The sequence below is a fragment of the Elaeis guineensis genome, chromosome 10 (assembly GCF_000442705.2).
Source record: "Elaeis guineensis isolate ETL-2024a chromosome 10, EG11, whole genome shotgun sequence".
NCBI lineage: Eukaryota > Viridiplantae > Streptophyta > Magnoliopsida > Arecales > Arecaceae > Elaeis > Elaeis guineensis.
In genome coordinates, this window is record NC_026002.2 from 70,750,100 (window position 1) to 70,805,404 (window position 55,305).

Genomic DNA, 55,305 nt, shown 5'->3' on the forward strand with positions numbered 1-55,305 from the left:
TCTTTTCTCTTTTTCTTTTTTTTTTTCTTTTTCTTTATTTTCTTTTCTTTTCTTTTTCTTTTTCTTTTCCTTCTTTTCTTTTTCTTCTTTATTTTTCCTTTTCCTCATCCAAAATAGGGGCATCGTCCCCCTCCATCTCCTCTCACCCTCATGCGGCCAAGGAGGGCCGACTCCTGCCACCCTCCGTCAGCAGCCGACGGCGACGCATCCACAGCCCCGGTGACAGTCCCAACGGTGGCTGTTGCCGGTGGCACACGGAGGAGAAAAATAAGAAAAACAGGGATGGCCCTGTTCTTCTCCAATTCGACGGCTTGCCATCAGTTGCCAGCAAAAGAAGGATGCCTAGGAAGGAAGAAGAGTAGGAAAGGAGCTTACCTTGCTTCGACGGTCGAGAAGAACTCCGACGACCTCCTTTTTCCCCATCTAAGAACTCACGGATCCTCTTGAAAAAAATCCCTCAAATTTCTTAAAATCTCTTCAAAATATCTTTTGTAGATACCTAAGAGAGGGAAGGAGGATTTTATAAGGGAGATTTCCTACCCTTACTCGGACTCTTAGAGGAGAGGAAGAAGACTCCGATGAGGAGTCTTCCTCCTCCCATCGGCTTTCTTCTTTTATTTTTGTTTTGTTTTGTTTTGTTTTGTTTTTTTTGTATGGGCCATCAACGGTTTACAGGCCCAAGAACCTAGGCTGTTACAAAACCATCAAATAACAACAAACCACAACCGAATAACAACAAAGCCATAACCATCGAACAACTTGTATCACACTGGAGTTTCTCCAACAATTTGTAGTTTCTTATTGTTTCTATTTGAGCTCATCCCAATAACCTGTATCTTGTTGTTTCTATTTGAGCTCATCCCAACAACCTGTATCTTATTGTTTTCTATATAACAAGAAGAATCCTGTAGAGGGAAAATAGAGTCATTCACAACATCTTTGCCTAGTTCTTTCATGGTATCAGAGCCTATATGAGCTATTGGTAAACCTACACCATTGCCAACGTGGAGAAGATCAGCATCCTGGTATGGAGCTGCATTGTCAAGCTGGTTGTAGTCCGACATCACATGATTGTAGCACCCAAATCTAGATACCAGGAGGTTGATATGGTGCCATTTCCTTCTATGGAGACATTGAAGGCAGTAAGAGCAAAGGCTTGTTGCTGGCCGCTGTTGTGATTAACGTTATGGAAGTTGGGGTTGAAGCATTATGGGCAGTCCACAATGAAGTGGTTGTTAGATATGTGTCATAGAAAGTCAATTGTTGGCTGACACATTTATATTTTTAGGGCTTGTATTTGAACTTGTAAAATTTTTATTATTAATAAAGAGCATTCTTATTTTCAGTCATGTTTATGTGTCCATGATTTGTCCGAAAAATTAATAAAGATAATTTTGCATATTCTCAAGATGTTGAGAATTTGAGATATATACTATTAGTGGTTAATTTCTAAATACTCTCAATCAGAAGATCATTATAGAGGATAGTGATCGATCCAGTTAGATTGGTACCGATCATCTCCTTTACAGGCAGATGAGTCTCGAGTCTATAGTATGATGACACTAGGGTGATAATACAGGTGGTTGTTAGAGAATAACTTGCACTGAGTATGACCATTACGAGAAATCATTTAGATATCACTCACTCGTCAGTGATATTCTCGATGCTACAGTGGTATGACTAGTCCTTTGACCTACGGTGCATTGACAATTTGTAGTGAGGTTGCTATAGTTTGACTACACGTCTACTTGGTTCCTAGCCATTCAGGTCCTTACTGTGTATGTTGGCTACGGTGGGTTTAGATTCACTATTAAGAGTAAGATGCACTTAGATGAAATCTATTGATCTTAGTAGAAAAAGTATAGTCCTATATAATTCACTAGAATGAGTTCAATAAGTCTTTGGCCGAAGCAAGAGTGAATTCTGGAAGGGAGTTTTCATGAGATTCATAAAAGAACTCAAGTCGAGTCAATCTTGCATATGACTGACGATGAGATTTGATGAGTTATCCATGACCTTCATCAAGTCGAAACTTTCGATAGAAAGATTGAATCATATGATAACATACCTAAAGGTTCATGCTTCCATTCCAATAGATTGTCACTACATATTGTTAGGTGTCACTAGTGGATTGTGGGATCCACGAGTATTATCTTGATGATCGATGATTCTCAATGGGCAGTGTAGGAATTATTCCAATCCTTCAAAAAGAGTTTTGATGATATTATGATAAAGATCATAATGTGTCTTACTACTAGATAGAATAGAACCTATGGGATCACACATAAAAAAAAAATTTATCTGATCCGATGATTGATCGACGATTATGAATTGTTAAGGGTATAATTGTTAATACGATTGATAATTAACCCAATGCAAAAGTTGTAGGAGGATTAATTAGTAATTTAATTATTAATTAGAATCAATCTTATTGAAAAATAAATTTTAGATGAAGTTTAATTGAATTAGATTTAGTTTGACTTGAATTGGGTTTGGTTTGATTGAGTTATGAGATGACTCAATTGCCATGGAATCAATTTTTGATTTGATTTGAATTTAGATTCAATTAAATCTTAATTAGATTAAAATTTAACTTAATTAGAGACCTAATTAGATTAGATTCAATCAGATGTTTGGGTCTAAACTAAATTACTTTTAGGTTGAGGCTCAATCCAAAACCCTAGAGTCCATTTTGTGAAGGACTCTTCCATGCGCCACCCATTGTTCACGGCCCTTCTCTCCTCATGCAAATTTTAGATTTGCATGAGGTTTTTCATATTTTTCACCTCTTGGTTGACTACTTATTCTTTCATTTAGATAGAGATGAGTTTTGGTTTGAATCTGAAATTTAATTTAAATTTTTGATAGAGTTTGACTCTATCAGGACTCTATCAGGCACCACCTTAAAAGGATTTGCCTTTGAGATGCCTCTAGAGAGCTTTTGAGATCAGAACAAACTTTTGGCCAACCATTATAGTGAGAGAGAGACTTTTTGGCATCCTCCCTTCCAAGTTTGAAGGAAAAACTCCATTGGTACAAGGTGTGGGACTCTGAGGAAGAAAGCTGTGCTGCTGCTACCTTTCTTCTACCTCCATTGCTTCTTCGACTGAAGATCATCTTCCAGATCTAAAGAAGGATCAAACCAATCATCAAAAGAGCTTCTCTATAAGGGAGCTAGCCCCTTAGAGAGATAAATAAGACTCAGATCAGATCAGATCTCGTGTGGATACCTGTAGAGGCCAAGCATTTGTGCGGCTCTAGGAACCTGTCAAGTTTTTGATCATCGACTGCGGAGCTCTTCCACCCATGATAAGATATAAGATCTGATCTCATAAATTAATTTTAGATTTTATATATTTTAGATCCATGTTAGAAAAAGTTTTAGATCTGATTTAATGAATGATAAAAATAGTTAATCTATTTTATTCCGCTGTGATTTTAAAATAGTTTTGAAATACATGCATGTAATCTACCCTTCCCTTTCTAACAGTGGTATCAGAGTCATGATTTCAATTAGATATATTTAATCTAATTTTAATCTTAGATTTGAAAGTAAGTTTTTGATTTAAATAATTTATTTTAGTTTTATTCAGATCTGAGATTATTAAATCATGTATGAGATGCATAGATCTATATTCCTTATGCGTAGTATTCAGATTGGATTGATCTCTATGGTCATTTGGTCATAAGAGCATATTTAATCTAATTTTAATCTTAGATCTAAAAGTTAGTTTTTGATTTAAATGATTTATTTCAGTTTTATTCAGATCTAAAAATTATTGAATCATGTATGAGATGCATGGATATTTTAGATCATTGATCTGAAAACCTAAATATGATTTTTGATAAATAGTTTTTGAAAATAATTTTTAATCATATTTGATCTTTCTTTAGATCTGACTTTTGCATGCATATGATACATGCTTAATTAGTTTTAGATCTGATTTTTCATATATGATATGTGATTTTAATTTAGATCTAAAATAATGCTATATGTCATCTTGTTTGAAATGTAAACCTAGTGTAGTTTAGATCTGAAATTATTTCGATATCTAAACTAAACCCATGATCATAATATACTTAATTAAGAATTAAGATGTAAAATTAAAGATCTAAAATTCAGAATTTAAGATCTGAAATTATATATAACATGGGTTAATGGGTTGGATAGCTCAATTAGGTCTAGTATGAGCAGTTGATCAAACCGAATCAATAGTTGGTTAGGTTTAGGTCTAATCTCTCTTGTCCAACCCAAATAGTTATAAGTTTGGTCAGATTGACTAACAGCCACATTGTCAATCAAATCAAAAGATCTAATTTGGCTCCGTGGTTCGAGCCTGAATTAATTAGCTGACCTGATCAATGCTTATTGATCGATTGGTGTCTAAGGTAAGTTTGGTGGTTCGATCGATGGTCTTTAATTAGGAGCTACTCGCATAGATCGAGTTAATGGCATACCCTCCCACCAATCTCACTTACCTGGTCAATATGGTTGATTAAGTCTTGACTTAGGTTGCTAATGATTTGAGCTAACCCATGTCACTAGGTTAGTCATATCTGATATGACTAATTAAGGATGAGATCTGAACCTAAATCTTCTCAATTAATATTAAGTCCAGTGGTCTTTCATTATTATAGAGATGCAGGTGCCTATCTAGTGTTGATCGTTCTCAGCTAGTCACAGTGGTTCGGTTGCATCGGATAGGTACAATCATTCTATAGCATTAGATGCCCCAAGGTAGAGATGGGGTTGGGCCCAATAACTGTTAGGTGAGGATCTCAATAACAGCTTTGCACCCACTGATGTACGGTGGATCTAACTTAACTAAGAAATATGTCAATAACTGTTAGGTGAGGCCACAGGACTTAGAGATCGAACCAGCTACATCTTTCTTAGTAAAGCAATGGATAAAGAGTTGTCCACTCATTGGTTTGTGTCTTACTAATAACTATCAGGTGAGGTGCACATAAATCAGTAGGACTGCAGTGCCCACTAGAAACTAATCATGTATAGGTTTCCAATTTCTCCACCTGAAGAGTGTGGGAGATCCATAGAAATAGTGGGAGCTCTTGTTTATTTATTAAAATCCCAATAACAAATATTTACAAGTTAAAAATATCTAATTAGAAATTATTTCTCTCTGCAGTTAACTATGTCAAGTTTAAATCTATTAGCCCGAATCCTTGACACCAATAGGTTGATCGAAACCAATTACAAGGACTGGCTTTGGAATTTAAGAATCATTCTTAGTTTCGAGAAGTTGAACCATGTCCTCGATCAGGATGTGTCTTTGTTGCCAGCTCATCCATCTCCTGATTAATGAGCCATACTTGAGAAGTGGATGGATGAAGATAATAAGGTGAAGTGCTATATTCTTGCATCCATGTCCAATGATCTTCAGCGACAGCATGAAGATATGAGGACTGCCAGAGACATGCTGACTCACCTGCAAGAGTTGTATGGTAAACAAAGTCATATGACTCACTTTGAGGTCTCTCGAAGATATTTCAAAGTGAAGATACGTGATGGGCAGTCCATCCATGATCATTGTTTGACAATGATCAAGGACATTGAGGAGCTTCAGAAGCTAAGCATGAATATGGATAAGAAATTACAACTGGATATGATCCTGCAATCCCTTTCTGATTCATATGGATAGTTCATCATAAACTATCATATGAATAAGATTGATAACTCTTTGTCTGAATTGCTAAATATATTGGTGACAGCTGAAAGTACCATGAAAAGTTCAAGGGATACCATTCTAACTGTGGAGCAGGCTTCCACCAAAAAAAAGTCTTCTTGGAAGAAGAAGAAGAAACCTGCAAAGAAGTAAAAGATCAGTAAGAAACTCAAGAAGCAGGCTCCAAAGAAGACCAACGACAAAGAAAAATATTTTTACTGCAATATCGAAGGTCACTGGAAAAGAAACTGTCCTGCATACCTGGCCACTTTAAAGAACAAGAAGATGGACATGCTTTCTAAAGGTACATCTGAGTTGCTCGTTATTAAAACTAACCTAATGATTTTCTCTTCTTCTAGTTGGGTTCTAAATTTTGGTTCTAATGCTCACCTGTGCACTTCCATGCAGGGTCTAAAAAAAGTTAGAGGACTAAGGGAAGGCGAGATTACTCTCTGGGTCAGCAATGGGACAAGAGTTGCTGCTGTAGCCATTGAAATTTATCCTTTATGATTATCATTAAGAATTAGTTTGCTTTTAAAAGATTGTTATTATGTACCTAGAGCCAGTAGCAACTTAGTTTCTATATCTGTGCTAGCATAAGATAATATAATTTCTATTTTAATAAAGACTTCTATCCAATTTATTTTAAAAATAAAATTGTTGCACATGCCTTTTTAATTGATAGATTTTATCATTTGCATGAAGATACGAATATTAATATTAACAAGCAAATTGTGAATGTCATAGGATCTAAGAGACTTAAAGATAGGATTAGCCAAAAGTATCTCTGGCATTTAAGACTAGGCCATATTGGAGAGGACAGACTTAACAAATTGAAGAAATATGGCCTTCTCGGGTCATTGACTTTCGAGTCTTATCCAATTTATGAGTTATGTCTTCAAAGAAAGATGGCTAAGCTACTCTTTGTAGGATATGGGGAAAGAGCCACTAAGATATTAACTCTGGTATACATTGATATGTGTGGTCCATTCAATGTACAGGCTAGGGGTGGCTATCTCTACTTCATAACCTTTATCAATAATTTCTCATGGTATGATTTCATGTACTTGATGCATCATAAATCTGATACCTTTGAAAAGTTTAAAGAATTCAGATGTGAAGTAGAGAAATAAATCAAAAAACCCATAAAGGTTCTTCGATCAGATCGAGAAGGAGAATATCTTAGTGAAGAATTTCAGACCTATCTCAAGAATAACGATATAGTCTCATAATGAACATCTCCAGGGATGCCTCAGCTCAACGGGATATCTGAAAGGAGAAATCGAACCCTATTATATATGGTCCGATCCATGATGAGCTTCATCGATCTTTTGATCTTTTTATGGGGACATGCGTTGCTTTTTGCTATTCATATCTTAAATCGAGTTTTCTCTAAATTCGTTCCTACCATACCATATGAGTTATGGCATGGTAAGAAATCATCTCTTGGATATCTCAAGATTTGGAGATGTCCGACTCATTTCAAATGACAACAGACAGACAAGTTAGAGGTTAGATCATTTAGGGCTCATTTTATAGGGTATCCTAAGAAATCTGTGGGATACTATTTTTATTTTTCAGAGGATCACAATGTGATTGTGAGCCATCATGCCATCTTCTTGAAAAAAGAGTTTGTCCAAGATGGAGGTAGTGGGAGAAAGATTGAGCTCGAAGAGAAAGTCTCTAAAGAGCGTCGAGTTCAAGAACCTAAACCCAGTAATGAGCCAGTAAATTTAGTACCTCCTCCACCTTGTAGATCAAATAGGATCTCGCATCCTTCGAAAAGATACTTAGGTATACTTACAGAGGATCTAGAGGAAGTATTCTTTGTGAAAAATAGGAATATTAGGAATGATCCCAAAATTTATGGTAAGATGATGTTAGATGTAGACTCTGAGAAATGGATGGAAGCAATGAAGTCAGAAATTGACTCCATACATTCCAACCAAATTATATCCTTAGTAGAACCACCTGAAGGTATTGTACCTATTGGGTGTAAATAAATCTATAAAAAAAAAAATTGAATTGGATGGTAAGGTAGAGACCTATAAGATAAGGTTGGTGGCAAAAGATTATAGTCAACGCGAAGGCATTGACTATCAAGAGACTTTTTCGCTAGTAGCTATACTAAAATCCATCCGTACTTTACTTACGATTGCAACCTATTATAATTATGAGATTTGGTAGATAGATATAAAAACTGTCTTCCTAAATGGATATCTTGAGGAAGATATCTATATGGAACAGCCTATGAATTTTACATCTAGTGATAGTGATCACAAAGTTTGCAAGTTGCAAAGATCCATTTATGGACTTAAGCAAGTATTTTGGAGTTGGAACACTCACTTTAATGATGTAATCAAATCGTTTGATTTTATCAAAAATGAGGAGGAGTCATATGTATATAAAAAGATCAATCAGTGGGAGCGCTGTCACATTTCTCGTATTATATGTGGATGACATCCTCTTGATTGAGAATGATATTCTCATGCTGACATTGATCAAAGTTTGGTTGTCAAAAGAATTCTCTATGAAAGATCTAGGAGAAGCTTCCTATATTCTTGGTATTAAGGTCTATAGGGATAGATCTAAGAGAATGATAGGACTCTCACAGCGAATGTATATAGAGGAGGTGCTGAAGCATTTCAACATGAAAAACTCCAAGAGAGGTCTCTTGTCTCTTAGACATGGCATTCATCTTTTGAAAAAGATGTATCCTAACATACCTGAAGAGATCCAATGCATGAGCAAGATCTCTTATGCTTTAGCTATAGAAAGTCTCATGTATGTCATGCTGTGTATGTGACCTGATATAGCTCTTGTTGTGAGTGTCACGAGCAGATATCAGTCGAATCCAGGTGATGAGCACTGGATAGCTGTAAAGAATATCCTTAAGTACTTGAGAAGAACTAAAGATTTACTTTTGATCTTTGCAGGAGGTTCAGAGCTAAAAGTGGAAGGATACATCGATTCAGACTTCATATCTGATATCGATGATAAAAGGTCTACGTTGAGATATATTTTTTTGTGTAATAGAGGATCGATTAGCTGAAAAAGTTTTAAACAATCGGTCATTGCAGATTCGACCATAGAAGCCGAGTATATTGCCACCTCTGAAGCTGCTAAGGAAGCATTCTAGTTTAAGAAATTTATTGCAGAGCTAGGTGTGATGTCATCAGATGCCATTACACTACACTGCGTAACAACGACGCCATAGCCCTTGCTAAGGAGCCCAGGTCTCACCAGAAGTCCAAGTATATTGAACGACGATTCCATATTATACGTGAATATCTCGATAAACAGTTCGTCGAAGTGCAGAGAGTCGACTCCACATAAAACATAGTGGATCCACTGACAAAACCTCTCAGCCAGCAGAAGACTAAAGCTCACTTTGAAAAGATGGGTCTTAGGTTTATGGCCAATTGGCTTTAGGTCAAATTGAGAGTTTGTTAGATGTGTGCCCTAGAAAATCAATTATTGACTGACACATTTATATTTTCAGGGCTTGTATTTGAACTTGTAAAACTTTTATTGTTAATAAAGGGCATTCTTATTTTCAGTCATGTTTATGTGTCCATGATTTGTCCTAGAAATTAACAAAGATGATTTTGCATATTCTCAAGATGTTAAAAATTTGAGACATACACTGTTAGTGATTAATTTTTAAATATTCTCGATCAGAGGATCATCACGGAGAACAGTGATCGATCTAGTTAGATCAGTGCACGATCACCTTCTTTACGGGCAGATAAGTCTCGAGTCTGTAGTATGATGACACTAGGATGATAATGCAGGTGGTTGTTAGAGAACAACTTACACTAAGCGTGACCATTACGAAAAATCATTTAGATATCTACTCACTCATCAGTAGTATTCTCGATACTACAGTGGTATGACTAGTCCTTTGACCTACGGTGCATTGGCTATTTACAGTGAGGCTGCTATAGTTTGACTACACGTCTACTTGATCCCTAGCCATTCAGATCCTTGTTGTGTATATTGGCTATGGTGGGCTCAAATTCACTGTTAAGAGTAGGATGCACTTAGATGGAATCTATCGACCTTAGTAGAAAAGGTATAGTCCTATGTGATTCACGAGATTGAGTTCAGTAAGTCTTTGGCCAAAGCAAAAGTGAAGTCTGGCAAGAAGTTTCTACGAGATTCATAAGAGAACTCAAGTTGAGCCAATCTTACATATGACTGATGATGAAATTTGATGAGTTATCCATGACCTCCGTCAAGTCAAGACTTTTGATAGAAGGATTGAATCATATGATAACTATACCTAAAGCTTCATACTTCCATTCTAATGGATTGTCACGATATACTGCTAGGTGTCACTAGTAGATTGTGGGACCCATGAGTATTATCTTGATGATCGATGATTCTCAATGGACAGTGTAGGAATTATTTCAATCCATTGAAAAGAGTTTCAATGATATTATGATAAAGATCATAATGTGTCTCACTATCAGATAGAATAGAATTTATGGGATCACACACAAAAGAGTTTTCTGTCTGATCCGATGATTGATCGACGATTATGAATCGTTAAAGATATGATTGTCAATACGATTGATAATTAACCCAATGCAAAAGTTGTAGGAAAATTAATTAGTAATTTGATTACTAATTAGACTCAATTTGATTGAAAAATAAGTTTTAGATCAAGTCTAATTGAATTGGATTTAGTTTGACTTGAATTGGGTTTAGTTTGATTGAGTTATGAGATGACTCAATTACCATAGAATCAATTCTGATTTGATCTGAATTTGGGTTCAATTAAATCTTAATAAGATTAGAATTTAATCTGATTAGAGACCTAATTAGATTAGGTTCAATCAGGTATTTAGGTCTAAACCAAATTACTTTTGGTTTAAGGCTCAATCCAAAACCTTAGAGTCCATTTTGTGAAGGACTCTTCCATACACCACCCATTGTCCACGCCCCTTCTCTCCTCATGCAAATTTTAGATTTGCATAAGGTTTTCTACATTTTTCCATCTCTTGGTCGATCACTTATTTTTTTATTTGGATAGGGATAAGTTTTGGTTTGAATCTAAAATTTAATTTGAATTTTTGATAGAGTTTGACTCTATCAGGCGCCACCTTAAAAGGATCTACCTTTAGGACACCTCTAGAGGGCTTTTGAGATTAGAACAAAATTTGGCCAACCACTAGAGTGAGAGAGAAACTTTTTGGCATCCTCCCTTCCAAATTTGAAGGAAAAACTCTATTGGTACAAGGCATGGGACTCTGAGGAAGAAAGCTGCACTGCTGCTGCCTTTCTTCTACCTCCACTGCTTCTTCGACTGAAGATCGTCTTCCAGATCTAAACAAGGATCAACTCAATCATCAAAAGATCTTCTCTGTAAGGGAACTAGCACCTTAGAGAGATAGACAAGTCTCGGATCAGAATGGATCTCGTGTGGATACCTATAGAGGCCGAGCATTTACGCGGCTCTAGGAACCTGTCAAATTTTTTATCATTGACTATGGAGCTCTTTCACCCACGATAAGGTATGAGATCTGATCTCTTAAATTAATTTTAGATTTCATATGTCTTAGATCCATGTTAGAAAAAGTTTTAGATCTGATTTAATGCGTGATAAAAATAGTTAATCTATTTTATTCTGCTACAATTTCAAAACAGTTTTGAAATACATGCACGTAATCTGCCATTTCCTTTCTAACAGTGGTCACGTTCATGATATAGTTAACACCATGGCCCATGATGCTGGTTGGACTGCCCACGACCATGTCCACGACCTCTACCTGAGTGCCCTTGGTTGGAAGCTGGGTAGTTTGGCAACGGCTGTTGTGGATTGACAAGTTAATGGGATGTACCATGCTCTCATGAGACTTGGTGTGCAGTAGGAAAGGGGGCATTTGAGTGCAGCTGTGCTCGATGCTGAAAGAGGCTCTCATGAGCCATGAGACGTGCCAAAAGCTCACCAAGAGAAAGGCCTTTGGTATCTGCAAGAGTGGCTATGATGGAGTCGAATTTGGATCCCAGCCTTGCAAGCACCTGAAGCACCAAGTTCGTGGAAGAGATGGGATGCCCAATGGCTGCCATGTTGTCGGCAATCACCTTAGCTCTCTGGATGTAGTCGGGAAGGGTGCTCATACTACACCTAAGGGACTGCAGCTCAGTCCGCAACTACAGAAGATGTGCTCGAGATTGGGACTCGACCACTCCAGCAAGGATGTCCCACAGTGCGAGAAGAGTTGAGGCCGATGATGAAGGGCAGCAAGGACTCAGAGAGGGATGCGATGAGCTATGTCATAACTTGCTAGTAACCCAAAGCAAGCATGCTGGGTTAGAAACCAAAGAAGGGGCTTCAAATGTCATCGTTGGTGTCATCTGTGTCACCGTCGAAGCAAAAAGGTGCTATGGTGGGCAAGGGTCTCTTCCGTCGATCAACCCAACCAGATCATAGCTTTGGAGAAGAGGAAGACATTGTGCTTTCCATAGTAGATAGTTGTCGCTGGTAAGTTTGAGAGGTGGAAAGGACAAGATATTGAAGGCTAATGAAGTAGCGATGGTGGCCATGTTGCAAGGGGTGGGAAGGAGGGCCATCTCAACAAGATTAGGGGCTTGAGAGCAAAGTTGCTCTGATACCATGAAAGAACTAGGCAAAAATATTGTGAATGACTCTATTTTTTCTCTACGAGATTCTTCTTGTTATATAGAAAACAATAAGATACAGGTTGTTGGGATGAGTTCAAATAGAAACAACAAGATACAGGTTGTTGGGATGAGCTCAAATAGAAACAATAAGAAACTACAAATTGTTGGAGGAATTTGACTTGTGTATATTCATGGGATATAGCGAGTCTCATTATGGTTATCGGTGCTTGCACATGCCAACAAATAAGATCTACATTATTCACCATGTTGTCTTTGATGAAAAGAGATTTTCTTTTGCTGAAATCTCTAGCTATAATATTGGGCCTATTAATTGTTCTCGTCAGTGTTTTTCTTCTCTACAGGTTATGCCCTTGGATGTGTCAACTACTGCTGTATCTCACCCTTGGGATCAGCCCATTGGGCAATAGGGTCACCCTTCATCCACTTCTGGGACACCTGAGCGGCCCAACTTGTCCTCATTCACTTCAGCAGAAGTGAGTTCACCAGTGAGAGATATTGGTGCACCTACATATGCAACCACTTCAATTCATGGGGATGCATCCCACCCATCGACCTCGATAGTGCCCTCATCGCCATCAAACTATGCTATTGATGTCATTCCTCTATCGTTTGATCTCAATAATGCACAACAACCGCCGACCAGCTCTACCACGTCAACACACACTCACCCTATGATCACTCAATCACAGAATGGTATACGGCGGGTCAAACTCTATAGTGCACAAAAGAACAATATGCATCCTCTCTCACATCTGCTAGCGTGCACTTTATTGCCTTCTAAGCCCACCTACTACAGCCAAGTTTCCAAGGATGCCAACTGGCGTGCTGCCATGTCCACTGAATTTGATGTCCTTATACACAATAGAACATGGACACTTGTACCTTGCATCTCCCACATGAATGTAGTTGGGTGTAAGTAGATTTTCAAACTTAAACAACATCCTGATGTCTCCATTGAGAGGTATAAGGCATGCCTTGTGGCTAAGACATATAGCCAGCAACCCAGGATTGATTTTATAGAAACATTCAATCCTGTTATTAAAATCACAGCAATAAGACTTCTTCTAACACTTGCAACCTTTTTTGGTTGGCCCATGCGATAGCTTGATGTGTCTAATGCATTTTGCATGGCCACTTAGAAGAAACTATTTTTATGGAGCAACCTCTAGATTTTGTTCATCTCCAATTTCCTCGACATGTGTGTCACCTTAAGAAGTCTCTCTATGGTCTCTGGCAAGCTCCAAGGGCCTGGTTCCAGTGACTTAGCAATTATCTACTTCAGCTTGGCTTTATGGAATCTAAGACAGATACTTCTCTATTTTACCATGTGAGTGGGTACTCTTCTATTTATATTTTAATCTATGTAGATGATTTTCTCGTAATAGATAGTGATGCATCTGGCATTTTCTCACTCATTGATTCTCTTAAGAATGGATTTTCTGTCCGAAATCTTGATTCTGCTCATTTCTTTTTGGGCATAGAAATATCTTCACATCCAGATGCCGCTTCTTATCCCAGCAAAAATACATCAAAGATGTGCTATGTTGGATGCAAGGCCTATCTCAACTCCTTTGGCACTAGATTTCAATTTCAATGGGTCGTCTTCACCATTTTCTAATCCAACATTATATCGGATGATTGTGGGTGCACTACAATACACTACCATCACTCACCCAGACCTCACTTATGTTGTTAACCAGTTATGCTAGCACATGCATGCACCTTCGGACCTACATTGGGTAGCTGTGAAATGCACTCTGCGCTACCTGAAGGGCACTATTACACATGGTTTATCACTCCATCATTCTAGCCGTGAACTCAATGCATTTAGTGATGCCGACTGGGCAAATGCACACAAGATCGGTGATCCACAAGTCATTTTGCCATCTTCCTTGGTAGGAACTTAATCTCCCCGATATTCTAAGAAACAATCAAGTATTGCTCGTTCAAGTATCCAGGCCACATATAAGGCTATTGCTAATGCCACAGCGGAGCTGATTTGGATTCAATCACTTCTAACTGAATTAGGCATTTCTCTTCATGCTCCTCCTATTTTTTGGTGTGATAATATTGGAGCCACTTATTTAGCTGCGAATCCGATATTTTATGCCCACACAAAGTACATTGAAATTGATTATCACTTTGTGCGAGAACAGGTAACCACTAAGCGACTTCAGGTCTCCTACATCTCCACTCATGATCAGATTGCGGATATCTTCACCTAAGCTCTTTCCCATCAATACTTCACTCTCTTAAGATACAAGCCTCAGGTGGTCGAACCCCCATTTTGCTTGTAGGGGCATATTGAAGCCAAAACCACCGAATAACAATAAGCCACAACCGAATAACAACAAAACCACAACTATCAAACAACTTGTACCACACGGGAGTTTCTCCAACAATTTGTAGTTTCTTATTGTTTCTATTTGAGCTCATCCCAACAACCTGTATTTTATTGTTCCTATTTGAGCTCATCCCAATAACCTGTATCTTGTTGTTTTCTATATAACGAGAAGAATCCCGTAGAGGGAAAACAGAATCATTTACAACATTTTTTCCTAGTTCTTTCAATAACTAGAAAGATCAGTTTAATATTTTTTTTAAGTACAGGGGTGTAAAGAAAATTGGATTAAAGTTAAAAAGTGTTTCTGTAATTTTTTCTAAATAAAATTAAGTGTATGTTTTTTTTGGGGATCTCTTCCCTCCCTCTCGAAGACTAGAAGGAGGGGCCATTACGTGCTCATTAATACCTCTTAGCATACACGAAATGAGCACCAAACCAGGTTTTTGTGCATCATGCAGGTGAATCATGAAGAGCTTTATTATCCATTCCATTTCCTAGAAGTTCGCTTGAAACCAGGCCAGGTAAGCTTGGGCGCAGGTTAATAGGTGCCCAAAGCATTTTCCAATTAGAAAGCTCATATCATCAACATTATGCATAGCTGTAAAACTATGAATTCTTTTAGGTGTGGTTATGTCATGCGGTTTCCAATGTGAAGTCAAAGAAAGTATTTGCAGGAGGAGGACCTACACACTTTCTTGTCAAGCATGGAACATTAGAAACCTGTGAGGTGTGCATGGGGTCCCATCCCAACGGATGCAAGCAACCATTCCTTCTCAGAAACGTCAGGATATAAAAGTTCCATCCTTGCTTCTGTTTGGGTCCTCCTACATGAATGAGAGCAGGAGAAAGAGAAAGCGAGGGGACTTTCTGCGTTCAGGGCCTCTCACACTGTTTAAGGACTGCAATTATAAGGGCAAAGGGAGCCTCGAGCTTTGCAGTGCAATCTTTTAGTAGGAACTGCATGTTACCCACCTACAATTGTCGGGAAGGGCTTCAAGTTAAAAGTCAGCAGCCACAGCGACAGTTAAAAAAAAAAAAAGGTGAAAGTTCACCGAGGATCAGATAACAGTGAAAGAGAGGAGAGGAAATCAATGCAAGTTTGGATTACATTTCCCTCATGAGTTCTTAGTTTTCCATTCCACAATCTGGATCACAAACAACATCCAAGAGCCATCTGATGTAATCCTACCTCAATTCTGATGTTACTTGATTCATGGACAAAAATATATGCTATCCCATCGATTTCAGTGTTGCCTGGAATTTAGATATCAGAGGATATGATATAAAAATAGCACAGCCAGAGCATCAAAATGATAGCGTTGGAGACAAGCTTCATTTGCATGCTTGTAGACAAAAGGATATGCACAAGTTGCGTCTGGAGCATATCTTGGTAGAAGGGCTCAGTATGTGTGGCTATCATTGGTTTGATTATCCACAAGGCAAAATAAATAAATAAAATAAAATAAGGCATATACACATTGCTTACCAGACAGATCCCACTTATCATTAGATGTATTGCCTTCCATATTTAGAGATGGCAAATTTTCGGTCATCACCTATGATAAAATGTTATAGGTTTTCAATCAAGCAGGACCTTAGGGTCTGTGACAGGTATCTTTCGTACCTATTAGATTAATCTAGTCTAGGATGTGATCGAACGGCTGCATTTATACTAATGTAGATGCTCAACACGTCGGCTCCTGTAGTTTTTGCATGTTGTTTCCAAAAAGGATTAAGGGTGGCCAAGTGGCCCTGTCTAGCATATTAAATCAGCTTGTAGTGCAACAACTCTTAAAAATGCCACATAAAGGAGTTCAAGCTGTTGCTATCAAGGTCATATGCATGTTTATGTTCTATTTTATATACTATGTTTGGTGATGTTCAATGCTGGAAGCACACAGGTCCAGGTTTTGGGGTGTGGGTTCTTTTCAAATTCAAATTACTAGCAGAGCAATTGCAATGATTGGACCAAGTGCAGCTCCATAATCTTATCTTAGTCAAAGAGAATAATGAAAGAAGAGAATAGTGGACAGACAGAACTAATTGAAGTAGCAGTGAAAGAACTACACATGAAAATAAAGAAACTGAAAGGTAGCACTGAAGTGTGTGTGGTGTGTGACAGGAGAGAGATGTTTTGAACGAAACAAAAAATTACTCATATGAGAAAGGGTGGGGACTCTGGGCTTCACCATAACTCTTTCTGCGTTTGTTATTTTGGATGCTTTCCGATTTGTAACGGGCTAACGGCCCCTACCAAATGCTTCTTTTCCTGCCCCTTTCCTTGCTTCAAAGTTTGCCAAACTCCCCTCCCTGTCCTTCCTAGTGAACATCACCACCCACCTCAAAAGCCAACCACTGAGGAGAAAACAGGGCATAGAGAGAAGGAAAGAAGACGAGAGAGATAGAGTTATCACAACAACGAGAGAAATTTGCAATCACTTAGTCTAATATGCCAAATCAAAATGACCAGCTAGCTGAAGAGGAGTACATAGACATGGACATCAGCTCTGCTACCTTCTTGTGCTGCAACAAGTCTTCTCCCCCACATTCAAGAGAATTTGAGTTCCAAATGTCTGCCCCACTCGAGAGAGAGACCATCACCTCCCCTGCTGATGACCTCTTCTACAAAGGAAAGCTCCTCCCTCTCCACCTCCCGCCGCGCTTGCAAATGGTTCAAAAGCTCCTCCAGAACTCCAACATACCCACCACCCATGGAAAAAAATCGGAGTCCTTCGACGGGAGTGTCATCACAACAATCACCAATACCAACACTGCCACCACAACTCCATTTGAGTCCTGTAACGTCTCGCCTGCCACTTCTTGTTATGTAAGCGGAGAGCTCCATGCAGAGGATTATTACTTTGAATGCTCTACAGAGCTCGTCCGGTCCCACCCGAAGAAGTCTTGGTCTAAGAAGCTCAAGTTCATGAGGCAATCCTCCCTGAGTCTCAAGCTGAAGGCTTCAAAAGCTTTTCTCAAGTCTCTCTTCACCAAGTCCGGATGTTCAGATGAGAAACATGCGGTACCTAAAGTTAAAGAATGCTCAAATGGCCACCTGAAGTCAGGGAAAAAGAATCCATTTGAGCAGATTCAAAGGGTAAGAATGGTTGTTACACATAACAACGCTACGACCGTGAGGAGCATCGATGAAGATAAGATGAAAGAAGAGCATTGCAGTCACAGGAGGTCTTTCTCGGGTGCCATTAAGTGGCATTCTTCAACCAAATCCTCCTCTGCTTCTTCATCATGCTCTTCTTCCGCCTCTTCCTCCTTCTCGAGCATGAATTCAAATGGACTCTTTGGACCACCAATGCTGAAGAGGAGCAGCAGTGTAAATTCAGACATGGAGAACTCCATCCAAGGAGCAATTGCCTATTGTAAGAAGTCTCAGCAGCTAGTTTCAGCAAGAAAGAGTGTTAGTGATGTTGGTTTTTGTTCCTTGACTGCCACTCGGATAGCAGCAGATTGCGAGAAACAAGAGAAGCCAGGCCTTTGCAGGGGATGATGGAAAGAAATCATCATTTCTATTGAAATATTTCAAAAAAAAAAAAAAAAAAAAAAAAGCAATTTCTCTGGGTTTTCCTATTTTGCAAGAGTTTTGAGTATGCTTTAGTTCAGTTGAAATGGCTTAGAAGCCTATCAATGGTTCTGTATGCTCAATGGAAGCTCAGTTTAATCCAAAACATCTTGTTACAAATTTTCTCTACAAGCTTTTCTGAAAGAGAATTAATCTGCAAGCACATTGGTGTTAGCAGGTCAAATAAACTAATAAATCTGCATTTGATCGAATCTATCAGTGGCAAGCAAAAGTTGTTTAACTCTTCCTTTCTAATTGCATGGAATCTTCATAGTCTGTATGAATGACTAATCTTCTCTCTGTCTACTTGCTATCTATGTAAATGTCTAGTTAAAGTCATGTAAATCAGATGAAGCAGAATATGACTTTGGTAAAGGGGATACATTCCCGATTAAAAAAGAATCCAATGCCATCACCTTCTGGGTCAATTTAAACAACAATGGTAGTGAGATTCAATTGAGACAATTTATCGTGACAAACTTTTGCTGATGTGCAGTGCAAGCTGCACAGCTATCCTGGTCATTTTGCTTAGTTGGAAGGTAGTGCCTAATTGTCCAAGTTACATGACGACGTATGCTCGTGTTGCCTGTGGTTGCAGCATTATTTTTTTTTTATTTTTTATTTTTTTGACTGAATGGTTGCAGCATAATTCATGTTGAGCAATAATAGTTCCACATCGGATAGGTTAAGGACTCTCGTGGTGCTTATATATTTTTGGGCTCATCCATTAGATGTTCAGAATTTCAGATAGGATCTTAACAATCGTGGAATGTCCTTTCTCAATTGAGTTGAGACGCGTTCTTATGCCCTTGTGAGAACTCAGTTTGTATGTTCTCCCTGTCACGGCTTTCTAATTGATGATTTTTAATGCTTGCTGAGGAAGGAAGGCTGTTGCTGATCAAATGGTTATTGGTTTCAGGGAGAAGGATTGGCTGATTCTGATGTGATGTCAGGTCACCGGCCACTGGGTTTAGTCGGATCTCAAGTACTTCATCCAAGTGCCCAGCACTCCTGTAGCAAGGCCTAAGAATTTGAACTTCTTTGTGGGGATTTATTGTGAAGCAGCCCCAAGAAATGACAGATGAACTGACACCCAAGTCGTAGACGTGACTGCTATTCTTCTCTTTGACATGAGATTTTCTTGATCTTCAAATTATGAAGTCTTCATAGTATTGTTCTCTTCCCATCATTAATATGTTTGTCTTTTAAGTATATACTTAATCTACATAAGTTTCTAGTAATGTCGACTATAGAATAGAATCCATGAGTAAGCTATCTAGTGAAGTCAAGATATATCTGTAAAAAAGATTAGGAGGCTTATATATCTACTTGAATGGAAAATGATCAGATTATTACCATATAGATAAATAGATATATAGATAGATGGATGGATTGCCCTCTTTTCAAGTATTAAAATGTTTACCTTTTAAGCATACACTTAATCGACATAAGTTTCTAGTTATGTCGACTATAGAATAGAGTCCATAAATAAGCTATTTAGTGAAATCAAGATATATCTGTAAGAAAGATTAGGAGGCTTATTCATCAAAAAAAAGGATTAGGAGGCTCATATATCTACTTGAATGAAAAATGATCAGATTATTATAATATAGATAGATTGTCCTCTTCCAATCATTAAGATGTTTACCTTTTAAGTATATACTTAATCGACATAGGTTTCTAATATTGTCAACTATTGAATTGAGTCGATGAATAAGCTATTTAGTGAAATCAAGATGTGTCTGAAAAAAAGTTTAGGAGGCCGTATATCTACTTGAATGGAAAATGATCAGATTATTATAATAATATATATATATATATATGGTGATGACAAGAAGCTACCATGCATGAAATGATTAACTTCTACTTAGTATAGCTAGCTCCGATGAATAGCCCATCTTTGAAGCTACGATTGATTGATGAACAAGGCTGGATTGCTTTACCTGGCCATGAAACAAAAACAAATATAGTGGAAAAAGAATACCACTACGCTATGTTTCCATTAACAAACACGACTTGGCAGCAGATCATTAGTGACTTCTAGTGATATTTCTTTATGGAACCTCCACCAGTTATCAATGCATTGTAATGGACCATTTCATGAATATTTTCTAATCACCAAGTCACTAAGTATTATATCTTCACATTTGTGCATGCCAAGACCAACCTATTTTAATGCTTGGGAGGCTCTTGCCGATTAGAAAGTAGTAACTTTTAATCAGATCAAGTAAGAGGGCACGAAAGATTCACAACCTGCAGACAAATTGATAAAGAAACAGATACTTAGATACATAATGATGGGCCTAGTGAGACTCTCAGTATAACAAAAATGCTTTAGCCACCTTACATTAAACTCTGAAGCTTTATGACAACTTAAATTAAACTCAACTGAGATTACTAAAAGCAATATAAAGGAAATTAAGTAGGGGCACTAGTAATAATGACCACCATCATTGGACACCACTTGTCTACATCGAATTGTTTGATACTTGCTTCCATAGATCATGTTGGCAGAGATCCACTCAAAGGCAAAATGATTCCTCAACTTTAAAATAGCAGTTCAAAGGAAACCTTCGGGTGGATATGGATAAACGTTAATCTAAGTGAGCGTGTCAGTGAAAAGTTTGACAAGATTAAAGCCAGAGGAAACAGGGCAACTCATCGCACTGATGCTTTTGAGCACTGGCAGGGCTGAGGGGCATAGAACAGGGACTCTTTTTCTCCACCCAGCATCTCTGGCATCCAAAGGGAGACAAACCTATATGATGCTTTTGGCTTCACGACGTCAGCTGTAAAAATAAATAAATAAATGTAGTTGGAGCAGGGGGGCCCATCCATTGAGAGTTTTATGCACTGTTTTTTTCAATCCAGAAGCCTCAAGTATCATCTTTTGTTGCTTTCTTTCTCTCTTCACATAGTTCTCTTTTCCTTCCTTTCACCTGTATCCGGTCGCTAGAAACAAATATCAAAGAGGATTGTCACAATAGAGATGTTGAACAACTATGTATTTATGAGGACACTGGTGATCCTTGGTCTAAGTTGTTTGAATTGTAAAAGATAAGTTATGAAAAAAATCTTGAACTATTTGAAAATTTTTAATTTGCTCCTGAATTTTAATTTAATGTAATCAAATCATCCAACTTTCAAAATTACTTAATTCAAATCCTAATTATGAAATGTAATGGAATTATTATGTAATGCTATGTGACCTACTTATACGGTAGAAAGGAATGACATAAAAGATGACGTGAATTCTATCACGATACCTAAACAAAATTCATGATTAGAATTCAATTTGAATGAATTTAAAAGTTGGATAACATGATCGTACAAAATTGAAATTCAAAATGAAATTAAAAAACTCTCCAATAGTTCAGAATTTTATATATAATTAATCCAAATGTAAAAGGCCAAAAATCACAACTCATGAATGTTGTTTGCCAGATCTGACCTTACTGACTTTTCAAAACAATTTAAAGTTCAAGGCTATAATTTTAAGAAATTCATATCAACTTCAGAAAGCAACTTCAAAATCATTTTCATTCTAATGCAGAATTTTCAGGGACCCAAATCTCCCATATTCCTCCGTTGCATGAGACTCGCCGACCTACTTGGAATCAATTCACCGAGGCGCATTTAAGTCGATAGAAGGTGACCAGGAGTCATATATTTTGAGTTCCCTCAGCACTAGGTCAAAGAAATGCCATACAGCAAGGAGGACACAGCAACTAGAAGAAAAATGAAGTCTCAAGGGGGAGGAAAAAAGGGGGAAAAAAATCTTTGTTAAAGAATGATGCAGGACCTTCCCATTTCCTTCAGATTCACCAAATAAACATAGGCATTCCTATTTTAAATCTAGTTCAACCAAATTATCCTGTTGCTAAGAAAGTAATCTCACTTAGATGCGAAAATATTACATCCCCCTTCTAAAATTTTGAACCATCAAGAACTTTTACAAGATGCGCTTTAAAAAAAATTAAGTACAATACTAATATACAATTGGTGTAGTTGATACACCACAACACAAACCAGTCAATTTAAAATTGCATGCATACTATATAACAACTCGACATCTGATATTCCAGACCACTTAATATTCCTCAACCAAGAAAGAGATTATAAATGCAAATGACCTTCTGTCATTATTCAAAAGAACCGTAATGTCCTGTCAACCTTCACGTATTGCCGTGTGAATCATTTCAACTATGACAAGAATCAAGATTCCATCTCCCAGACTTTTGGGAATGAATATCAGCTATCCCTGGTTAAGTACGGTTATTACATGCGCATTGAAGCCCTAATCACAGGCTGCACCAGTAAGTGGATAATTTTACAGCTCCACCCAGCATCCATTATCAGATACAAACAGAAATAATGTATGATATCCAGTCAGAAACCCCCACCTTCACTCTTCAAATGGCATAAATTGGATTAATATCAGAGTCTGAGATGTCAGAGTTGGGATGCCATGAGTTCGAGACGCTTCTCTTTGATGACTTCTGCCTCCTCCTGATCCTTCGGACATGCTTTGATTTCACCACATAGTAAGTCATGGTCCCAAGAACCCCAGCCATTATCACTCCTCCTATCAGTGTAACAAGTATTGCAGCCCACTGGAAATGGCGACCCACAACAATATAGGAGGAGGCAATGAAAGCAACTGTAGTGCATGCTGAAGCCAACCACATCAATTTGTTAATCACTTCCACAACCTTCCTCTCCGACTTTGTTTCCCCTCTTACAATTGTTATCTGCACCACCACCACTGCCAATGATGTAAACAGAGCTATAGCATTAAAGATGAAAAATATCTTGAAGGAAGGAGCATGAACAGCTACTGCGACCCCATCATTATCGTTTCCACCTGGCACCGTGAAGATAGCTGCAAATGCCACCGTGGCAAAGAGCACAGCAACCACTGTTACAGAGTTCGTGGCATTATTTATGCCCTCCCTATGCAGTTTCCTGAGCTCCTTAGCTATCCCATGCACATTTTTATTTGTTTTTCTAGTTTGCTCCAGTTGTGTGTGAACATCTTTCTTGATTTCTGTAACAGTCTTCCGAAGCTCATCTCTAGGCTGATTTAATTCATTGGCTCTGACAGCACCATAGCGAGATAAAAAATCTTTAATCTCTGCAGATTCTTCAGAGAGAGGAAGCCCTTCTGCAATATCAAGTGCAGTCTTACGGTCTCTTGTCAATGCATTCACATGTGTGTCTGGCAGGAGTAATAGAACATTTACTATCTGCAAAGAAACGAGAAAGATAAGCTTGGCAAGATGACAGCATAAATTTCAGTTGAAAATATTAGATCCCCATGTAAGACAACAGAAACACTTAAGTAGACTATGATGGATGAAATGAAAAAAACAATGGCGGCATATGAGAATAATGGCAAATGAAAAGAACACAAGTATGTGCTTGACGGTTTCTGTTTCATAACAGAGGGTACAAACTCATAAAAAAAGAATCCTAAAGCACAGTCTGATAAAACAAATTACTCCAGTGATATACTAGCTTAATAACATGCAAACTATAAGGAAGTTCCCATCAGACCCAAAAATAAAAACCTGAAATTTCAACAAATGTCAACAAGATTTATCCCTTTTATATTGGGTCAGCCCACAAATCAAGGTATGAACCTTCTACATTTGAAAATGTTTATAAGACAGGAGATTAATTTGGCACTGGAAAGGAAGGACCTTTGAGCAACAGTAAGCTTGCTCCACTGCAACCTCGGTGTCACAGGTTCCAACATCTCCACATGCAAGGTAAAGGCCTTGGACCCTGTAGTGGCGAGAGCCTCATACATTAGGATGCCTTTTTTTTATAGTAATTTGGCATTGGCAGTAGACCTCCCTAAACTGGTCTCAAATACTAGAGTGCTTGGACAAGAGTGCTTGGCATAAAACCGCTAAGAACCAAATGACAAATATAGAGGCCTGCATAGACAAAGAAAAAGAGCCTAGAAAGAGAGAAAGGGATGAAGTTTGATAGTATAAGGAACACACTCATCTGCATGGCACAAATGATCAATCAAAGGGCCAATTGTAACATGTTTCAAATCAAAAGGCCAAAGTTTCAAAAGGTTCCAGATTTGGAGGCAAATTTTCTGAATGTTTTAATGTGTAGCAAGTTTTTTGTTTTTGCTTTTGTTTTTTATTAAAACCAGGGACTATATATATCCAGATGTTCACATATTCTCCAGTTCACCAAGATAACCTTGTAGATAGGGAAACTGACCTTTGCATTGTTTGATATGTGGTTAGTTTGAAGTTAATACTTCAATATATTTGAAATTAAACTCATGCAGATCAGCTGATGGCTTAATTAATAACCTTGTAGATAGGGAAACTCATGTTTGCTTCATTTGATGCGTGGTTAATTTGAAGTTAGAACTCTTGCAAGTCAGTTGATGGCATAATTAACAAAAAGGGTTCAGGAAGGAAGCTATGGAAACAATTCCATTATCCCCTTGACCCATATAAACTCAACACAATATTCTTGTAACATTTATAACTGGATTTCCTAAATAGATATGATTCTCTTTTCATGTTCAGGTCTATGTGTGTGAATTCTTAACATTACTTTTGCTTTGATTTCCACCCAATATTTTCAATGTTGAAGTTTAATATTCCTTTCAACATCTTGTAACTTTCAAACAGCAGAGCTATCAATTTCATCATCAGAATGTACGCATGCACAATCTTTTATGACTCTAAAGTAGCTTTCGCTTAGGAATTGATAACCAGAACTTTTTCGAAGTATTTCTGGTTTTTCTTTCCTTATATTTAATATTTTTTCTCTAAAATCATTTAATGATATTTGAAACATATGTATACAAGCATAAAACACATATGTTAACAGAAAAAGGGTTTTATTAAATGCATACTGCATATTTATAGATAAATTTATGCAAGAGTATTATCAAATAATTATCATATTACCAGGTTAAATTTGGTCTCGTCCAAACCTGACCCAACAAGATTGCCAGGTTGTCTTGGGACGACACCAATTTTTATCTAATGATCTGGTTGGGTTATCAGGTTGTATGGTCCATTACTCATAAGCATCTGGCACTACCAGCTCAATAGAGGTGTGAGTGGGTAGTAGAGCTTGATTTGACCCATATTTGACCCAAATGACGCCTGAAACATATCCAAAGTTGACTCATCGGTCAAGATGGATCCAATATCAAGACCATTCTCTATGTGATCGCCTATCCATTAGACCAGCCCATCACTGACTCAGCCCAATCCCGAAACCGAAACCCATCAAAAAAAAAACTGGAGTCTTCTTCTCTGATTGATTTCGAGGAGCTGGAGTCCTAGGGCAACTAAACCCTAAGGCTCTTTATAAATAGCCCCCACGTCCCCCTATGGCCCTCTAACGGCAATCATTAAGCCTCTTTCTCTCTCCTTCACCCATTGAAGTTGCGGCATGGTGTCATTGTGCTCGCCTAAAATCGGTACCGAAGACGCCATCGGAGTTGAGGTAAAACCCCGATCCCACCTCCTCTTTCTCTTCTCCTTCTTCTCTTGGCCTTAGGCATTGCCACCGGCCACCAGCTTCACCGAAAATCCATCATGAAGAAATCTCCTAATTTTTTGCGGCTTTTCTTTCGTTTTTTTTGGCCATTTGTGTTATCACCACTTGACGCTAGACCCTCGGTCGAATTGCCCAACCTCCCTACAGGTTGTCCCAGTTGAGGCCATCGATGCCAGTGAGCGGCCAACGATTGAAAATCCAAGAAAAGGGGTTGGATCTCTTGTTTTTCAAGCTTTTTTCATGATTTTCTTGCCAACCACTCACCACTGGCGGCCATCCACCGCTGCCTACCGCCAACTATGCCCCACCACGACTACCACACCCAGCTGGATCTTGACCACCCTCCCAACCTTCTTCCCCTGTTCGGCCAAAGAAAGGAAGAAACAAAAAAAAAATAGAGAAGGATTCTCTCTGATGTCCCTCTCTACTCTCTCTACATGATGACTGAACCATGGTCCACTATTTTCTCTCTCTTGAAAAGAAAAAGAAAAGAAATAAGAAGACTCATTTGCTCTCTACTTTCTCTCTCTTCACCCACTCTCTCTTTAGGAAGACTTATACATCTCAAGATAGAGTCCTATTTTCCTATTCCAGGGACATGAGTTCATCCTCAGCAAGAAGACCTTAAAATGCCTCGATACCTAAGCAACCCATCTTGCCGACCACCCGATCAATGGATTTATGATTTAATTATATTAAATTCATCGAATAAAAGTTGAATATTTTTAATATTTTAAATAGAAGTAGCTGATTCTTCTAACGAAGTCTGAAAGTCTAAGACAATCAAAGTAAATAAATCTTATTCTCCTTACTTGTTTCCAAATTACCATACTTTCTATGCATATAATATGTTGCTGGTGAAATCATATTTTTCATAAAATAAAGAATCACATATGTACAAGTATGCTTTATTATAAAAAATGATTCTATGAATATATTTTATGAAAATAGCATGTTTATGAAGCATGAATTTTATTATTTTTTTCATCTACCATATATATATTTAAAAATATATATATAAAGATTTTGAAAGCTTTCAGATAGCTACGTATGAATCTCTAGAATTGAAAAAAGAGACATCCGGAGTTAGTATTCATACGAACACAAGCCCTGCTAGTGGGTATAAAGTTGGTATACGAAATAAAAACTCTGTCGATTAAAAATACAAATCTTGTCACGGGCATAAAGTAATCGTAGCATGAATATCTAAACGTAATACTATGAACCATGATATGAATACATGACAAAAATGACTTACGAATCATGTTACGAAATATTCATGATTTATGCACACATGATTGACTTTATAACCTGTTTATTAAACTGCTTTATAAAATATTTTATTTTTGTAATATTTGTTATTTTCTTAATGCTACATGATCATTGAAAAACTTATGCTTAATTCAGTAAGAAAATGTAGATTTTATTTACTGAGCTAATATAACTCATACCTCTTTATTTATCTTTTTCTTTTATAGAAGAATAAGATTAGAATGACAGATGATCTAGGCTTGGAGGTCTACAATAGCAAACTTGAAAATTTTATAGCTGGAGTTAATTTATTGGATGATTGTGGACTTGTAATCAATTATTTATGAATTTTGAGATATGGGTTTGATATTTGATTTTGGATCTAAATGCTCTGAACCAGTCTTGGTTTATTTACTTAATGAATAATTGGAATTTAATCTCTTTATTATGTTTTATCTATGATAAATATTTTATTTTATTTAATATTATGATTGATTGACTTCGTGTTATCGTAGTTTGGATCCCTTGATAACATAGCCGTATTATATCCGGATTTGGGGAATGACACTCTAAACTGGTTGGATGTGAATTTTGCATATTAGAATTGTCTCAAGTACAACCAATTCACCTTGACAAAACTAAGTTTGAAAATTCAGGTCAAGAACTCAACTCTGAGATCCGATCTGAAAAGAGACGCCACCAGCCTGGTCTCACCAAGTGATCTGTTAGATGTGTTTGCATTTCAAACCTGGGTGACAGTGGAATTGGAACCAGTGCAACAGTTTGAATTTTATTTTGTTTTTATACACATCCATTTTGACTTATCCCTGCTCAAGACGATCAAACTTCATAATAACCTTTGCTGGTAATCCACTGGAAAAAATCTTCTTCAGGGTAATGTCTCCATCAGATAGTTGCCATGTCATCTCTATGAAGATGTTTGTTCGTTTGCTTACTGCACTTGACTTTATTTCCTGTACCTGATTCAACTGCATGCCTGGAACCCCCCCAACTTATCAATCACAAGTTGCATGATTCCATCCTTTGATGGTTGTTGTAAGTGGAAAAAAAAGGGGACCAACTACAAAGCTAACAAGGCTAATAATGTAAGCTTGTTGGATCTGCCTTGTTGAAGATTTAGGTGTCTCCAACTTATACTTCTTTTTCAATCGTAGAAGAAGGTTAACATGCATTCCATGACACATTGGCACGTATGTATAATGTTACAGTGACCTGCAACAGGAAGGCTTTCTCCTAATCTTAAGGCAAGTAGCTCACTTCCTTCGCCTTCAAAACTAATGTATTCTTGTCTGCAGTCACCAAAATTGCTTCTTTGCTCTGTATGCCTTCAACATGACCCAAGCTTGGCCCAGGGACAACTATTAGTCTTGTGTGCTGTCCAGCATATGACTACTCCTGGACTAGAAAATCAACATACTACTGTCCCAAAAATTGTGAAGGTTGATTTGGTAGCATAGTTAACCAATCAGTCATCTTGATGGCTTCACCTCTAAAACTGATGTTGAAGTAGGCATCTTGCTTTATTAGTTTCATCAGTGACAAACATAATACTTTTCCTTAATGAAATGAAAGGCCATCAAACTTCAACTAAAGCTCCTTATGTATTTCATCACAATTTTTTTAAGTTTAAACTGTTCTCTATGTTTTCAGATATCCACATTCCATAAGCTTGCAAAAGTTGCTGTTTTCTATATACTTTAGTGGTGGCATTTTAAGCTTGGGATATTTTCAGGGTGTTGAGATTTTGTTATATAACCCAAACTTAAGAGATGCATTCCGTTGTAGTAATTGTATCCATTGCAGATTATAGAAGAAACTTTCATACTTACCAAATGAGTGAATAAAACATGCACTTTTTAGCATCGCCCAGTCTAATATTTTGCATCAGATATGTTTCCATCATGTACCAAAAAGGTATACAATTCAACATGCTACTCCTCTATGGTGGACTTTGGGAGAATAGAAAGATGTTACAGCCATCAAAAGGATGGGATCAAATTGACAAGCAATTCAAAAGTTATCATATTAATTATCATAATCTTCTTAAAACCAAATTTTTTCATGAATGCCAACAAGAAATGTGAAAGACAAGGGAATAAAAATGGTTGCATGAGTACCAATCACCAAATTAAAAATGGCTAATCTGGATATTGGATGTTGGGATCAATTATGATACTACATTCATACAAACATTAATAAGATATTTGAAATACAAGAAATAAGCATCAATAAACTTTACCTCTGCTCGTTTTTTCCTTGTTGCCACATGCAGAGCAGTGATACCATTTTTGTCTGGCAGCATCACTATGGCTCGATCAGCATCCACAAGTGCCTTAACAACATCACTGTTTGTTCCTTTTACAGCCATGTGCAAAGCAGTCTGGCCTTTTTTATCAGTTCTTCGGGCTAGCTGTGGGTCTTTATCTAGCAAGGCCTTTACAATTTCTACGTGTCCTTGTCGGGCTGCAAAATGCAAAGCATTTTTCCCGTTGGTTTTAGACAGCTCAACCAAACCAAAATCCTGATCTAGTAACTGCTTGACCACTTCAGTGTGACCCCTTGTGGCGGCAGATATGAGGGGAGTTGCATTTGAAGGGCCCAATGTGTTGCTAAGTGTCGGTTCATGTTCCAAAAATACCTGCACGATGGCTGCAAAAAAATTAATTAGTGATAATTCTATCATGTTACTCTGACCAAATAAAACACGAATCTCAAAATCTGCAGCACAAACTTCAGTAATGAAATAAGCAATCAATTAAATTTTGCCATCAGAGAAGGGGGGGTGTCGGATGGGGCTGGGGTTTGCATGAAAAAACCAATTGCTATCCTACAAACCAATATGCGGGTGTGTGTCTCTGTGTGTGAGGAATCTAAAACTGCATAACAATTTAACACAGCTGGCAACAACAAGAAGAAAGTTTCCTGTCATTCCTTAATATGCTTGTGTTTACATCACATGCCAACTGATGACTGTGATCTGAAGGCTGATACGCCAAGGGGGTACAAGCCAAGGATGCAGGCCCATACACCAAAAGAGAAGCCCGAGTAACTCCTGTGTAGACCCAACAAAGCGCGAATTACCAACCTAGGACAAGAGCGTAGTAGAGCGGGGTCCAAGACTGGTGGTCGGCCAGCAATTACCATTACCCATGCATAGGACGCGTGATCAAACTACCAACCATGCATGAAAATAGTGATCCATGTAGCATATATACCAAAGACAAGTATGCAAAATGAGTACCAGTATCCATCTTTCTACTATCCATGATGTGAGAGGAAAGGTGCACTACTTATCATGTATGGAATTAGTGAGCCATATGATACATAATAACCAGAGCAAGTATCCAAAATGAGTAGTGGCACCCATATTACTAGTTAAAAGGAGTCATCTATAAGTATTAGAATATAACCATGGAAATTGGCTCTTGTTTGCCAATCGAACAACCAGTTTATCATTATCTTTATCTTTAAGTTATCCCTGCTTTTACCTTTCAAGCTCTACACTTTAGTTTCCTAATAGGACTAAAATCTATCAGTAGCAATAGTTTACCTTGTAGCCCCAATTATACCCCACCTTTTTCAAGCAAGCAGTATTACGATAGCAAAAGTTCTTAAGGGTCAAGACACCTGAACACATGCTACTTGGAAAAAAAATCAAATAGAACCCAAACTTACAGGCCTGATAGCACCTAGGTGCTCGATCTTGACATGTTATTCAAAGCAATGCTAGACTCCAGGAAGATTTCAGCAATTATGTCAAACTTGGGGCTACAAATTATCAAACACTTAAGCTGATAGATCAAATTTGAAGGTGGGCAAATAGTTTTTATCATAACATGTACCTCTACCATTGTCATCCATAATATCATGCTAAAAATCAGGGGAACCTAAGCTCTCCTGAGCCAAAAAAAGAAAAGAGGATTATATAAGACACATGGTAGCATATAACTCAACAAGCTTTTTAAAAAAGAATCATAAAACCAAAACCATCGAAAACTCACACAAGTTTTAGAATTGAACCAAAAAATCAAATTCACACCAAGCTAAATTAATCAATAATTGAGACCTTCGAACACCAACTGGACTACAAATAAATTACCTGGCAAGCTCTAACTAAAGGAATTAAAGTGATGAATATTTACTAAGGACCTATACAAGCATGTGTTTAGTTCCACATCCATTATGCACTAGATAGATCTTAAATACATATATAGCATCAAGGAACCTACATAGCACCTTTCAAAGCAAAGCCGATCTATGGCTCATGAGGATTAAGGTATACTGCAACACGACCCCTTTTAGAGATGAACATGGGCCAATCGGTGGTGTTTGTAATTGAAATTGATTGGATTTGGACCCTTCACCAAGTGAGGATACCAAGATTTAAACCGGAGGAGTATGTGAGGATCTAACTGGGCTCATATTTAATCCCACATTAGTGACATCCTGGATAGATCTTGGGTATATATAAAGGGTTAAAGAACCCAAATAGTACCTTCCGACTTTTTTATTTGTTTTACTTGTCATTATTTACATCCCTACATTTCATTAAATGAGACCCTTTCGATCTCTGCTGCTTTCATGTAAACTCAACTATCAGTGAATATATGTACTTAAATTTCTTCAATACATGTTTGTAGTCGAAATGAAAGCCCCATTATAAGATCCAGAACTTCCTCCTATAGCTTACCTATCAGTGACAAGAAACCAACATACTTTGTTCTTATTATTACTACAAAAGATATTTGGTAACTTCTGCTTAAAATTTAAAAGGTGAAAGCATCACATGAACTTGCAATGTATTGGTTTAAAAAAAAAAAAGAGCAGCAAGAGGGTCATTAGCATTTCAAGATTAGATTAACTTTATAAAACCCAACCCAGTCACATCCAAAACAGCTCGTATGCTTCAGGTGAAGTTCGCTTAGTCATTGCCAACTTTTGTGTCTAGCCTCAACTTCAGAAAACAGTTACTTCAGTATTGACTAAATCCAATATAGGACATGCAACCAAGATATGATTTGGTTATGTACATAAGTTAACAAATTGTCCAAAAATTATAGCTGATTTCCTTCGCTTATTTGATTGCAATAATCTCTGTAACTTAGAAATCTCGCAAAGATAACTACTCTTCTTAAAGAAAACAAGGCACATTCTGCTATCAAATGATTCAAGAATTTCTTTTTTTTTTTTAAAGGAAAAAGGATGGAATATTTCAGAAAAAGAAAAGAAAAAAAGGCAGCCATGCGTACATAAATCAGGACAAATATCACATCTTATTAGTTTCTAAAATCAAGATCCACTCTTTTAGCTTTTTTCTCCTTAGGATCAGCTTCTCCATAGGGTAAAACACATCATAACAAGCCAGTCATCATGCATCCCTAACTACTGGCTTCATAATAAAGATCGAAGAGATCGAAAAGGAGAAACTAGAAAAGGATAGACCGAACACTGCAACAGAAGCTATTACTCGATATAAACTAGTGAGCACATTTGAGAGGGGAGAAACCCACACCTTGGTGCCCTTCTCTTGCGGCCACATGCAAAGCATCATAGCCCGACCTGTTCTTGGTCGAGATGCTCTCCCTATCCGAATACTTGAGCAGCTCCACCACCACGTCAAGATGCCCCTTCTCCGCCGCAATAATCAGCGCCGTCTCCCCAACCTTGTTGGTATCGTTCACGAACTCGGCCCCCTCTGCAATACCCGTCATCTCGGTATCTATGTGCCTCAGAATCTGCCTCACGGCCGCCAAATCCCCGCGCTGCGCCGCCAGGTGGAGCTCCGTGTCGTTGCGCCGCCCCGTAACCTGCTTCACATACTTCTTCTTCCCCGCCTGGTCGATCCGCTTCCCCGAATTCGACAGCACCAGTGCCGGCGCCGCCGCCGGCGACGGCAGCGCCGACGTGGAGGGGTTAGACTTCTGGCTGGGGCTGAGGCTCGCGGACCCCATCTCCAGATCCCTCTCTCCTGCCGCTTCAAAAAAATTTTTAAAAAAATCGCACTTTTGAATGAACAATAAACCAAAAAAGCGGAATGGGGCAGTGGAAAATGGGAAAAAAGGAGGCACCTTTATCGATCCGGAACCCCATCTTTCTCCCACGCGGCGAGATCGAACCCTGCGATCCCAAACCCTAGACGAGCGGGGAGCCGTGCTAGGGTTTGGTAGCTCGAGGGTTCTTGACGTTAAGGAGGGAGAGGAAGGAGAGAGGAAGGTGGAGAAGTTCCCTCTCTCTTCAAAAAGACAAGAACTGTGGTATTAACTGTTAATAAATTCAGTTTTATTTTTTTTTGTTGAATAATTTAGTTTTAGTATTTAATTAAGTGTCGGGAGAAAGACAGAAGACGCCCCGAGTCCACCCGATCACATTACAATATTACCTTTCTAACTTGTGGAAGATCCGCATATTATACCGAATCGAATGCAGAAAAATAATTTTTCAAGTATTATATTTTTATTATTATTTAAATTATTATTAATAATAAATTAATATTTTTATTATTATTTTAAAAATAATATTTTTTTAAATAATATTTTATTATTAATTTTTTGAAATTAATTTTTTAAAAATAATATATTATTGTATAAATAGTATTTTTAAATTAATAATAAAAATATTATTTTTTAAAAAATAATATTTTTATTATTATTTTAAAATTAATATTTTTTACTTCAAATTATTAATAATAATAAAATAATAATATTTTTTTTTCGTGTCTAAATATTTTTATTTTTTTTTCTTTTTTTCTCTTCCCTTCCCTCCCGATCCCCGTTTTCAAATATTTTTTTAAATTAATACCCTAAAAAATAATATTTTAAATTATTATTAATAATAAAATAATAATATTTTTTTCGTCCCTTCTTAAAATATTTTCTTTTTTGCTTTCTTTTTTTTTTCTCCTTCCCTTCTCTTCCTCCCGCCATCTCCCCTCACTTCTCGCCCCTACTGCATCCCCCAACTTCGGCACCACCAACCTCCCTCTCCTCCCCTCTACGACCCCGCTCTATCGCCGTCCCTTCCTGTTCCTTCCCTCGACTCTGACGAACCTAAGCCCCACGGCTCTGCGTGAGTACCGACGACCACCCCTCCCTCCTCCAACTCCAGCAACACTAACCCAGCTCCACTCCACCACTGTCTGCACCGCATCTGGCTCTCCGCGACTACCAAACTCCCTCCCCTCTATATCCCCACCCCATCGTCGTCCCCTCTTGTTTCAAAAAGACCTGGATCTCCAGCCACCGCTGCTCTCTCGACCAACTTCCTTTTCTTCAATATCTTGAATTTCTACTTCCAATGAGTTGAGCGGCCATCCTAGTCGTTGTTCGAGAGGAAGGAATCGAAGATCGATCGGAGGAAGAGACTGCTGTCATCGTCGAAGCTATCGCTGGCGAGAAGGTCGAAGGAAACATTCCTTCTGCCGGGTTTGATGGACATAGGCGAAGGAATCCGGTGGAATTCGATCGAAAGGAGAAGAGGATGGTGTCCAGAGGGCTCGAGAAGTTTCAAAAAAAAAAAAAAAAAAGGAGAGAGGAAGGGGATGATGTCTCATAGAGATCGGAAGGGTGGGCCGATGCTGGTGACGATAGAGAGGAAGGTGATGATGGAGAACGATAGAAGATGGCGGTGAGGAGAGCGACGAGGAGATGAGAAAAAAAATCGGAAGGGGTCAAGAAGCTTCGTAAGAAAAAAAAATATTTATGGAGAAGCCGAAGCTCGACACCTAGCGCGTTGGAAGGATTTTGACTTTTTGAGTTTGTAACACTACGATCCTCCTTCATAGAATATTATTTTATATATATATATACATACATATATATATATACATATATATATACATATATATATACATATATACATATACATAAATATATATACATATACATATATACATATATATATATATATATATATATATATATATATATATATATATATATATATATATATATATATGTATGTATATATGTATATGTATATATATATGTATATGTATATATATATATGTATATGTGTATACATATACACATATACATATATACATATATATATATATATATACACATATACATATATATATATATACACATATACATATATATATATACATATACATATATATATACATATACATATATACATACATACATACATACATACATACATACATATATATATATATATATATATATATATATATATATATATATATATATATATAATATGATTATGATGAGATCATGCGATTAGGACTAGAAATGGGGATCGGATCATGTATAAATCAGATCAATAAGGATTGGGTTAGAAAATCATCAATTCGAGTCCGATCTATTTATTAGATAGGTTATAAATTCAAATTTGGACCTAACTTATTTATCAAACAGGTAATCCGATTCGATCCATTTAATCTATTTATTAAATATATCAAATTAGGTTAAATAGGTCAAAAATATGTTAACCAGGTTTTAAATAGGTTAAACGGGTCTTAAACAGATTTAACAGATCGGATTAAATGGGTCAGAAATGGATTAAATGGATCAAAAATAAGTTGAATATATTTTAAATATGTTAAATAAGTTAAATAGATTAAATGAATTACCTGATTCAATTTGATTTGAATATTAAATAGATTAAACGAGTTAAACGGTTCAGATATCTAAAATTTAAATCCAATCCAAATATTAAACAGATGAAACGGATCGGCCTATTTATGATCCAAGTCCGTTTAATCTAAATCTAAACTTATTTATGGAGGATCGAACATGGATTAGATTGATAGGATGGATCATATTTTGTCGGTCCTAGTTAGGACAGATTTTTTATGATTATAATTTTCTATCGAATGAACGGACCGTGTGTGCTAGGCTTTTATTATTAATTAAAATAATGATATAATAATGTTATGGGCAGTATATTTTTTCTTCCAATATTTCTAGGCAGGAGTTGGCAACCAGACCGGATAAGATCGTATACAAATTTGATTGAATACAAGATAAATCAAAAATCTAACAACTCAAATCCGATCAGCTTACTAAATAGATCAAAATAAAAAATACAGGCAATCATTTTATTAAACATGTCCTAATGTGATTTATAAAGAGTTAAGTTAAACAAGTTAAACAATTAGGCATTGCCGGTCCAACTTTTTGGTTTGATATGGTGCTAGAAGCATAGCATGGTGTTTGCCATATTATTGCGTACTGCTTTCAATGACCCACCAGATCAACACTCAGTTTATTGGACTCACAACCAAAGATTGTTGCCGTACACAACAAAAGTGATGATACCAACAGGACCAATATATAGATTGGTGAATTGCCAATTTTCACATTGGATCGATGACTGAGTGATGATCCAGCGGGAGGTGAACTTTGCCACTTTCCATCATGATTGTGCAATGACTTGCAATGCAATGTTTCTTGCATCATATATGGATGATGCATCCTTCAATACACAGAACCCTTTGTATCAGACCCCATTGCAAGAATCACAAACACCGTGTGATTGGAGATCGATCCTCTCTATTTCAGCCCAAATCATAAAGGATCTGGTCTAGTTAAAAAATGATATATGATAGCCCTCACCTAAAATGGAAACAAAAGACATGCACTTAATAAGAACGTAACGTAGAACTATTAAAATTTCTGTTGGAAGTTTTTTTTTTTTTTTTGTTTGCTTTAAGAAAGCTTCCTTTCTTTTCTCCTTACCTGGAAGGATGGCTTTTCTTAGCTCAAAGCTAAACTTTATGGTGTTTGATGCCAAAGTAAATTCGTTTTTCCATTTGCATCCTCATACTCTTATATAGCCTAGCTTAACCATGGTGTTTTCATTTTTTTTTTTGGTAGATGCTTAACCATGGTGCTTAATAGATACCACCGTAACTCTTTTTCTTGTGCAAGATTTAGGCCAGAGAACTATATTTCAATTTCGATTTTGATTAAAGAAACCCTGCTTCTGTAGGCGTTTACTTGGCTGTCCCGGGACATGGGCTTCGGTTTAGGTGGAATGGGAGATAATAAGTAGAGATTAACCTCTCCTTATCTTAAAAAGAATAATGCCAATAAAATATGGTAGTACTAATATATTCATGAGTCATAAGCTTTAGTACGCTAATTAGTTTAAAAGATGGTGACTGGCTGCAGCAGTCATGGATGTCGAATTTCTTGTCAGAAACTTCCCGGATACTTCATAACTCATGACAAAATCCATTAGAATTTAACGCATCAGCCTTTGCTGCTAGCACTAGATATTTTTTATTTCTTGGGGTTCGAATGACGCCATGGAAAGCCTTGGGAAAGGGTGAGAGAGGGACATCCCGTGGCAGGAAGGAGGGAGGAAGGAGTGATGATGGGAATTTTATTACGGCTCAATAAGGCTGAAAACGATTGAATTGAATATTAATATATTTATACCAATATTTATCTTTTTATTTTTTTTATGCAAACGGATGATAATACGATTGTGATGCGAGTACATCCCATTAAGTTAAAAAAAATAAAATATCCTATAAAATTCGAGAGCACTAATACAATTACTGATATGCTTCGCAACATAAAAGATAATCTAATCTACAGTATTATTTATTTTTTAAAAAATATAATAAATCGATATTTTGATAAACTCTTAAATTTAGATATCATAAAAAAATAAATAAATTTTCAGCTATCTAGTATCATCCTAGATCTAGCTGATAATGATTGTTGAGTCACCATCAATACAAATTCTCTCCACCCACAGCTTCTATCTGTCACATATAATACCCGTTCAAATGGCTCGAAGCTCCACACCTAATACGAATGGCTCAAATAGATGCGATTTTCCAGCTGTCAGACCTCAAATAATAAAACTAACACCACCTCTGCCATCCCCGACACTATCGTCGAAATTGACTTTGATAAACCCCAAGGGTGGAGACTCCAAAAAAATGAAAATAACTCTTCGATTTACTGCAAAAGCAGCATAAAAATTTCAAAACTTGAAATATCAGAGAACAATCCAGCAGTATCAAAACGACAGTACTTCTCGACCAAAGTCATAGCTCTCTCAGCATCTGATGAGTAGGCACCACTTCAACGTTGAAAACCAAATTATTTTTGGAGAGTCAAATCTGATAAGCGACATATGCCATTCTTCCTCCCAGGTCCAGGTTGGCCCATTGGTTGTGCTTCGGTGAATCATATCCAGCAAAAGGCCCATCCAGGAGCCATCGGTTGTCTCCCAGGGTTTGCCCTCTGTCGTCCTCCATACCAGTCTCGCGCTCGTATAGCATAAGAGAACGTGCTCCATCGACTCCTCCTTCAAACCATAGATCGAGCAGGTAGCCAGGGGATTCAAACCTTTATCCCTGAGTAGCATAGGGGTTGGAAGTCGGTTCTAAGCAACCTTTCAGATAAAGAGTCTTACTCTGGGATGAGCAACCACCTTCCAGATCCGAGCAACCTCAATTCCTCTGTGCATGGCTGTCCCATATATCTTAGAGAGCTCCCTCATAGGGGCCTTAGGGCAGCACGAATAGCCCCACACCCTCAGGTCTTGGGTCTAATGGACAGGCATCGGGATGGCAAGAATTCGATTAGTAAATAGACTACCAAAAAGATGGGTAATATCCTATGCTCTCCAACCTCTACCATCGGCAGTAAGCAGATCACAAATTTGTAGATGGTCATCCACCTCTGTGCTAATGTAAGTAGGCAATCTGGAGAGAGGCAAACTGAAAATCCAGACATCTTGGCTCACATCAATCGATATCCCATCTCCAATCAGCCATCTAACCTGAGTCAGTACAATAGTGGCATAGGTACATATCTCATTCCAAATGAAAGAGCAACCATGGATAACTCGAATCTAGGACCCCTGACTCTACACCCCATATCGAGCCCTCTATATTTATTTAATTTAATAAATATAAATATCAATATTAGTTAGATGTAAAAAATAATATTTATATTTATTTTTAAATGGATACAAATACGAATTGCATATATGAAGTATAGATAAAATATGGATTTAAATCAGATAATTAAATTTTATGAGCATAGAATTAAAGATATTACTAAATAAATATTAAGTAAAATTGATATTGTTGGGTATAAAATACCCACAGCCGAAGTCCTCAGCGGAATCGACTACATGATGACTTCGTCCGGGCTCCTACGGGAGCCGGACTCCACCAACCACTACAACCGCGAGCAGACTTTGTCCGGGCTCCTACGGGAGCCGGACTCCGCCAACAACTACAACCGCAAGCGACCTCTGCCCGTACTCCTACGGGAGCCGGGCTCCGTCCTCAACTCCAACCACTGGTAAGCCCCTGTCCGGACTCCTACGGGAGCCGGACCTCGCCTTTAACTTTGATTGCAGGAAGACTCCGCTCAGACTCCTACGGGAGCCGAGCTTCATCCTCGACTCTAACGGCTGCAAGACAGACTGCGTCCGGACTCCTACGGGAATCGGACTCCGCCGACGACTTCAACAGCAAGAAGACTCCGCCCGGACTCCTACGAGAGTCGGGCTCCGCTTGGACTCCTACGGGAGCCGGGCTCCGTCCTCAACGTCAACTGCCGGTAAGTTGTCTGGACTCCTACGGGAGCTGACCTTCGCCTTTAACTTTGATTGCAGGAAGACTCCGCTCATACTCCTACGGGAGCCGGGCTTCATCCTCGACTCCAACGGCTGCAAGACAGACTGCGTCCGGACTCCTACGGGAACCGGACTCCACCGACGACTTCAACAGCAAGAAGACTCCGCCCGGACTCCTACGGGAGCCGGGCTCCGTCCTCAACGTCAACTACCGGTAAGCTGTCCGGACTCCTACGGGAGCCGACCTTCGCCTTTAACTTTGATTGCAGGAAGATTCCGCCCGGACTCCCACGGGAGCTGGGCTCCACCCACTACCCCAACCGCAAGGAGGACTCCGTCCGGACCCCTACGTGGGGTCAGACTCCGACCACGGTCGAACTTCAGCCGGCAGATCTGCACTCCCAGGCCGCAATCACGGCCATGATCGCAGCACTGCTCCACTCCCTACGACGGATCCCACGCGGCTCCATTACTACCTGACAGGCCACGATAAACGACCGCGATCCTGCTCCACCTCCTACAACAGATACCGCGCGATTCTCCCATCCGCTGGCAAATCACGACAACAAACACCGCCCCACTTCACGCGGCAGACTCCACGTGGCACGCCCCAGTGATAGCCACGGGTCCATTCCACTACTCTTCGCAGCAAACTCCGTCTGACCCTGGGCAGCCCACTGCCAGACGGTTACAGACACCGCCATCAATCCGTTATCTTCTCCGCCTATAAAAAGGGGGGACCCAGATACGTTATTCTATAAGCTCATTTCTTATCTCAAAACTCTGCTAAATTCTCCGTTCGAGCGCTCCATTCTTGTTGAGGCAGAGAACTGACTTGAGCATCGGAGGGTCTTGCCGGAGCAACCCCACCTCCGGTTTAGACTTCCCTTGCAGGTCCCGGCGGCGACCGCGACTTCCCCGACTCCAGCTTCTCCGGCGCAAGCAAATTTTTGCACCAACAGGATTGGCGCTAGAGGAAGGGGGCGAACCTTCGCAGTACCCTTGTCCTTAAAGGAGCGTTCAACGGAGCCGCCTCCGATTATTTCCTCCGACATCCACTCCTTGTTTCCCCCCCGTGGGATCCACACTCGATGCCTCCACGCAAGGCGTCCACACGACGGTCCACGGCCTCCGCGGCCAGATCTCAGGCTCCAGCCTCCCCTCCTGTTTCTCAACCTCCTCCTCCTCCTCCGGCAGCGGCGGTCGGCGTGGAGCAGTTTGACTTGCTGGCACAGCAGGTCAGGGGCCTCGTCGAAGCTGTGCAAGCAATGCAGCAGCCGCAGGCGTCAGCGCATCCGGAAAGGGCATCTCCGGAATGCCAGAACCCGGCGGCGGGGCGGGCCACCTGGGCCAGCCGCCCCGTCCTTCTAGGGAAAACAAACCCGAGGGTAGAGAGCCCTCAATCGGACCACGACTCCACCCCTGGAAGATCCCTGCCCCCATTCTGCCAGAGGACCCTCGAGACTCGAAGTCGAGAGGATTTTATGGACCGGAGGCTCCAGGAGATGAACCGGCGGATTGAAGAACTCCGCCATGCGCCCCCCTCTTATGGTGAGGATATTTGTACTGACCCTCCCTTCTCCCAAACGATCATGCAGGAACCGATCCCGCCAAACTTTAAGCTTCCCCAGTTCGAAAGCTACGACGGGACTTCAGACCCGGTTGATCATCTGGAGGCCTTCCGGATGATGATGCTGCTTCACGGTGCTCCTGACGCCATCTTATGCCGGACTTTCCCGTCTACTTTGAAGGGAGCAGCGAGGAACTGGTATTCGGCTTTGAAACCGAGTACCATCTTCTCCTTCGATCAAATGAGCCACCAATTTGTGGCCCATTTTGTCAGCAGCCGGTGCCCCCGGAAGGGTTCGGAGTCCCTCATCACATCAAGCAGAGAGAAGGGGAGTCCATACGGGCCTACATCAACCGCTTCAACATCGCGGTGCTGGAGGTCCGGAACTTGGACCAATCAGTTGCCATGGCCGCCCTGAAAAGCGGCCTTCAGAAGAATGATCTTTTGTTCTCTCTGGAGAAGAAGTATCCCAGGGATTTTATCGATTTGCTAGCCCGGGCTGAGGGATACACCCGAGCGGAAGAAGCCTTCAAAATGAAGGATGAAGAGACAGCAAGGGAGCGGCAAGCGGGAGATTCGAGTAAGCCCGCAGTGGAGAAAAGGCCAAAGGAAGTCCGGCCGCGTTCTCGATCCCCTCCTGGGCATAAGCGCGCCCATACTCCACCCCGGGCACGCAGACAGAGAAGCCCGGACCGCGGGGTTCGACGAGGTTTCCCACCAGGGAGATTCCGCAACTACGCCCCCCTCAACGCCTCGAAGGCCCAGGTATTAATGGAGGTCAGGGAGCAGCTCCCTAGGCCGGAGAGGATGCGCACACACCCCGGGAAGCGCAACCCCAACAAGTTCTGCCTCTACCACCGCGACCACGGCCACGACACAGAGGAATGCATCCAGCTCCAGGACGAGATCGAGGAGCTCATTCGGCGAGGTCGACTTGACAGATTCATCCACCGCAGGCCTGAGGGTAGGGGAGACCGGCCAAGAGCCCTTCTACAGCCTGAACCGCCGAGAAGGGAGGAGCAACCCGGAGACCGACCTCCCATCGGGACCATCGACTCCATCATCGGAGGGCCTCAAGGAGGGGCGGGCCACCCGCGATCAAGGAGCTCGAAAAACCTGTAAATGTATCACTTACGATTTCGCCTTGAATCTAATTTTCTTTCTACTTAACGTGCTGGCATGAATTTATTATGACTGGATACGACCCCACCGAATGCTTAAAACATAGCCATGTCAGGAACAGGAGGAGAACCTCGTCCTGACATGAGCAAAGTCAAAGGCCCGATTCTTTTAGACCGGATGGGGGGAGAGGCCTTACAACGCCCTAATGTGCCCCGACAGCCATATCAGGAACAGGAGGAGAACCTCGTCCTGACATGAGCAAAGTCAAAGGCCCGATTCTTTTAGATCGGATGGGGGGAGAGGCCTTACAACGCCCTAATGTGCCCCCACAGCCATGTCAGGAACAGGAGGAGAACCTCGTCCTGACATGAGCAAAGTCAAAAGCCCGGTTCTTTTAGATCGGATGGGGGGAGAGGCCTTACAACGCCCTAATGTGCCCCCACAGCCATGTCAGGAACAGGAGGAGAACCTCGTCCTAACATGAGCAAAGTCAAAGGCCCGGTTCTTTTAGACCGGATGGGGGAGAGGCCTTACAACGCCCTAATGTGCCCCCACAGCCATGTCAGGAACAGGAGGAGAACCTCGTCCTGACATGAGCAAAGTCAAAGGCCCGGTTCTTTTAGATCGGATGGGGGGAGAGGCCTTACAACGCCCTAATGTGCCCCCACAGCCATGTCAGGAACAGGAGGAGAACCTCATCCTGATATGAGCAAAGTCAAAGGCCCGATTCTTTTAGACCGGATGGGGGGAGAGGCCTTACAACGCCCTAATGTGCCCCCACAGCCATGTCAGGAACAGGAGGAGAACCTCGTCTAGACATGAGCAAAGTCAAAGGCCCGGTTCTTTTAGACCGGATGGAGGGAGAGGCCTTACAGCGCCCTAACGCACCCCCACAGCCAAGCCAGAAACGGGAGGAGAACCTCACACTGGCTTGAACAAAAAGGAAGACTTCACCCGGACTCCTACGGGAACCGGATTCCGCCCACAAGGAAGACTTCACCCGGACTCCTACGGGAGCCGGGTTCCGCCCACAAGGAAGACTTCACCCGGACTCCTACGGGAGCCGGGTTCCGCCCACAAGGAAGACTTCATCCAGACTCCTACGAGAGCCGGGTTCCAGCCACGATGCCAGGGAAGACTTCACCCGGACTCCTACGAGAGCCAGGTTCCGGCCACGATGCCAGGGAAGACTTCACCCGGACCCCTACGAGAGCCGGGTTCCGTCCACGATGCCAAGGAAGACTTTCGGCACCGATTAAGAAGACAACGATATCCCCGAAATAATGTGGGATCCAGACGGTCAAGCTCGGGCTTGCGGCCACGCACGACGAGAAAGGCGAGCTAACGCATCGACGACCGGGCACCCCCTGACGACGTCTACATCAGACAAGTCAAACGACAAGAAAGGTTCGGCAGACGGCAATATTAGTGTAACGCGCAGACGAGGTAACAAAAAATACTCTTTTTATTCTATTTTTGATATACACACTACAAAGTCAGGAAGGCCAAGGAAAGAAGGGCAAAACGACAAAAAGGAAGTAGCTACATGACAAGACAGAAAGACAAAAAGAGCTCTAAGAAGGCCCTGCTCCCTCCGACCTGGAGTTATCTATTCCGTTCCTCAACCAGGACTGTCTCAGATTCTCAATCTCCTCTTCTAGTTCTTTCCTCTTCCGCAGCGCGTCCTGGAGCGCCCGACGAAGTTGCTGACTCTCAGTCTCCGCCTCTCGACGCCTCTTCCTCAACACTTCAGACTCCACCTCCGCGTCCGCGATGGCCCGCAGCTCGAGTGCCAGTTGGATCTTCACTTGCTGCAGCTCGGCTGTCTTTTCTCCGAGAGAGACAGAAATCCCCTCCACGGTGCCTCTTAGGGCTTGGAGCTCTTTAGAATCTTGGGCGGAAGTAAGCTGTGTCCTGCTAGCCAGCTGTCTCTGGAGACGGACGACTTCGTCGGCTGCCGTCCTGAATCTCCCTTTGTATTCTTCCACTTGCCTGCGCCAGCTAGCCCGTTGCACGTCGTGGCTCACCTCGACATCCTGAAGCTGCTGCTGAAGGTCGGAAACCTTCTGCGACCATCTCTGGTCATCATCGACCCGGGCCAAGAGTCGGGATGAATTTCCTTCCAGCTGGCTGATCTTCCCCTTCGCAGCTGACAATTCCACCTTGAGGGCGCTGATCCTGGCGGCTTGGGCCCAAATCCGATCGCTGGAGCTCTTCTTGCATTCCTTGAGCTCCTTTGCGAAGTTCGCCTTCCTCCGGCTATACTCCATGATCCCCTTCACATGGAGACTCTGAAAGTGGGCGGCCTCAGCGGCGGCTTCAGAGTGACCTTCTTTCGATTTGCGGAGCTCAGCTTCCGTCTTCTTTAACTTCTTCGTCAGGTGAAGGGCCTCCTTTTTCAACCGCTGGATCGTCAATTTCAGCGGGACCCCCAAGGGCAGGGGGAGTGCTTCTGCAGGACACTGCCATCGGAAGGTAAAGGCGTCAAGAGACGATTCATTGTAGGAAGAAAAATAGAGAGAAGGAGGGAGGAGGAAAGAGAAGCCGTCCGCAATGAGAAATTCAACTTTATTGATTGAATGATTTTTAAAGACAAATGGAAAGGAAAAATTACGATGAAATAAAGGTACAAGATCGGAGGTCTCAGACCTCAGGGGCGGGGGGTGGAGAACTCGGCACGGGGGCTGCGACGGCAGTGACGGTTGACGAGGGGCCGGCCTCATCCTCAGACTCCTCGCCTAGGAAGCTGAGGTCGAGCTCTGAGAATTTTCTGGCTACCTTCTCTTGGTAGAGCTCGAACCCCTTAATGAACGCCTCCTGGCCGAACTGGATATTCAGGTCCCTCATCTCCGCGAAGGCCTTGAATTCCTCCACCGCAAGGGCTCTGGCCTCCGAGACCAGGACCGGAGTTTGCTCGACCAAGTGGGCGACCTCGGCCTCCGCCTTCCTCGCCGATTCCTCCAAGATCTACCTCTCCTCCTCCCGGGCTTTCTTCTCCCTTTCCAGGGCCTCCTGGAGGGCGGCTACTTCGGCCGTCTTTGCTTGGAGGCAAGCAACCTCTGTCCGACAGTGTTCCTCCACCTGGAGGATGTCCCTCCTCGTGCGGCTCATCGCCTCGATATAGGTGAGGAGCTGGTGCCCAATCTGCAAAGACAGCTAGGGAATCAGTACAAAGGCCGAATAGCCATGTAAATGAAGAGTCGCTCACCTCAAGGAAGGACCCCAAAGAATCCTAAGCCCGCTGCTCAGGATCGGCGCGGTCGATCCTCTCCACGACGTCGGGCAGAATGCAGCCGTCGATCAGCCGCCTGATCAAGTCCCTATCATTGAAGGGATTCTCTGACCCCTCCTCGGAGCAGAGGGACTCGTCCGCAGCATTTCGGCGGCTACTCGCCCTGTGGGCCACCGATTTCCTCCTTTTCCCCACGGCGGGCGCCTCCGTGGGGCGGACCCCCGGGGCGGGGGCCCCAATCGGTGGACTCCTCGAGGAGGCCCGGGGAGCTGTTGGCTCAGCATCCGAGGGAATGTCGATGGCCGGAGCTGCCTAGACGGGTGCCGCTGAGCTCATCTCCTCCGCCCTGGCCCTCTTCGCCGATCCGGAGGTTGTAGCGCCCTTTCTCTTATGGACCCTCATGCCCCTGGCGAGCCTCCGCACTGCTTCGACGTCCATTCCTAAAAAAAAAAAAAAAGAAGAAGAGAAGAAAAGAAGAGAGAGAAAAGAAAAGAAGAAAAAGAAGCAAGCCAATCAGTCAAAAAAAAAAAAAAAAAGAAGAGAGAAAGAAAGAAACAGAGGGGAAAGAGAGAGAGAGGGAAGAGGAGGTAAAAAGAAGAAGAGAAGGGAAGTATGAAAAGAGAAGATAAGGTAAAAGACGAATACTCGCTGGATCCTGGGGACTCAGGCCGATGTTGAAAAGAAACTGCTCCCTCAGAAGATTAGGAAGGGAAGGAGCGGAATAGGCTAGAAGCTTCTGGGCGGCCTGGAGGTCGTCCTCCCCCAGGCTGGGAGCCCGACGGACAGAATCCCTCAGAGAGCCCCAAGGGGGCAGACCCAGTCTCAGGGTCGGGCAGTGGACGAAGAGAAATTTCCTCTTCCAATTGTGGATCGAAGAAGGGGCGCCTTTCAGCAACCCCTTCTTGCCGAACTGGAGGGAGAAGTACCACCAGTCCTTCGTCGAAGGATGGTGTTTGAAGGTGTAGAAGTGCCTAAACAAGGAGAGAGACGGCTGGACCTCGACTACGTGGCAGAGGGAGAGAAATCCTATCAAGAACCTAAACGAATTCGGGACCACAGAAGCCAAGGAGATATCTAGGAAGCGGAAGAGGGCAACGACAAAGGAAGGAAGCGGAAGCCGGAGTCCGGCACGGAACGCTTCCTGGTACAAACAGAAGCGACCGGGTGGGGGAGTGCTGGCCTGGTCAGAAGGGCCCGACAGTTCCAAGTCGTACTCCGGAGGAACTCCGTACTGAACCCTTATCAGAAGAAGTTCTTCCGAGGTCAAGGAACACGGAATGGCACCCGACGCGAAAACCGGGCAGGGCCCAGCCCCAGATGCAGGTTCATCTACGGAGACGGAGACCTGGGGGTTTGAGGCAGAAGAGCTCTCAGAACTGCCGGGAGCAGAAGAGCCAGAGGACATTTCGAGTGGTTTCAAAGGGAGGCTCTAAAGGACCCTAAGAAGACGGACAGAAGGGGAAACGAGAGATCACAGACTAACTCGGAGGAATGCAAGAAAAACAATGACAGAAAAGAAGTCCCTAGGTGATGAGAAGAAGGTTGGCGGTGCTGGAACTAACCTATTTCACTCTGAGGGACCTGAGGGACGAAAGCAGGAGACGCCTACGGCTCGAGAAGACGCTCACTGAAACAGGGCTCTCGGAGAGAAGGCAGACGCTGGTGAGAACTCAGGAACGGAGTGGGACACCTAAAGGTGGGAGGACGGGTTTAAATAGACCCTGGGATCCGGCGCCATAATGATCGCGAATCCCCTCAGGCCGGTCCGCATCCGACACGTGTCCCACTCTCCTTGGCAGGCGGCTAAAAGCGGCTGGCGGTTGGCAGGATTATAATTGCACCGTACCTAGGCCAGTGTACCTGCGAGAATTTCGAAGCGTCCCCTCATACCACTCCAATTCGAAAAGACTCCGGCACGCGCACATTTAATGCTGAAATATCTGGGGGCGGCAGTGCGCAGGATTCGAAGGGACGGCTTCGGCTGTGCCCATCTCTCTCTCTGTACTTCCTTCGTTTGAAATTCAAACTCGAAAGTAGGGGGACTGGTGTTGGGTATAAAATACCCACAGCCGAAGTCCTCAGCGGAATCGACTACATGACGACTTCGTCCGGGCTCCTACGGGAGCCGGACTCCACCAACCACTACAACCGCGAGCAGACTTCGTCCGGGCTCCTACGGGAGCCGGACTCCGCCAACAACTACAACCGCAAGCGACCTCTGCCCGGACTCCTACGGGAGCCGGGCTCCGTCCTCAACTCCAACCACTGGTAAGCCCCTGTCCGGACTCCTACGGGAGCCGGACCTCGCCTTTAACTTTGATTGCAGGAAGACTCCGCTCAGACTCCTACGGGAGCCGGGCTTCATCCTCGACTCCAACGGCTGCAAGACAGACTGTGTCTGGACTCCTACGGGAACCGGACTCTGCCGACGACTTCAACAGCAAGAAGACTCCGCCCGGACTCCTACGGGAGCCGGGCTCCGCTTGGACTCTTACGGGAGCCGGGTTCCGTCCTCAACATCAACTGCCGGTAAGCTGTCCGGACTCCTACGGGAGCCGACCTTCGCCTTTAACTTTGATTGCAGGAAGACCCCGCTCATACTCCTACGGGAGCCGGGCTTCATCCTCGACTCCAACGGCTGCAAGACAGACTGCGTCTGGACTCCTACGGGAACCGGACTCCACCGACGACTTCAACAGCAAGAAGACTCCGCCCGGACTCCTACGGGAGCCGGGCTCCGTCCTCAACGTCAACTGCCGGTAAGCTGTCCGGACTCCTACGGGAGCCGACCTTCGCCTTTAACTTTGATTGCAGGAAGATTCCGCCCAGACTCCCACGGGAGCCGGGCTCCACCCACTACCCCAACCGCAAGGAGGACTCCGCCCGGACCCCTACGTGGGGTCAGACTCCGACCACGGCCGAACTTCAGCCGACAGATCTGCACTCCCAGGCCGCAATCACGGCCACGATCGCAGCACTGCTCCACTCCCTACGACGGATCCCACGCGGCTCCATTACTACCTGACAGGCCACGACAAACGGCCGCGATCCTGCTCCACCTCCTGCAACAGATACCGCGCGATTCTCCCATCCGCTGGCAAATCACGACAACAAACGCCGCCCCACTTCACGCGGCAGACTCCACGTGGCACGCCCCAGTGATAGCCACGGGTCCATTTCACTACTCTTCGCAGCAAACTCCGCCTGACCCTGGGCAGCCCACTGCCAGACGGTTACAGACACCGCCATCAATCCGTTATCTTCCCCGCTTATAAAAAGGGAGGACCCAGATACGTTATTCTATAAGCTCATTTCTTATCTCAAAACTCTACTAAATTCTCCGTTCGAGCGCTCCATTCTTGTTGAGGCAGAGAACTGACTTGAGCGTCGGAGGGTCTTGCCGGAGCAACCCCACCTCCGGTTTAGACTTCCCTTGCAGGTCCCGACGGCGACCGCGACTTCCCCGACTCCAGCTTCTCCGGCGCAAGCGGATTTTTGCACCAACAGATATCATATTAATGTAGTCTTAAAAGTTCTTGAGTGATATATAAATTTAAATAATATTATAAATAAAATAAAATATTTGGATATAAATATGATAATTATCAATCTATATCCATATATTTTTTTAATGGATATGGATAGGAATATGGATATTAATCATACTCAAATTTTTTAATCATATCCAAATATATTCGAATAAGAAAACCTAACTTCTTCTAAGATATTTCTTTAATTTATATTTAGTTAATACTAAAAAATTTCTTACTAATTACTGATTGCGGTGAGAGGGCTGTAAGACATAAGTGGGCCCACCAGATTGGCTTATGATGTTAACACCGGTGTCTTAATTTTTTTGTTGTTGTTTTAGGTGTCTTGGTTTAGATGGGGAACGTATGCCAGATTAATTTAAGCTAATTATATAGAATTATATCAATGATGCTGCAGAATGTTATAGCAAATTATACAATATACTGTATTCTCTGACATAGGCGTACATCACATCAATCAGATCATTCATGTTTCTACATCAAGAACCCTCCAACTTAGTGGATTGATAAGAGATTTATGGGTTGTTGGTGCAAGGGGCAGAACATCAACTCTACATCATATATGAAATGGAGCAAGAAATATGGTTGCGTGGTTACTCTTAATCACACATATTAGCTATTAATAATAATGCTAGAGGATAGGGTTGGATCGTTTGCACCAAAGAAGGATTCACCTTCCTTTACATGAACTATCATTGGATCATCCACTGATTGCTTTGCAAATTGTGCAGTGGGTGGTCAACGGTGGATTCGGGCAAAAGAAGGTGAATCCTTCTTTCATGTGAAGGGTAGTGATCAGCCAAGAGAGGTGGGGGTGTGGGGGGCAAGATGTAAAAGAAATCTTGCACTTCATCCTCACTTCTATCAGCATCTTCTTATTTTATGTGAACAATAAACAGCTTGATTTGGGAAAAGGAAGTAGATGTTGCTTTGATCTATTGACGAGTGCTTAAGAAGCAAAACAATGGTAGGTCCATGATCTTTTCAAATTGGTCACATCTACGATGGACTGAGGTTTCTCAATTGAACCTTTCAGACCTATTATGACATGAAGATTAATACCTTAAGGAAACTAATAAAAGACTAGATTGGTGACTAATGTTCATAAATAAGATTAATACATTTCAGACGCATTACCTCAAGCTGGCATCTAATAAAAGACTAGATTGGTAACTAATGAAAGACCATCTCATTTTAGTCATTTTTCCTGTTCTTCAGTTTTCTTGTGCGGAACGCATTTCATCTTGATCTTTTATTTTCTCGCCAATGTTCCAAGCTCATAACAAACATCCATCCAAGACTTCACACCAAAACGTCCTCCCCAGGGATGGTACGGGCGCACTGCTGGACTAAATCACCTCCATCAGCTCTCCGCCGCCTGGGTGTGGGATAAGAGGCCTCGCAATCCCTTTCGCAGCATTTCTAAATCTAAATTTGATGAAAATAAAAAATATATATTTTTTTTATTTTCTTTATATTTTGAAGAGTGCATACAAGGAGTCTATAAATACAGGTACGTAGATCCAAATATAGTCAGGGAATAACTAGAATATGCCAAGAAATACCAAGAATATGCTAAGGCATAATATCCCTGAATCCTTATTTAAACAATTTTTCTAATTAAGTTCAATCCTTCCAACACTCCCCCTCAAGATGAGGTGAAGATATCTTGAAGCCCCATCTTGTCAATCAATTTAGAAAAAGATGATGAACTAAGTTCTTTGGTCAGAATATCCGCCATCTGATCAGAAGACCGAGTGAAGGTAATGCAGATCTGACCTGGATTAATTTTCTCCTTGATAAAATAACGGTCAATCTCGATATGTTTGGTACGATCATGCTGTACAGGATTGCTTATAATCTCAATTGCTGCCTTGCTGTCACAATACAACCGAAGAGAAAATTTATTCAGAAGTTGTAATTCTTGACGCAACTTCTGAAGCCAAAGAAGTTCACATATGCCTAGAGCCATTGCTCTATATTCAGCTTCTGCCGATGATCGTGCCACCACTGTCTGTTTCTTGCTTCTCCAGGTAACTAGATTACCCCTTATATATGTGCAATATCCAGAGGTAGATCGCCTATCATCCAGTGATCTAACCCAATCTACATCAGTAAATCCCTCTACCTGAAAGGTGTTGTGTCGCGAGAACAACAAACCACGACCAGGACATCCTTTCAAGTAGCGTAATACTCTGAAAACTCCCTCAATGTGCGATTCTCGTGGATCATGTATATACTGACTGATGACACTAACAGCATAAGCTATGTCGGGTCTTGTATGTGAAAGATATATCAACTTTCCAACCAACCGCTGGTACCTTTTTCGATCAACAGGGGCTCCACCATCTGTCACTGTCCGATGATTTTGATTTATCGGGATAGCAGCAGGCTTACACCCCAACATCCCAATCTCAGAAAGTAAATCTAGTACATACTTTCGTTGTGACAGAAAAATCTCTTTGGATGATCGTGCAACTTCTATGCCCAGAAAATATCTTAGTGGACCCAGGTCTTTCACCTCAAATGCTTGCTTCAATTTTCCTTTGAGTTGCTTTATCTCATGATGGTCATCTCTTGTTAGTACAATATCATCAACATAAACTAAGAGTATAGTTTTCTTTCTCTTGAAATGCCTATAGAACAGAGTATCATCTGCATTACTCTATCTATATCCCATTTCTTTTACAGTCCGACTGAATCGATCAAACCAGGTCCAAGGAGACTGTTTAAGACCATAGAGAGAGCACTTTAGCCTGCAGACTTTTTCAGTAGTTGCTCTGGTCTGAAATTCCGATGGTATTTTCATGTATACTTCCTCCTAAAGATCCCCATGAAAAAATGCATTCTTTACATCTAATTGATGTAATTCCCAGCCAAAGTTAGCAGCACATGATATCAGTGTTTGAACAGAGTTCATCTTGGCTACTGGAGCAAAGGTTTCATCATAATCTACCCCATATATTTGAGTATAGTCCTTTGCTACTAGCCGAGCTTTGTATCTTTCCACCTTGCCTTCTGGAGTCTGCTTTACAGTGTACACCCACTTACACCCCACGGGACGCTTACCAGCTGGTAGAGTGACCAGATTCCACATTTGTTTTTTGGATAAAGCAATCATCTCTTCTAACATTGCTTCCTTCTGCTTAGGTTCTGCCATAGTCTTTTGCCAGGTACTTAGAATACAGATGGAGTTTAATGCAGCTATAAAGCTTTGATAAGATAGAGACACATTCTTATATGAAACATAGTTAGCTATATCATAACGGTAACGAGCAGGAGGAATAATTGGGCGAGTACCCTTTCATTTTGCAATAGGAATATTAAGATCAGAAATGAAGAGAGTAGCAGGAATAATGTTACTGTTAGAAGATTCTGATTCTGGAGAAGAGGCTTCAAGCGGTAAAGGCACCTGGGCAGTTGGTGAGTGCACACTGGACTCTTCAACTATTCCAATACCAGGCTCTCCCTAAACATCATTACTATGATACTCTCCCTGAGCACTAGAATATCCAGACGTGCATAGAGAGTCATCCGGAAGAAGTAATTATGGTGTCCTATTATCAGATGGATGACTTTCATAATAAGCTTCAGTTTCTCGAAAAGTAACATCCATAGTGACAAGCATTCGTCGCTCAGGAGGGTAATAGCACTTGTATCCCTTTTGAGTAGCAGGATAACCAACAAAGACACATTTCAATGCTCATGGATCTAGTTTTTCTACTGTGGGTCTATGATCTCGAGCAAAACAAACACACCCAAAGACTCTAGGGGTGACCACATAATCACTAGAACCCTTCAAGCACTGTATAGGGGTCTTAAATCTGAGTGTCCTTAGAGGCATACGATTAGTTAAGTATGCAGAGGTCAAGACAGCCTCACCCCACAAAAACTTAGGAACTTTCATGGTAAAGAGTAAGGACTGGGCTACTTCCAATAAGTGCCTATTCTTTCTTTCAGCAACTTCATTTTGAGCAGAAGTATCAACACAAATGGTCTGATGAAAAATTTCGTGAGTGTGAAGATACGCACGGAACTCCCGACTAGTATATTCGGTACCATTGTCAGAATGTAAAATTTTAATTTGAGCACCAAACTGAGTACCCATAAATTTATGAAATTTCTTAGAGCAGTTTAAAACTTTCATCTTTTCTTTCAACAAATAGACCCATGTTACTCGACTAAAACAATCAATAAAAGTAACAAACATCTACGGCCCAAGAGAGTAGTAGTACTACATGGTCCCCATACGTCAGAGTGAATTATAACAAAATGTTCAAAACTTTTAACTCCAGATATAGGAAATACTCCTCTAGTGTGTTTAGCCAACTCACAATGATCACAAACTAACAAATTTTTATTGTAATTATTTGATAAAAAATAAAATAAGTGACTAAGAATAGAAAAAGGAATGTGACCTAGCCTACAATGGTGTAACATAAGTTCTGAAGTGGCACATTCAGTAGACAATGCATACCCCGTCAATGAAGAGTTCATATTTCTCTCATCAGTTGATAGATAATAAAGTCCATTGTGTAACCTACCACCTCCAAGTATCTTTCCCATTTTCAGCTCCTGAAATTGACAATGAGAAGGCCAAAATGTGACAGAGCAATTCAAATCTCTAGTAATAGAGCTAATGGAGAGTAGATTTGTGGGAAAGGATGGAACATGCAATACTGATGATAATCTTAAACTAGGAGTACAATCAATGGATCCTTTACTTGAGACAGAGGCAAAAGATCCATCAGTTATTTGGACCTTGTCCTATCCTGAACATGTTGAATATGAAATAAAACTATTGATGTCCCTGTCATATGACTAGATGCTCCTGAGTCTATTACCCAAGAGTTGGATGTGCCGTAAGTAAATGTATGTGATAATGTATATGGAGTACCTGAGTGTGCAAAAAGAGAGGAATCAAGATACTCATCCTGGTGGCTAGGCTGCTCTTGAGTAGAGGGTGTGGTGTTAGAAATTGATTCATACTTCTCTATCATTCATCGGAGGGTCTGGTACTCCTCTGCAGATAAGCTGTGTACAGTACCCTCAGTCTCTTCAGAGAGATTGGCTTGAGCAGATCCACGACCATGATTCTGTCCTCTAGTTCTTCCATTACTACGATGACCACCATGACCCCGACTACCACGTCCAGGCTAATTTGGGTGACCATGGAGATCCTAGCAAAATGCCTTAGTGTGCCCAGGTTTCTACAATGAAAACATACCTTCTCAACTATCTGCTATGGTTGCATAGTAAGAGCAGATCTTACAGGACTACTAGAGTCGGAGGTTACTCGTCGCTGTGTTTCCTCGCTCAAAATAGTAGAGAAGACTTGACCCAAACTAGGTATCATATCTCTGGCGAGAAGCTGAACTCTGACATACTCATGCTCCAGATTCAGACCATATAGAAAATCCTGAACCCGTTCTTCTTCTAAGTATTTCTGAAACCCATCAACATCAATAGAGCATTGTAGAACAAAAGTTCTATAATGATCAGCTTCGGACCAGAGATGCTTCAACTCGGTGGCATATTCAGTGATAGATAAATTTTCTTGACAAAGCTGACACAATTGAGACCTGATCTCAAATGCTTGAGCAGAATTTTGCTTCTGTGAAAACATTTGGGCCACTGTCTCCCAAACTTCCTATGCAGTCTCCAGCAGTTGCACACTTCTGGCTACATTCTGTATCATGGTATTGAGAAGAAATGCCAGAACAACAGAATTCTCCATTCTCCATTGGGCCAGATCCTGCTCACTATTAGTAGGTTTCTTCTTTATGCCGGTGAGATATCCTTCTAAACCTCGTCCTTGAACAAGCAGACGAGTGCTCCTTTCTCATTGCAGATATGTTGCTGGTCCATCAAGTTTTACAACCACTTGAAGAGCATTCAGGGATCCACTATCTCTTGATAAGCCACCAGATTGAGTGACAGCTGTAACAAGTCGATCCAGTAAACTTTCGAGATCTCACATAGTAATTGCATTGGCCAACTCCAAAGATAAAGTATGATAATCTCACCATCATACTATCGAACACCAGATATTTCTTAACTACAGGCTTCCGAGCATCTACCTTTCTTCTTCTTCTTCTTCTTCTTCTTTTTTTTTTTTTAGGAAAAAATAAGTAAAGAGGGAAAAAAAAAATTAAGGGAAGAAATTTCCTTCCTTACC

The 55,305-nt window shown here is 41.0% G+C and overlaps 2 protein-coding genes across 3 annotated transcripts; one reads left to right on the top strand and one right to left on the bottom strand.

Annotated features, from left to right (window-relative positions):
• Positions 1-16,595: 16,595 nt before the first annotated feature.
• LOC105034110 (probable membrane-associated kinase regulator 4) lies at positions 16,596-18,448 on the top strand. Its single transcript, XM_010909139.4, has one exon. The coding sequence runs from the start codon at positions 17,129-17,131 to the stop codon at positions 18,182-18,184; it is 1,056 nt and encodes a 351-aa protein (XP_010907441.1). The 5' UTR covers positions 16,596-17,128; the 3' UTR covers positions 18,185-18,448.
• A 3,749-nt stretch (positions 18,449-22,197) lies between these two features.
• On the bottom strand, positions 22,198-33,336 carry LOC105034108 (ankyrin repeat-containing protein ITN1). 2 transcript variants are annotated; one of them, XM_010909138.4, is made up of 4 exons: positions 33,145-33,336; positions 32,589-33,044; positions 29,316-29,725; positions 22,198-23,502 (listed from the first exon to the last, which is right to left on the bottom strand). In XM_010909138.4, the coding sequence occupies exons 1-4, from the start codon at positions 33,164-33,166 to the stop codon at positions 22,669-22,671; spliced, it is 1,722 nt and encodes a 573-aa protein (XP_010907440.1). In that variant the 5' UTR covers positions 33,167-33,336; the 3' UTR covers positions 22,198-22,668. The 2 variants fall into 2 exon arrangements, with proteins under 2 accessions (XP_010907440.1, XP_010907439.1); XM_010909137.4 differs by having other exon boundaries at positions 32,589-33,050; positions 33,145-33,329.
• Positions 33,337-55,305: the final 21,969 nt, after the last annotated feature.

Excerpts from the sequence above, each read along its gene's own strand:
- LOC105034110 (XM_010909139.4), top strand. The coding sequence starts at position 17,129 with ATGCCAAATCAAAATGACCAGCTAGCTGAAGAGGAGTACATAGACATG.
- LOC105034108 (XM_010909137.4), bottom strand. The coding sequence starts at position 33,166 with ATGGGGTTCCGGATCGATAAAG. Across the intron at positions 33,051-33,144 it reads GGGGTTCCGGATCGATAAAG|CGGCAGGAGAGAGGGATCTG; the intron begins GTGCCTCCTTTT and ends ATTTTTTTGAAG. Across the intron at positions 29,726-32,588 it reads CGCAAGAGAAGGGCACCAAG|CCATCGTGCAGGTATTTTTG; the intron begins GTGTGGGTTTCT and ends ATTTTTTTGCAG.